Source organism: Myodes glareolus, chromosome 3 (assembly GCF_982192425.1).
Source record: "Myodes glareolus chromosome 3, mMyoGla1.1, whole genome shotgun sequence".
NCBI lineage: Eukaryota > Metazoa > Chordata > Mammalia > Rodentia > Cricetidae > Myodes > Myodes glareolus.
In genome coordinates this window covers 33838758-33910846 of record NC_142028.1, presented here as the reverse complement: position 1 = coordinate 33910846, position 72089 = coordinate 33838758, and the positions used below count along the sequence as shown (strand labels likewise).

The window sequence follows — 72089 nt, the reverse complement described above, 5'->3', positions numbered from 1 at the left end:
TTGTTTGTTTTATGAGCCGCTGTGCTGAAAATGCTCATGTACAAGTTTTTGTGTGGACACATTTTTAAATTCTCTTGGATATATTTCTAGGAGTTGAATTGCTGGGCCTTATTGTACTGTAACTTTTTGAAAAGTTGTCAAAACTGTTTTCCAGAGTGGTTGCACCATTACACATTCCCATCAACAGGGTGTGAGGCTTTTAACGTCTCTACGTGCTTGCTGACCTGCTTACAGAGGCATGAAGAACATCTGCATTTCTCTAATCAGTTGATCTATCTTTCATGTACTCATGGACCACTTGTGTGGCTTTGAATAAGTCTCTACTTAATTCTTTTTTCCAATTTTAACTGCTTTATTTGAATTCTAGGCTCTTCTCAGATATTCACAGACATTTTTCTCATATACATTTTCTTTTCACTTTCTCAATAATGTCATTTTGCTATAGTAATATTGGAGGACCATTATATAGAAAACAAATTTCTTTCTAGTCAAGGTAATGGAATCTCTCCTGTCTGTGTAGAGACCTAACATTCCAAGCAACTCAAAACATAAAAGTTGAGCCAGGCAGTCGTGGTACATGCCTTTAATCCCAGCACTAGGGAGACAGAGGCAGGTGGATCTCTGCGAGTTCGAGGTCAGCCTGTTCTACAAGAGCTAGTTCTAGGACAGGATCCAAAGCTACACAGAGAAACCCTGTCTCTAAAACAAAAAAATCATAAAAGTTATTACAACTGGGCTGGTCTATAGCCTGACTAAGGGACTACCCTCAGGAAGACAGATTCACCTGGTGTGGGACAATTCTGTATTCTGTCAATTTTGTGTTAAATAAATGCTGATTGGCCAGTAGCCAGGCAGGAAGTATAGGTGGGACAACCAGACAGGAAGTAGAGGTGGATCAGAGAGAACAGGAGAATTCTGTGAAGAAAGAAGCCCATTCCTCTGCAGTCCTGTCCAGACACTGCAGAAGGAAGGATGTGGCCTGCCTTGCTGAAAAAGGTACCAAGCCATGTGGCTAACATATGCTAGAATAATGGGCTAATAAAAGTTATAAGAGTTAATAAGAAGCCTAAGCTAATGGGCCAATCAGTTTATAACTTATGGAGACCTCTGTATGATTTTTTGGAGGGCTAAACAGCTGTGGGACCTGGTGGGAGGACAGAAACCCCAACAAGCAGACCCCTCATGTTACATTCACCTAACGTCATAATGAAGAGTTGGGGGGAATAATTAACCCTTTAATGAGATAATATGCTTTTCCTTCCCAGAAACACTGCCCTGGTGCTGGCACTTAACAGAGTTACAGTGACACAGCTTTACTAAATCTGTCTGCTCCTTTGAACTACTCAAAAAAAAAATGTCACTTTTCATTTTCTTCTTTTTCTTCCTTTTCTAGGATTGCCTTCCCTAATACTTTGAGCTTCACTCTTTCTCAAAACTCCTCCTCCCCACCATGTGGCTGATTATCTGTGTGTAGCTGACCCCCATGCTGGCTTAGCTTTTTTCTCTTTCTTCTTCATCTCCCTTCTCTAGGCAGATGCTGAGGTTCACAGCCCCAGCCCCCAAGTTTCCCTTTCAAAATCTAACAAAATGTCCTCAAGCTTTCTTTTGAGTTCGTTCTCCAATTTTTTTTTTAACAAGACTAAGAGCCCTGATGAGATCCCAGTTCCACAGATAACCTGATGGTATGACCTTATGGTACCCCAGCTCCACAGTTAACCTGGTGGTATGCCCTTATGGTACCTAAGCTCCACAGATAACCTGGTGGTATGACCTTATGGTACCCAAGCTCCACAGATAACCTGGTGGTATGACCTTATGGTACCCAACTTCACAGATAACCTGGTGGTATGACCTTATGGTACCCAACTTCACAGATAACCTGGTGGTATGACCTTATGGTACCCCAGCTCCTCAGACAACCTGGTGGTATGACCTTATGGTACCTCAGCTCCACAGATAACCTGGTGGTGTGACCTTATGGTACCCAACTTCACAGATAACCTAGTGGTATGACCTTATGGTACACCAGTTGGTATGGCCCTAAGTTTCCACTAGAATATTTTCTGCATGTTTTTTAAACTTTGACTACGAAGTCCAATTTGACTTCGTCAAAGGAAATTTGACTGTTTCCGTTGGGCACAAGCTTTTGATGTCATGTATAAGAATTCAAGATCATTGTAGCTTACTTTGTTTTTTAATCTGAGAAGGTTATATTGTTAAATTACACTAAAGTCTGGTCATTTTGACCTATAAATCTTTGAAGTGAGCTGAATGCAAACTCAAGATTCTGCATGTGGGTAATCAGTGGTTTGAGCCCCAGGCCTGAAGAAGTTTATCTTCACATCAAGTAGTATTGATTCATTTTTGAAAATCAGTTGACCATAACTGTGAAGATTTGTGCACAGCCTCAACCTTCATGCAAGGACTACACAGTCACAATCACTACGACTTTGCCGTGTTTAACAAGCCCTTCAATTTGCATTGCCTCTCAAGACTTTTCAACATTTTAGATTTCCATGAATTCTATACAAATTTTAGAATTAGTTTATCTGTTTTTTTCAAAATAGCTTGAGAGTTTGATAAGGATAATATTAAAATTTTGATTAATTGTGAACATTGGTTAATAGGGGAGGTATTGCTGTCCTAACAATGTCATGCCATTCCATCTCTGAACATCAGGTTTTCCTATTAAGATTTTATTTAATTTACTTAAGTGATATAGAAGTTTTCAATGTATGTACATATTGTATATCTCTTTTGCAAAATTATTTGGCCTTCTGTTTTAAAATTTGTTTTAATTTATGTTACATACCAGCCACAATTCCTCCTGCCGTCCCTCCTCCTGGTCCCCCTCTGCTCTCCGCTCTACTCCTTCAAAAAGATAAAGCTGTTTTTCTTTTTGATGTTATTGTAAGGGAAATGTTAAGTTCACATGCACAATGTTTATTGCTAATATATAGTGACATAGTAGACTCGTGTATGTTGATCTTGTATCCAGAATGTTCTCTGAAATCATTTCTAATGTCTTTAACAGCTAATGTTAACAGTTTAACTTTTTAACGTCTAAGGAGTTTTATTTTTTTTTAACTCTAACACCCTTTAACGATTTCATACATAAAATACTGTGATTCTATTCACATCATTACCCTCTCAAAGTCCCCTGCCATACCTACTGGCCTCCTCTTCCTCCCATTAGTCCCCTCCTGCTTGGTCTTCTTGTTGTTAATGAACAAGTTCATGACATGTTCAAAAGACATCCTTCCAACTCTCCCATCTCATCTGGGTCCCCTTTGTCTCTTTTTATTGCCTAATTTATGCCTCTGAATCTTCTCTATGGTGCTGAACAAGAACAAGATACTAACATCATCCCTCATTTTAGGGGGAAGGCGTCCAGCACCTCACCCCACAAAGGCACTGTGAGTTTCCTGGGGCTGTTGTCGTTCAAGTCTCCTGGTTGACTATTTATTTGGTTTTCAAAGCCACTTCATTTCGTTTTGCAGCCCTCACATACAGGAGGAGCTGTTTGTGTCACTGCCGTTCCAGGGGACAACTGGAAACTTTCTGGTGACTCAACTGGGTTCAGAATGAGCACATCCTGTCTGTAGAGTATAATTAAGCCAAAACAATGATCTCTAGCATTTGCTAGACTAACAAGCTAACTAAGATGTTTTCTTTGATACCTCCTGGTGTAGCTGAAGTGACTTAGTCCATATATCACAAAAGAACTTTTTGTTTGACAAAATTATTTTGCCCGCATTGACATTAAGTTTCCCCTCTACATCATGCGGGAAAATTTGCATCTGCTATTACTGTCTAACTGGATAAGTGGATATTGAATAAGGATTCATTTGAAACCTGTGATCTTTAGAATGCTGTCATATCTGAAGACAGCGGGTGTTTGTGCTGAAGATGTGCCAGGCAGAGGATACAGAGGCCATTTTGCCATCTTTACCCTGACCAGATGAACTGTAGCTGTTCTTTAAGTATCTGACTTCATATTTTGGTGCAAATCCACAGGCTCATTGTGTCCATGAATGATAACACAGCATCTTGTAAGAAGCATGCCTAGGGCATGAGGGGAGCACAGTAAGGCAATCGATACTAATTGGAAGAGAGGGAGATATGAGGGCATGAAGGTTACCTTCATCACTATAGGCAAGAAGGTCTATGGTCCATTTAACCCGGCACTGGGTGCAGCACGTTCCAACAAAACATGTGCTAAAACAAAAGCATTTTTTGCCACAAACACTGGGGAGGGGTGGCGGGAAGATTGTGCCTGGTGTTTCGACTGTGCACTGTACCCCTGCACAGTCTGCCAGGAAGTTGGGCTTCAAGAACTTCAAGTTCACCAACTTTCTTGAACTCAGTATTTACTGGAATAAAAACCATTTTGGGGGGGTGATTACCCATGATGGGACCCACATGTAGCAATCTCTACTCAGTGATTAGATGATGAAATGATAAACTCATGTTATAACTGAAGAACACTATTTTAAAGAGGAGATTTGGAAGTTATTGGGGGCACGTCACCATGATTACAACACTCACAGCTGCCGCGTGTAAAAAGGTGGAGCCAAAAGACTTTAAAATCAGTGACCCAGTGTGAAGTGTCTGCAGATCTTGGCATAGGAACAGCCCAAAGCTTCAGAAAATAGACAAGCTTGCTTCTCCTGAGTGGCCATTCTTGGCAGCATGAAGAGAGAGTCAGTGATGCCCCCTGATGAAGCAGCTCTGCTGTCACTCAGGGCCTCATGGGGCATAATCTGAAGAAAAGCATAGGGTGTCTATGAGTAGATCACAGAGTAGAAGCAAACTTCCAAACTCATTCTGTTTGAACCCACTTGACTTAGTGGAATAATTTCCCTCCCAAATAAACACCTTGGTCTGCCTCTGGATACAGACGAGGGGACTGGCTCCCAAGAAAATGGTTAGGAAGGCACAACTGAAAACATTGCCAATGGATGTGGCCTGCGAGGTGAAAAGGAACGTGGGTGGCGGAGGTGACGTGTTTGTGAAGAAGGGAGCAAGTGAGGGCTTCATGATTCAGTCGTGAGGAATGTGTTCAGTAGGAGTGCACAGAAGCACAGGTGGCTGAGTACTTTGAGCGAAAAGTTGGCACCAATTGCGTAAGTCTTGTTCACTGAGTGATGCTAGCATTTCTTCTTCCCACATCTTCCCATCGTGCTGAGGTTCCTAGGCCTTTCCTTCCTTTTGAGCGGTATTCTGAGGAACTTGGTGGTGGCACAGGAAGCAAACATCTCCACCTACACCTCACAAAGGATCAGGTATTCAAGGAGCAGTGTACAAAGAACAGGCCCTGAAGTATGATGTGGTCACCAGCAGCAAAGTGAGAAAGGAAAGTGTGTAGAGGAGGCAGAGCTGGCAAGAGGGACCAAGGCTGATGGAAGGAACCAGTTCTGGTGGGGAAAACCCTATGTGGTAGATGGAGTTGGGATGGGAGATAGGAGGAGGGGCCAAGGCTGTGATGGAGATAGGAGGAGGGGCCAAGGCTGTGATGAGATAGGAGGAGGGGCCAAGGCTGTGATGAGCTAGGAGGAGGGGCCAAGGCTGTGATGGAATAGGAGGAGGGGCCAAGGCTGTGATGAGCTAGGAGGAGGGGCCAAGGCTGTGATGGAGATAGGAGGAGGGGCTAAGGCTGTGATGGAGATAGGAGGAGGGGCCAAGGTTGTGATGGAGATTGGAGGAGAGGATCCAAGGCTGTAGGGAAACCATCTGTCAAATGTCTAGGTAATGTCTTAAAAAAAGAAGAAATTGGTGGAAAGACAGTACATAGGACAGGAGAGACCATACAAGTATTCTCTTTTCTTTATTGTTATTAAAGCACTAGAAAAGTGAGCGAGAATAAGGTCTGGAAGCTGGGGAAATTGGTGTCAGTTAGTTCATAACTCAGTGAGTGTAGAAATACCGAGTGTTGTTCTAACTTCTGAGGTGGCCAAAGTTGAATGTAACCCCTACTTCTGTAACCCTGAACTAGATCATCTTGGGAAGAACAGAACCCACTGAACCTGGTCCCTTCACCTAAGAAATGACCTAAATGCACTGACTCTGCTGGTAATAAAGCCTCATAACTCACTCCTGAGAGGGCGTCATCAACATTATACCACAGCTGCAGTCACTAATGGGTCCAGAAAGCCCACACCAGAGACCTCCTCATGATGGACTTACAATTACTCACCCTCCAGCTCCGTACAGCCCTGGACCACAGAAGAGCCACTCAGAAGTCAAACTGCAATGAGTTTCAGCACTGCCGAGGATCTTCCCCATTTCTATGACAACATTTTGGAGAAAGAGGAACTGGATGGACAGAGGTAGGTGTGGGAAGGCCCTCTTAGTAGAAGGAGGCACGGCAAGCTGTGTGTCAAAGTTTGGATTTTAGAAAGGAGATTCTGAGATAGAGCCTAGGTCATCACCAGTCCCTGGCTTTAGAGGCTTGCACTTGTCACTCGATTGGAAGTGATTTCTGAAGTTAGGAGGGTCCTGTGTCTAGATCGGGGAAACAGTCGTTTCAGAATACATTCTCATGACCAAATGTGGCCCAGTTCATGCTCCCAACTACAATCTTCGGTGCGCACTTGCCAGTTCCCAGAGACCATGTCCCTTCCCACTGTTTGCCACTCGCTCCCTCCTCCTAGCGCTGCAGCCCTGAAGAGCTGCAGGGTGAAGTGCAGCTCGTGGGGGCTGTTGCTGCGGCGAGGACTCAGGCTGGTCCCTGCTGACCTCTCTCCCAGGTCATCTCCCCCACCTCCCAGTCTCCCTCAATGTTAGAAACTTCCTGTTCCCGTGACCACATGTTTGTCATTCATTCATACATGCTTCCCCTTTTCCTGTCCTACCTCCAGATTGTGAGCTCCTCGAGGGCAGCCTATGCCTGAGGCATCTGGGAACATTCTATCTAGTGAATGATGCCTTACTCTTCTTTTACTGTGTTGCACACACACACACACACACACACACACACACACACACACACACACAAATGAGCAGACTTATTTGGTATTTGCTGTCTCTGCCTTATTCCAAGTACTTTGCTGAGCATTCTAATGAAGTACTTGTGTTATTCTTTATAATAAATTTATATATGCCCTATTGTTGCCCTCTCCCAAATTAAAACTATGAAACTTGAGTTGTAGTGAAATCAAGTATTTGGCTTCAAGTCAAAAAAAAAAAAAAGCCAGTAAGTGTCCAAGTTGCGGCTGGCCAGATTCATCCATCTGCCTCAGAAATTGTTTTAATGTTTAGAAAAAAAATTCAAATGGTTTTAAGCAAATTGTAGGCTTTGGATCATGTAAGGCCCCTTGTGTGAGCTTATTTACCATGTGACTTTGGGTTGAATCCTTGATTTCTCCTCTCTGCAAAATGGAGTTAGTACTTGAACCCAAAGGCTTTCTCATGAATAAAATAACCGACATTCTAGTAGGTATTTCACAGTCTCCCTGAACAGGCCTGGGACAGAGGGTGAAGCCGGCGGACGTCACTTCCCAAGAGTTAAGGGGCACACTGTGTTAAGAGCAAGTCTGAAACCCAAACAACCTTGACCAGGGCACCTCCTGTCCCCAACCTGTCCCAGCACAGCTCTCAGGAAATCATTGTCACTCTTGTCCAGAATCAGCCTTTCTTCATGTAACTGTTATGATTCACATATAGAATACTCTGCAGACTTGTGCATCTGAATAGCTAGCACTGCCCAGGAACCTTGTAGAAACCTTGCAGAGCCTTTGAGAGATGAGGCCCAGCAGGAGGAAGAGGATCTTTGGGGACCTTGTGGTTCGTGGGTTGGCCCTGTTTTCTGTCCCAACCATGCTTGTTTGCTCTGCTGCTATGTGAGTAAGCAGTCACCATACACTCCTGCTGTCCCTGAGCTACCCACCGCATCTCCCCATTATGACAGATCAAATTTCCTCAGTCGATAGACCCAAACATGCTCTTCTCTGCTAAATCACTTCTTGTTAGGAGTTGGATCACAATGAGAGACACAACCAATGCAGAGACAAAGGGTAGAAGTGTTCTTTCCAGATGAACAACTATTTCCACCCTTCACACCCCGCTCTTACACACAGGTCCGCACTGTCTCTTCCATCTGTGTCCTGCTCTCAGACCATATCTGTGTAGTTTCCATACAATGGGAGATTTCTCTGTGGTTCTAGTCGTAAAATGTTGTACATTAGCCAGACAGGGCCTCCACACAAGCGCAGTCCTCGTAGGCAGTCTTTCTAGAAGAGACATGATCTGTTCCACTTCTGGAGCATTCTTATCTCTTTCTAGGCATTGCGGCCAAGGACTGGGGATGAATTGCACTGGGCTCTGGAGTCTTGTGGCCTTAGCCTTGCATTGGTCCCCTCCAAGGTTGTATGTCAGTCGGGAAACTCCAGGCTCGTCTGAGCATCCAGTGGAATTTTGATTGGGATAAAATGGTCAATGATGCTGGAGGGTTTTGGAAAATGTTGAAATACAGAACTGTGGGGAAGCCACTCCTGACTACCTGGTGGAGAGGTCATCTGGGAAGGTCAACCTTAGGACTAAGAACCTGCTCCCACGGCTGAGTGGCAAGGCTGTTAGGAACCAGTGGCTTAGGGCTGGACAGAGTAGGAAGGCATGTCCCCTTGCTGAACACTCTCCGTGTTCCTACAATAAGTGTGAAATATGTCTCAAGACTGTTTTTTTTAAATAAGGGATCTTTCTATCTTGTTAATATACATTAAAATTTTTATTCTTTCTCCATCTTCCTCTCTCACTTTCTCTCTCCCATATTTAATAAAATTATAAGCAATTATGATAAAATTAGTACTATTTATTCTTCTCTAGAAACCTCTGCAATGTGCCTGGAAGCTAATCCAAATCAAAGCATCAAGAGACAGTTACATAGGCAGTGTTCTGGGGAATATTTCTTTGGGTGTTTCTTTCCTCATTGACTTCCTTGTCCTGAAAAAATGAACAACACAATAGAGATCAAAATCTAAACTCTCCTTTCTGTTAGTTCTGTCTGATGGAGGAACGATACAGCCACCACCAGCATGATTCACTTTGTCATTGTAGGTTCTGAGTAGCCACATCATGAAGTGTTTTTAGAAATGCAACATTGGTGCTTGTAATATACATCACTCAACTTGTTATATCCAAAATAAAATTTCAACATGGAATTGGTATAAAAATTGTGAATGAAGTGTTTTACATTTATGTAAAGTTTGGTATATCTTCCACATAGTCAAGATCTCTGAACTTAGATGGGCCATATTTCAGGTGCTTAGCAGCCATTTCAGGAGTGGCTCCCACACCCAACACTGAACCATACAATTCTAGTCCTACATGTCTCCTCAGGGAACCCCCATGGGTATTGGTCTTAGATTGAGAATGTGATGAATTCTGATATAACTGGTTTTCTAGATGCCACATAGTGAGATGCTTGTTTATGAAAGAAACTTAGACATACCAAGCCTCGGTTTTTCTCAACAACAAGCAAGAAGATGTGTTAACTTCATAGGTCTAAGAATCTAATCATTGAAGCCTCAGCTGTATATTCAAGTAGTTCAAATCATTATTGCCTTGCTTGCTTTGGCAGCATGTGTACTAAAACTGGACCACTACAAAGAAGGTTAGCATGGCCCCTGTGCAAGGATGGCTTCAACATTCTGGAAGAATTCCATGTTTTTGGCACCTCATGGGAAAGGGGAAGTCGGTTTCCTCCAATGGCATGTCATTGAGTACATCAGCCACACTCCAGGGCAGGCCCTGGTCCCAGGAGGAATTGATCAACATAAAACAGATTCCATGTTTTGTTGTTGTTTGGTTGTTTTTTTTTTTTTGTGGAACTTTTGTTTTGTTGATTTTTTTCTTTTCTCTTATTTGAGAGAAAAAAACAAAGTCAGAAGGGTAGGAAAGTGGGGAGAATCTGTTAGGGGGAGATGGGGAGGAGAAAGACTATGATAAAATACATTGTATGAAAAATTTTAAAATCTTGTCTAATTAAAAACTATTATTGCCATTAGAAGTAATAGTAATGTTGAACACCTTTAATTTGAAAATATTAACTCCAAATGCTTCAAAATCCAAAACCTTTTGAGCGCCAACACACCAGTTCAGGCAGGAGGTTCGGCATCTACCTCATGTCACCAAACACAAACATGTTGAACAAAATGATCTCTAGCCTATGTGGGAAGGTGCTCGGGAAACAGAAAATGAGTTTGGATCTGAACTCGCCATCCACCTTTCAGACAGCTCTTCATGTGTGTGCAAATGTCCCAAAATTTGAAATCCGGAACCCGTCTGGACCTAAGCACTTTTAGCAGAAAGCCTCCAACCACTAATATAAGTACCCACGATGGATCTCAGACAGTGGAGTTCATTTACGGGTGGTCACCTGGGCACACGGCGGAGGAGTTGTGGGAAAATATTTGAGATGACTCAGCTCCAGGTTTCCTGATTAATGAGACCTAGAGAGTGGGATGGGGTAGATGAACCACGCCACACCCACTGCTCACACACTCCTCTACAAGATCACACGCAAACCTCAGCAGCCCCTTGCTATAATTTAAAGCAGGATGCCTTCTTTATTTAGATATTCTAGTATAACATGTGTTACAAAATACATGCAAAGCAGGCACCTCTATCATACATCATACATTACGCGCACAAAGCACACACATTCAGGTACAGCCTACAGAGTGGCGGTTCAGTGTGCTGAAAACAAGAGATGCAAGAAGGGGTAATAACTCCAAACCAGCATGGGACAGTTCGTAATGACCATCAGGAAGTCCTTGTTAAGAATGCCATCTATTATTAGACTGACACAGCTTCCGCTGGGACACAGGAAAAACGCGTAACCCGAGACACTTCAGGCAGGACAGGCACTGCTGAGAGCAGGAGAGAAACAAAGCGCTTACTTGCCAGGAGACGCCAGAGACAGCTCAGGCTCCTGTTTGAATCAGGGCAGAGAGCAGACCTTGGGGCACAACTGAGAGTCCTTTGTGCAGCGGGGCTGTGGGGACAATGAGAGGCAATGGAGGGTGTCGGGTCTAAACCACACAGCGGGACAAGAACACGAATGCAGTGAGTAGGTTGCACATCAAGCAAAAGCGGTGCCCTTGGTGTCGGGATTTCTTGGCATGTGACGAGGTGACGTCAATCAAAAGACAGCATGGGAAGATCCCCATGGGTGTCTCCTAAAAGCGTTGGCAGTTGGTGGACCACTGTGTTGCAAGGGGTATCAATGGATAGTTGACCCAGGAAGCTCAGCCATAGCTGGACAGCCTCTGTGAAGGATGTTAAATGACTGTGTTGTCGAGAAGCACAGGATGGAGAAAAGCTACCTGCAGCGTTCACTGATGGAGTGCTCATATACATACTGAGTTGTGCAAAATTCAGTACCCCAGATGGTCTGTGTACGAGCTGAGTGTCCCTTACCAGGAGGTGAGAGATCCTTCAGATATGTGGTTTGGTCAGATTTTGGAATATCTTCAAAGAACTCACAGGTTGAACATCTCTAATATAAAAATTCTAAATGTAAGATATTTCAAAATCTGGAAATCCCAAATGTTCCAAAGTTAAAATCAGATATTACAACGTTTAGGAATTAGGATTCTTTGGATTAGAGTCATGCAGCCTGCAGGTGATGCTAATGGACATAATAAATCCGGGTGGAAGTTAACTCTTTAAGTTACAGAGTTACAAGTCTTAAGTGGTGCAGCCTTTGCAACCGCCTGGCTCATAGAAGAAATGAATTGTTTGATGGCGAATGAATGCATGAGATTAGCTGGCAGCATATAGCAAGCGAGCTAATTGAAGTGAATCTGAAGTGGGAGTTCTCCTATGTAACTGCTGTGCCCCTGCCTGCAAGCCCCACCGGCAAAGGTTTTAGCCTGTCCCTGGGGTACACTGGTCAAACCCTACCTACAGTTCCTGTGAACTGGATACCACAATGGAGAGGGGTCTGAGAATCGGTTTGCCAGGAAACAAGGGAAGGTTTGGGAAGAGGAGAATTGGGTTAGATTATCAGTTCTGTCAAAATACCTCAGGCTTTTTACGAGAGGCCTAGCTGTCCTTACCCAAAGTGAAGTGAGAAGATACAGGAGGAAAGACAGAAAGAGATATCAGGAAGTCATTTCCGACAGAAGCATCTAGTAACTTGGTCTGCTGATAAGCAACATGTCGGTGCAAACTCTCAGCAGAGTCTGAACAGGGGCCTCCCGTGGGCACCTAAGGTGGTTCTGGTGTGGGTGGCTAGTCAAATTTGATCGCTGTGTCTTGCCTAGGGTTGAGACCAGGCAGCCGCACTGCCAGCCCTATCAGTGCCAGCAGAGGGCGCGCTCCAGGCGGGCGCGGACAGGTGCCTAGTAGCTGGGGTTCGCCTAAATTGGAGGGGGTTGCGCCATGGAAGCAGCCAACAGGGGCCTTGGTTGGCCAGGTAATGAGGGAAGAAGCAAAGAGTTTACCTAAACTGGGGAGTACGGGTTCTCCACCTGCACAGGCACAAATCCCTGGAGCCGGGTAGGAGCTGGGCAGGCAGCGGGGATACTGAAGAGGGGCCTCAGAGGCCACAGAGAAACACTATTATTACTTCTCAGGGTCTCATTTCTTTGGAATTTCCCCTGAGCATTCCTCCCAACGCCTTCATCCCCCACCCATGCAGCCGCCCTGCCCTCCTGTGTGGGGGACTTCTCATTTCCCAGCTGCCGAGGGACACAATCAACCAAGGAGTCAGGGCTGGAAAGGGCTTTTCTCCCTCTTTAGAGGGTATTAACTGCTCAGAAATGGCAGGCCCAAAAGCTCGGTACCCACAGAGCAAAACGTAATCTTCAGGTTTCCCTGGGTGTGAACCGAAGAGAGTTACAGTTGGATGCCCTGCTGGATCTCAGGGTCTCCTATAGGTTTAACAAATTTAGCAATCCCAGGTGACCCCACAGAGGAAAGGGAAAATGTCTTCCCGATGCCATCCCAGTCAACCTTACAGAACCAATCAGCTTTCTCAGTCACAGAGGCAGCCGCATGTGTCCGGATGTGGTTGTTCTAGGCTGCTGACAGTTCCTGCTGTGTCCTTGGACATCTCCACCCTTCTGTTCTGTCCCTTCCCGGGCTGGTGCTTGTCTGTGAGCCAACAGCCTGTTCAGTATCAAGCACAACTAGGCCAGGGGCTTCCCTGATGCCAGGAAGCTCTTGGGGAGTTCTCTCTCTCTCTCTCTCTCTCTCTCTCTCTCTCTTTCTCTCTCTCTTTCTCTCTTCCTCCATCCCTCTCTCCCTTCTTTCCTCTACCCCTCCCTCCCATTAACCTACAATGATCATTCTTCTGCAGGCAGATCCTTGAGCCATGTGATTTCAGTGGATAAACTGTCTGTTTATGATTAAGAGCGGTCACAGTTCATAAGGCTTTGCTCATTATAATCTTGCTTTATTTTGCTTTCTCTAAGAAGCCAGAAATGCCCAAAAGAGCAACACAAACCCTTTTGTACCTGGCAGGAGCAGTGCGATTGTTTATGTCCAGCTGTTCCCTTTCCTACTGGCACAGCTGGGTAAACCAGAGCGCAGGCCAGAAAGGGGACATGGCAGTCCACAGAGCTCGGGTGGCCTGTACACCCAGTTGCTGCCTGCAGCCCAGAGAAGACAGAAACCCAAATCCTCCACGCAGTTTCCAGCAGGAGAAGCAATCCTTGCTTGTAGCATATGATTCTTATAGAAACACTAACAAGCACAAGGCAAGCAGTCGCCCCGCTGCAACACTATACTTTTAAACAAATTAGTAAGTAAATAGATGAGCGATCTCTGCCAACCATTCACTGGGAATTAGGAAGGCTTACTGGTCCCAGATTGTGGTATTTTTTTTTAAAAAATCAGGGTATTTGCATTATGAAAACTTAACCAAGCTATCCACATATATACAGGTTGTAACTGGGTTCCTTTCATGGGTTGAGATACCGTTTGCTCTATTTCCAGCTTCTAGACTAAAAATTACAGCATGCACAGACTTCCTATTATCACTCAGATGAGAGCATTCAGTGATCAGACAGGCAGACAAGTTGTGGAGGGTTAGAGGGAAAAACTGTTTAGACGCATGAAAGATGCCCTCTTGGTGGCAGGGTTTGGGGATGACATCCGTGTGGGAGTTGGGTGTGTGAAAAGCTAGGCCTAGAGACGTAAACTCAGGCTAGGTTCAGCTCCCAGTATCTGAAAACAAAATGAACAAACAATGAACACAGAGGAAGTTACTGTGCAACCAAGTTGCCGGGGGTAACAGTACCTAAGAGGATACCCCAGGAGCCCCTGGACAGGACCCTCTACTCGTTCTGCTGATGACCAAATCCAAGCCAGATGGCTGCCCTTGTGCAAGGCCCAGGGCCATTGGAGCTGCCCCCTAGGACTTCGCTGCCCACTCACAGGCCGCTCCTGGCTCAGAGGTGGACAGAGACAGCTGGAGATGCTGGGCTAGAAGCAGAAGCTTAGCCAGAAGGTTCTGTCAACACCTGGCCGTGATGGCTAACAGGCCAAGCGTGCAAGCTGGCGGTGTCTAGCGACCGGTACTCTTTCTAGTGTGATTTTCCTGAGGCAGGCAATGAACAGGGGTGTTTGACAAGAGAAACGTTTCCAGAAGGTGTTTGAACCGTGTCTTGTCTTTTCTGTATTCCGAGGCTTTGGCATCTGGAACCTTGCTGACCCTGATGGTTCCTCCCAGGGCTAGCTAATGCTTGCCAAATCGCCTGTCAAGTGCAAACTAACCAATCAGGACAGGCCGAGATTGTCGAATAACCAAAATGAAATCTGCTTGCCTTTCTTTCTCTTTCCTTCTGCCTTCCAAGAAAGCAACACCCCTCATGAGGTCCCTATGGCACAACAGCGTCCTGCCCTCCTTTAGGGACCTGTGGGTCACAGGGTTTTCAATGGTAGATTGTGTCCCTGGGGTTGGGAACAAGAAAAACATTGTGACTTTTTCAGGGATTTCTCTTTGAAATATTCATTGTGAGAAGCCAACAAATATTGATAGAGTAGAAACCTAACAAATCAGCTCTAGGTCACTTTAAACATTAATATTATGTGCGATATTCAAACAAATCAAATAGAAAGGGCTTAGGCTGTAAATCGGCAGACTCTTACTAGGGGACTCGGTCCCAGTGGTCTCTTCCTAATGATGCTTCTTCAACTTACGGTTTTCAACTTTTTAGCAATGCCGTTAAAGCAACACACACTTGGTAGAAGCTGTAGAACAGAATTTGGTTTTGATCCCTTTCTGAGCTAGGAATATGTACTAAGTCATCCTGTTGGCTTTGATGTTGGCTGCTCTCTGAGGGCCCTATGCTGGGCATGGAAGGTAGACTCAGTACTCTCTTCTCTTAGGACATCCTTGTCTTCTAGTGGGTTAGAGTGACATCATCCCATTTTGCAGGCTGTCAATCATCTTTCAGGGATTTCCCCCTCTTTCTGTTGGTGATGGTTCTGAAGGAACACCCACCCCAGTTACTAAACAATGCCTTAGCTCTATTGACACAGTTCTTCACATTCTGTCAATCGTGTAACAAGATCAGAACCAAACCTCCCCATCTTCCGGGTTTTAAAAGAATGAGATTATCTCTATGTTACGGTGATCTAGTTATGGTGATCACATAACTGTGACCAAGATGCTCACCCTTGCTCTCTATCCCACTTACCAGCTGTTCACACAGCAATGGACAAGCAAGACCTCTTTTCCTTCCTCTCCCCATGATGCACCACTCACAACCACACCTCCTCCTCTTCTTCTTTTGCTAGTGCCAAGGTAACTCGGTCCACACTTTCCTATTTTCAAGTCCAGTATCAGTGTCCGTAGAGCAGACCAGAATATCCCGACAGGAGAACTGAGGCCAGCAACTGCAGATGGTCGTGCCATCCTGGGGCCACCCAGCTCCTGGAAGCATGGCGGTCTTGAACTACTTGCTTCATAAGTTTAAAAGAAGATGTTAAGATCATATGATTGAAACTACATCTGTCCTGTGCTGCCCACCGGGTCGCAGGGGTGACTGAGCTGTCCTCAGAGCAGTGGCCAGTCTAGTGCAACCCTCCTGCCCCTTGCTTCTGACAGCACTGTGTCTTGTGGCTAGAGTGATGGCCTCTGGGGCTGTCACTGGGCAAGTATCACTCGGTGGGGCTTCCTTTCATGTCAGATCCGATCATGCAACTCTCGTCAGCTCCGTGTGCACGCTCGTGGTTTTGATGTGTATACAGTCAGCCATATTTTGAGAGTTTTTAAAGGAACAAAGGGAGAGAATTTCATTATCTTAGAGAAAAGTGTCCAGATTTACTAATGGTGAGATTCAATCCATTTTTATTCTTAATATTCTTGGTCATCACATCTGAATGCCTTTACTGGCTGTGACTAAAACCTTGACTCCATGGAAGCGGCAGTGCGCATGCCCTGACTTACACTGATAGACTGTAGAGGGGTTGTCACACCCAGCGCTTCCCTTCTCCCTTTCTCTCTAGGCATTGCTACAGCTTTTTTCTTTCTTTTTTTTTGGGGGGGGGGGAGTCTGACCCTCCTAACTTCCAAACATCATCCTCAACGAACAAAATAGCTAAGACATGTGATGCTTTGCATCATTACCCTGCTCAATGACTGACAGTCTAATGACAGCATTAACAGTGGTGACAATGGCAGTTGGCCTGAGTGAGCAGCCTGTATGTGACAAGACACCATGCGTGGGGATTTGCACCTGTTAGCTCCCTGGACAATTACTGTGTTATTTATACACAAGGAAATCTCAGGAAGACTCAACAATTTGGGATTAAAACAGCACCTAAGGGCACATGGTAATCCTAGCCGATGGATCTTCATCCATCCTGCTAAATCCCAAATCGAGCTGACTTTGAAGCCCACCCAGGCAGAGCTTCAAATTGACATAATTTATTTAATAATACTTGGCTTCACATAGCTTATTAAAACCATTTCACTCTGGGGAGCACAGGCTTGTGCTGGATGGAGGGCAGTGGGAGCCTTCAGCAACAATGAGCGGCTCTTGGCAGGCATTCCTGGCTGATAATCCTATTAGTTCCCTTCTATCACCTCCTCAGAAACTCAGTCTCCTGCACAGGGCACCTGGGCAGTGCTTAGGCAGACAGGAGATGGGGGCAGGGCCGGCAAGGGAGCGTGCAGCTATTTACAACGTGCCTCTTAACTTCTTAAAAAATTATTTGGTGAGAGTATTACAGAAAGCTGCTGATTTGTCTGGTGGATCTTCCATGAGTCTGCTCCTCTGACTGTGACGTACTGACAGTAATTTTTAAATGACTCCACTGTATCCTCATTGAGTACTTTGATCTTGGAGAGTCTGGGTGCCTTCAGTGAGAAAGCGGAGCCCTCCACAGCATCTTGTCCTCATGTCAACGAACTTTCAGAGACTTCCCTGTCACCCTGCCTAAACATTTGCATTGTCCTGGCCTTTTTAAATATAGACCTTATCATTTCATCCTCGGGACTATTAAAACCATCTTGAGATTTCTTCTCAAGTACAGCCTACTTGACACTTGCTAATATGCCCAAGAGTCTAGGAGCATCCCAGGAACGCTACCATTCTCCTCGCCGCCACAGCCTGGACTCTCTCGTACTGAGTCTAGATCCCAGGTCTGCCTGGTTGACTAGGTCGACACTTTGCTCCCTGCAGTTGGCTCAGAACCAACAGATTTCTGGCATGGGGAGATTAATTAGGTTCGGGGCAGTGGGAAGCAGGTGGCTGAGCAGGCCATGGCCATCTTCTCCTGTTCTTCATAATGCTATGTACATGCGCACACGCCAACACCCAACATTGTCACCACCATCACAGCCCACCAGAGTGTGGCCAGAGGGGTCTCCACTCCAGGAATTATGGGCAGTTACTTATCTCAAAGCAAGAAGGAGAAACCAGTGAATGAACTGCAACGAGCCAGAACCACTGAGCACATGTAATTCCTGGGCGCAGGGCCAGGGCTCCAGCCTGAAGCTATGTCTGTCACCAAGGCTGATGAAGTGTAAAGTGACTTAGTCTACTGTAATTAGCCATCTTTAAGCATAAAGTAGCCTGATTAAAATAGGATGAAGTAAGTCAGAAATAATAACATGAACAGTTATTGTTGATTTACATCTAAAACACCTTTATCTAAATTAATTTTTTAAATTTATTTACACATTGTGTGTGTGTGTGTGTGTGTGTGTGTGTGTGTGTGTGTGTGTGTAAGCATGAGTTTTATTTAGGAGTTCCTATTGCTGTATAAAACACCATGACCTAAAGTAACTTAGGAAAGAAATGATATATTTCATCTTACGACTCTCAGGTCACAGTCTATCACTGAGAGAGGTCAGGGAGGAACTCAAGGCAGGGTCTTGGAGACAAGAACTAAAGCAGAGGCCATGGAGGAGTGATGCTTACTGGCTTGCTCCTGGTGGTCTGCACAGCCTGCTTTCTTTATATCTCAGGACCACCTGTCCAAGGTGGCTCCACCCACAATGAGCAGAGCCCTCCCACATCAATCATTAATTAAGACAATACCCCCACAGATTTGCATACAGGTCAATCTGACAGAAGCATCTTCTTAGTTAAGAGTCTCTCTTCCCATATATGTCTAGGTTTGTGTTAAATTGACAAAAACTTAATGCTAGTGTGCGTGCGTACATGCGTGCATGCATGCGTATGTGTGCGTGTGTGCGTGTGTGCGTGTGTGTGCGTGTGTGTGTGTGTGTGTGTGTGTGTGTGCGTGTGTAGGTCAGAGAACAAAATGGAGTTGATTCTCTCCTTCCACCATGTGGATTCTGAGGACTGAATTCAGGTCATCAGGCTTGGCATCCAGTGCTTTCTCCTGCGGAACCATCTTAGCAGCCTAAAAATCATCTAATCAACCCTTACTTATTTATTTATCTGCACATTCACTTCTTTTCTTATCCACGTATTTATTCACCCATTCTTTTGCTTACCAGACATCCCTGAGTTTAAGAGAGGAGGGAGGTACTACACAGGGTCCCCTACTAGAGACGACCCTCAACTGAGCCTACTACAGTATGATGTAAACCTTAGAGTCCAGAGAACATAGTTAAAATTCCTTGGTTTCTATTCCAAAAGTAACCCTAAGTTTGGGTCAGACTCTGGGCAGGTGACTGCCTGGCACAAGTCACCAGGTGGATGCCAGCTGTGGGTAAGAGTGTTAGCAATCACCCCTGCACTTGCCACTGTACTCTTTGTTAAGGGACACTGTGGGCCATGACCTGTGTATGGCTCGTGACTCCTCACCCCACACCTCTGCAGCAGGAGAAAGGGAGGCATACTGTGCTCAGCTCTGCAGCGGGAGAAAGGCAGGCATACCTTCGGAAAGATTCACCGTAGTGCCTCCGCTCTCCTTTGTACCTTTGGTTTAGCATTTCCCTCAACTACAGTCCTTCCTACTCACCCACACTGTGCTCTGCACGGTCCTATGATGCCTCAAAGTCACATATGGAACCAAACTCTCTGTATAGTGCTTGTTCTATGGCATGCACATATGACAAAATTTGATTTATAAATAAGGCAAATCAAGAGATCCACAATGAAGTAGAATAATAACATTAATCATCAGTTGTAAGGAAAGTTATTAAACACTTGTGAATTCTTCATTTCTGGGATGTTCCCATTAGTATCTTTGGATCTTGGTTGACAATGGGTAACTAAAATAACAGAAGGCTACACTGAGGGTAAAGGAGAACATTGCCTAGAATTAGTACATAAGAGTGTCATGGGCTAAAATGACCCTTCCTCAGATTCATGGTTTGAGTACTAGCGTTCAGAGACCTCAGAGTATGGGAGGATTTGGAAACAGGGTCCTTATAGAGAAAGTTAAATTACATAAGGTTCTTAGGGATGGGTCCTAGGGATCCGTCATGAGTGATGTCCTTAAGAGAAGACAGCCCCCAGAGAGAGACTGTAGCAGGGACTGCTCTCATTGCTGAGACTAAACACCAGACCAAAGCTACTTACGGAAGGAAGGATTTTCCTGCCTCACAGTTTCAGGGTCCAGTCTGTCATGGGTGGGGTGTGGGGACATCCTGGCTGCAGGAGTATGAGGTACCTGCCATCCAGAGGCAGAGAGTGATGGTTGTGTGCTTAGGTTACGCTCTCCTTCCTGTTCAGTCCTGGACCTTCTCCACTCAACAGTGCCTCTCATACTCAGACTCAGGGTGAGTCACCCTCTTCAGGTAAACCTTCCTGGAAAGGCCCTTATGGGAAACAGGCATGTTTCCATGGTGATTCTAAATTCAATTAAGTGGACAATGAAGAGTAATCACAGAGACCAGGACCAGGGATGTGCATGCATATACAAAAGACCACATGAACACCAGACAGGCCATGTAGACCTCCAACTGATAGTCAAGTAGAGGGACCAAGGAAACGTGACTCTTCCCACACCTCCATCTTGGGCCTCCACACCCTGAGACCTTTCACTTCTGACACTTAAGCTTTGAATATATGATACGTACATATGGCATCCAGGCTGACTAATGCACCTAGTACTCGAAATTAAAACTATAGTCGAATTTAAAAGAATAAAGTGATTGCTCTAAATCTCTCCACAGTTGATATTTTAGTCTTTTTCTTAAGTAAATTTCAAAACCATATTGTTTAAGAAGATAGATTAGTTGCTAATGGCAGCTAGAAGTAGTTAAGATCCAGTCTGCCTTCTTATTTTGCACCAAACAAATGGGTGCTGCCTCACAGCAAGGTCTAGCCACCCACACAGCACCACCGTGCACTGGGACTTGATTATTGGTCATTCTTTTCTACTTTTCATACTCAACTTTTTATTATACTTACTTTGGGTAAGTTTTCACGTTAGTAAATAGAAGTTTGTGAAATATATAAAAAATTTGTGTCACTTTAAAGAGATTACATGTTTCCCTTAATCTTGAATTGATAACCACTTAAAACATTTTTCCCTTTTCAACTAAAAATTCATCCCAAAACAAACAATGGTTACCCGCATGTAGGAATGTGCCTGGTGGACCTCTTTCATAGGACAGGCCTGGGGTAGTGGTCAGTGGGCTTCTGACACACTAACTGTTTTCCAGTAGGTGACTGGGGCACTGTTCCCAGTAGTCTAAGCAAGGACATCCAAATTCCATGGGACATTTATCATTAGTTTTAGGCTTAGCTGGTGGGACGCTGGCTGTCAGGTCTCACTCGTTTCTTCCTGGTCATCAGCTTTTTGTTTTATTTGAGCTTTCTTCTGCATTCTCTCTTTGCTTTAGACAATTGTGTTCTCTTTTTTCTAGCTGTTTATCAAGATTGTAGTAAGTGAAACTATTGACAATTTCCCTCCTGCTCACCCTCTTCCCAACTCCCCCGTTTCTCTTGTATCTCACCTTTGTATACGACAGGTTTCTGTTCTATTGTGAGGTACATTTTAAATTTTATGTATTAACATCTATTAATCTTCCCTTATATTAGTCCAGATTTTGATTTCATGCTTAGCAAAAACTTACTCTTACCATTTTTCACTCTGTATTTTACTCTATTGCCTTTATAATTTTAACATTAAAACCTTAAGAGCATCTGGAATCCATTTGAGAATGAGAGAGGAATGTAACACTTTCCCCCTAAGATGAATAGGAGGCTGACATGGCACATTCATGGTTAATTTGTCCCTTTCCTGTAGATTGAAAGAGATGTCTGTATGTTTAGCCAGGCCCTTGAGCATCTGGGGCCTGTCTCACAGGTGCCCCAGCTCTGTGGCCCTCTGAGGTTCAGACCTCCTCTCCAGGACTAGATCCTTAGTCCTGCAGTCCCATGGCTATTTAGACAACGGTCAACTCAGATGCTCTCTGAAACACATAGCTTTGGAATACAAGCTTCACTAAATTATGGATTCATTTGGGAAGAAAAGTTTGATGATGCTGGCTTTGAGATTGAGCAGATATTTTGGGTCTTCCTCTCCAGCATTAACATGCACATGCTTCCTCCCTTGAGCGCTGGAGATGGACTCCCAGCCTCTCACATGTGAAGGAAGCGCTACACACCCTGATGACCAGCCCCACACTTTCTTTCTTGAAGGGGCCGGCACATAGCTGTCCCATAATGCCTAGTCACTATTCTGAGCTTCATTCCCAGCCTTCCTGCCCGGCTCGCTTGTAGCTCACCATGGAGTATGATCCCAACTATGCATTTCCAACAAATGTTCTCTGTAATGTAAAGAAATCATAGGAGCAATTGTTTATTTTCTTACAAGCCATTTAATCAATACACTTGATAATTACTTGGATTTTCTCCCTTGGCAAATTACTATAAATCATATTAATATATTTCATGCTAGAAATTTATTTCCATATTTCTAGTAATATATCTTGGATAGTTTACTCCTTTGTTCAATGTGAAAATATCTTATAATATACCTAACTACACCAGCAGTCCCAAATGTAATAGTTATGTAAGTGCATTTTCTTGGGTTTTTCTTTGTTAAGTTCAGGTTTAAGTGTCCTGCTTGCCTTGTATAACCAGTAGTTGAAGGCAGCTAGCAAACCTTCTATGCTTTGAGGTGTTCACATCACACTCAGCTATTCTGTACTGGGGATCTTAGGTAGAAAGACTAGTTTCGCATTCCATATGCATCCCAGTTGCATCCCAGTTCCACGGCTTTGCAGTCAGAGCATGAAGGTTTTAGATTTCAGCTTGGCTTAACATAGAACTGTAAAACTTAAGACAGCTTATAAAGGCTACTTAGTAGTCCATGCCTATGATGAGTGCATTAACATGCACTCTTTGAAAGAATGCTTCGTTCCTCTGCAGTCTGCAGCACTGTGCCTGTAGTGGCTGTTCCCCGTTCGTTCATCCTGTTATCAGCGCTCCAGTCTTGTTAGCATTATCTGGGTCTCCTACATCTTTGTATTTTATTTCTTTGATGTTCAAAATCCTGTTCAATAGGTTAAAATCTTCAAAACCAAAATTTTTTATGAAACTCCTTTGTGTGTTTAACTCTTGCCTACTTTCTTGGGAGCTAGTATTTGAAGTGCAGACACTTTTGACCACAATGCCTCATTCACTAGGTTTAATCTTTTCTGTATTTGATACCAATGCCTGCTGCACTGTTTACACTTGCACTTTATCTGTTAGACTCTGACCCATCTCCTGATGGTCAAAGTCTCAGACTTCCTGCATGCTTTTACTCCAGACAAATTCTTGGTTGTCTTTCGAAGCACCCCACAACACTGACACTTGCAAGTTTGGACTAGGAAGCTCCGTCCCTGTGCTCTGGCTGCAAAATGACTGACATGTTCAGCCATGAACTCTCTACCTTCTCTTTTCTTCTGTGTATATCACGTTTCTGACCACTTCCTGTTTTATCCCCACCTCTCTCCCAACCCTCCACCTCACAATGGCTAGTTCACTGTCATCTTTCCTTTAGGTGTCTTCAAACTTTGGTGAGTTATGGATCCAACTTCTGTTTTCCAGTTGTACCTTTCAGCTCTTTAAAAAAAAATTACAAAAATAGCCTTGACCTTATACTTTGCTGTAATTGTTTCCATGCAATGAGTTTTGAGAGAGAAAGCCTGCACTGGGTCTCCTTCCACACTGGCCTTTCCTTATCAGATGTGGAGAGCCCACAGTTAGAGCGGTGGCCAGAGAGAAGTTTAAATTGGCTATTTTGGCTTTGTCGGTGTGGCTTTGTCTGTGCCACAAAGGCTATTGAAGACACGGAAAGTCGTGAGCTAAGCACCCAAAGAGGGTGTTATTTGATGGGGGGGGGCGTGAACACACACATGGAATGCTCTTTTCTCTCATGTAGGTTTGGACTATAAAAGCTATCTATTTCTGGATGTGTGCGGTGAGCACGCATGGTGATGCTGATGGAATGTGCACTTTGCGGTCAGGTGATTATGTTACTTGGTATGTTCTGTCAAATGCTTCTTGATACGGGAGGGCTCCCTGGACTGTTAATCAAAGTGACCTCTTTCCCTCTTTAGCCATGGAGAATGCTTTTGCCATTGTTTATTGCCATAGCATTTCCTCTTCCGCTGTCTTTCCTTCTTGAACGTCATTAGCTATGAAGACCTAGGCAATTATTCACGCACCGTAACTTTTTATTACTATGCATAACCTTCCCCTCTTTTTCCCTTCTGGAGAAATTTCAGAGCTCAAATTTCCTTTAGTTATACCCATTGACCTTGCAGGATCCTGAGTATATACGGAGGACTTTGTGGCAGCAGCAGTACTAGACGGATGCCCAGCAAATACACACACATAGGCATCACATAGTTAAAGAACTGCGATTCTCATTTTCTTAACAGTCAGTGCTTGCTTTGTGGAAATCCCCTAGAATGTGATTTATGCCCAAATAACATCTCCTCGGTCTTGTTGTTGAACTTGGCTCCCCTCTCATTGGCACTGTACTCCCCAACAGTTGGTGGGTTTGGGTGTTTTCTGGCACTGTGCTGCCCAATACTTGGTGGGTTTTGGTGTTTGCTTGCCTTGATACTTGGCATTTTTTATCCTCCAGAACTTTTTTTGCTATAGCACAGCAGGGATCTCAGTGAGTCCGTACACTATGCTCTTGGGTGAGGGGCTTCCTAGCTCTTGCTGAAGACTTCCAGATCTCAGACCATCACCCAACTCCTGGGTTCAAACCCACACTCTCCACCCCCACTAATGACAGCAGTATGTGTGGGTTTATGTGAGTGTCTGTCTATCCTCCTGGTTGCCCTACCATGCATGTGGCCCACTAATAACCCTGCCATTTCCTAGCTCCCTTCCTGCCCCTTCAGTCTCCATGTTTGGGCCTGCAGTACCTACAGAGTTGCTCTCGATTTTTCATCTCTTTCCCTGTGTTAATCTGATTGATGAATTCCTTTTTCAAGTTGATCCCATCTGCTTTCTATCTTGGAAGAATTCTTTGGAGTTTCACTTGATTGATGGAGTTTTGTTTCCAGTTGTATTACTGGTTTAATAGAACTCTGATCTTGAATTTGCTTGGATTCATCATGGGAGGTGGAAGTGGCAGAGCACATAGCCGGGCATCTTTCTCTTGTTTTTGTTCTATTGTCTTTAAGATCCGTTCAGGATCCATTGCTTGTGTCCGTTTGCTGAATCTGGCCCTGCGCTACTTGCTCTGAGCCACTTTACAGATGTAACATTTGCCTTCACTGAAGAATTTCCATTTCATAAGTTATGGGAGATTTATCTCTAATCTCCCCTCTCCCTCCTGTTTCTTGTTCGGTGTGAGTCAGATTCAGACTTTCTCTTAAATGGTTATTAATTAAAGTAGATTGGATGAATGTGGATCTTATCTACACTGGCCAAGCTGAGTAGAATACATTTAACAATCCATGGAATTGAGCCAAACAAATAGAGGCAGTACTGGGAAAAATCAGTATGTAATTGACAGGCTCAGTGTAAGGATGTCTGGCTGATGTCTTAAGTCCATTTTGTGTTGCTATAACAAATAGCCAAGGCTGTGTAGTGTAAAATGAAGAGGTTTATTTGGCTCATGATCCTGATGGTTGAAAGATCTCAATAGCAGCAGTCTTCTGGCAGGAGTTGTCTGGCTGTGTCCCATCCCAGTGAGTAAGGAAGGTGTCAGACACATGAAGAAGGATAGAAGACTGAGGTGCCTCATCTTTCTAACAACCCTCTCTTCTGAGGATGAACCTGCTCTTGTGACAACTCTACTGATCCCTTCTGCTGCAGAAATTGAATGTCCGACCTAATCATCCCACCCTCCCAGCTCAAAATGGTCAACCTGGACCTCGTTTCCAGAATACAAACCCCTGGGGACTAAACATACTGAAACTGTAGCAGTTGGATGCAAGAAGCCACACCCGGGACAATGAGCTCATCCATCTGTTCACAGATGCTGTGGCTTGGTGACTCACTAAGTACCACAACCGAGCAGGCTCTGATTCCACAGACTGTGTCTAGGCACATGGCAGCTCTAGTGGTGGAATCCTTGGTCTCCAACACAGTAATTCTCAGACCTCACCATGCACTACCATCACCTACAGGGCACGCTGCTGCCACCGACAGCTGGCCCTGCCAGAGTTTCTGATTCTGTAGTTCTAGCATAGGGCCTAAGAATGTGTACTTGTAACAGGTTCCTAGATGATGCTGTCCCTGCTCATCAGGGATGCACTTGAGAGCCTCTGAGCCAGACCTGGTGGATATCAGATTCCTGCCCATTCCTAAACACTTATTTAAAAACTAGCTCATTTTTGATTAAAAGATGGTAATGCATTTATTTCTAACATATAGCATAATATTTTGGTATATGTGTACATTATAATGATTGACTCAGGAAATATAGGCTATGCACGATATAAAACATGTATCATTCATTTGTGATAAAGGCATTTAAAATATGTTCTTCTAGTTATTTTGACTTATATAACACTGTCAACTATATCATACTTATGTAACATCTCTTTATCATACCTCACTGGCTAGAAATGACCTGGTCTTGGATACTGACTTTAATCCATTCTCATAGTGTTCTGCCTATGATACAATCCTTCTTTAGAATCTGATCTTTCTATCAATTTGTGTCTTTGCAGTCTTGAACACCTTGTCCCACCCTCCATTTCCCTGGCCTCCCTGCTCTGTATCCATGTCTACTTTGTTCTGTTTATCTCAGCATCCTCTATTAATGAGAGCTTGAGCAAGCGCCTGGATGCGGCCCAGATGCAGTATGCTCCACTCAGGCCCCAAACAGACTAGAACAATAGAACTGCCCATACAGGGTTGGAATAAAAGATCAACAAAATTAATGTATGTAAAGCACTGAATGTATTACCAAGTTGCAAAAGTCACTCATGTTGCTTTTTGACAAAGTTGAGGAAAATCATTTAGAATTTTAGAAATTTCATTTTTTTCTATTGCTTCCATATTGCTGCAAATATTCGTGAGGAAGGCTGTTGACCTCGTATTCAACTGATGTGGCTTTTGTCTTTGTTTTCTTACCATCCTAAAATTGAAGAAAAATCAAAACTTGAACTATCTTAAATTGAGATCATCTGTTGTTTCCCCTCCAAGATGTTCAGACAATGTGCTCAAACTTTCTCACCTTCTAGCCTGTTTTGTAGAGGCCTTGGGTTTCCATGTGTGGTCTGGATGTTCACTGCACAGGCCCTGGCACCATGTCCCAGAAGTTGGGCTACATCCTTGGACAATGTTCTGTGTTCTGACAACTTACTATGTCTGCTGGGTTGAGTTTGAAAAGTGATGGTTAGAGTGTGAAAACTGATCTGGGAAGGTGGGATCATTAAACACCTCGCTAAGGCAAAAACTCCAGAGGTCAGCAGAGGAAGAAAGGAGAGAGATAGTCACAGAGCGCCGGGGATCCCTTGCTCTAGTGAAGAGGGAGCTCAACAGTGGCACAGTTGGGCAGTGTGTGAAGACCTGAGCTTCAGCCTCATCTCTTAACTCAGGCCTTTGCACCTTTGCACAAACAAAGGCTCTGTAGCATGATAACAGTGATGCTTTGCTCCATTCTGTCAGCTGAAGCGGGTGGACTTGGGGTCTCTACAGCTCTCTGCTCCGTGATGCACTATAGTGTATCCCCCTTACTCCTGTTCTGTGGGAGCCCCGTATCATTTTGGGGAGGTCTCTGTATTGAGAGGAAGTGGAGCGGGCCATGGAACCATGGAGCAACAAGCTTCAACTCTGAGGACTCTGGCTCCTGCCTTGACCATTCCGCTGAGCTCACCCTTGGCAGCATGTGAGCTTCTAATTGGTAACCCCAGTGAAGCCATGTCTTGCCTTTCCCCAGTTGGCAGTGCACAACTCTGCTAATTGCTTCCTTTCTTCCTTCCTGCTTTCCTCCTCCCACCTAGCTTTGCTTACTCTCTAGATTTTCAGTTTTGATAATCCCCCTAGCTCCTCATTCACGTGGGTGCCGCATGATTATCTCGGGGGACGCAGACAAACTGCACACTCTGAGAAGAGGTGATATGTTTTAGGCTTTTGACATAGGGTCAGAGAACTATCTGAAGGACCACATATCCCCAGCCAGGCAGCTGCACAGGACAGGTGGGGCTGGGGGATTTCATGTTCCCAGCCTGGGGATTCTAGAACACATGAACGTCTCTCTACCCACAGGCATTCATGCACAACACAGAGAGGTTCGTGTTGGCCAGTATCAGGTGGGTGTACAAAACAAAGCCTGAAAGATTGTTTTCCTGGTAGGTTCTTGACAGGTTCTTGACAGACTTAGAACAATTTCGAGGGCATCAGTTCTCCATCCAGTTGAGAAAAGGCATGTTTGCCTGTTGCTTCATCCCTACCTTATTATCTAGGCACGGCAATGCTACCCCTGCTCAGAAGGAACCGCTCCCGAGAGCACAGGCCTGGCTCCCGGCAGTGGACCATTTTGTCCGTCAGCATGCTTTTTGTTGAGTTTTATGAGGCAGGCAGCATTCCACCCGTTGCTTCCAAAAAGCCGCAGCTCAGCATGTTTTCCAGAAATCATTTTAATAAAAGACACATGAAAAAGGACAAAACCTCTTGAGCAAGTGTGAAAATGAAATTTAAAAAAGTTACAAAAATATCAAGGACTCTCATGGGCGGACTCACTATCAAGGAGTCCCCCGACCCCCTTCCTGGGTGAGATGCCAGCCTCCTGTGTGGACACAGTGAGGGTTGCCTTCCAGAAGGATTCGTCATAAAGGGGAAGCGATGAATGCCAAGGCAAGCAATTCAGCCTGCTCTCGTTAGCTCGGTTCAGGGTACATTTTTTTCTGTCATGGTAGAAAGCTGATGGTTTCTGGTTCGAATCTCTCCTTACTTATACCCATCACTCTATCACCATCTAATCCTGTGTGCTATAGATCCCTGAGGAAGATCTCCACCACGTGGGTCCACCACGTGGGTCCGCCACGTGATCCTGAGGCCTTGCCTATACCATGCAAGTTCCTGCAGGTTGGCATTGGCTCTCCGAGTTTCTGAAAATGCCAGGCTGAAATTATCTTACCATTGTCAGGCCTATAAACTGGGGAGAAGTTTATGGGGAAAATGGTACAAAATCTCCTAAGATACAGAACTTCCACTCTAGCCAAGATTTCACTGTTAATAAATTTGTTGTTAAAAAAGCGTGCCCTTAGGTAAAAAGAGTGTGAAAAAGCTCCTTGACTTACTGATAAATCTACTGCAAATTGAAAATATCACACACACACACACACACACACACACACACACACACACATACACACACGCGCGCACTTAAGACATAGCCCAGCACCCCTTAAAATGTTCTTAGAACACCTACATTAGCCTATACCTGAGCAAAATCAGATTATACATTGCCTTATAATGTATGATATAATATACTGTAAGTTAATCTACAAGCAAATATAGTACCTTCTGCACCATTGTAAACTCCAAAATCCTAATCAAAATCCTTGTAAGATGGGACTGTCTAAAGATAGGACACATTATAGACTTATTCCCAGATCCTGGACTTTTCATGGATAGAGTACATACTCAATAAATTATAAGCTGAGGTACAAATGAGTGCTGGAGTAATATGGGACACTCTCTAGAGTATTAAACTGTCATAAGAGACTAGCATGATTGATTTCTATGGGCCGCAATGGGAAGACACCAGTTGGATCGTAAGTGGAAAAATTCAGTTTCAGCATAACACACATAGTAGACATTATCTGCAGAAAGCAGGCTATTTTCATAGTAATGCATTGTGAAAGAACATGCTGTGAATGCTGCTGGGGGTTCTGGAAGTTAGGAAAAGGCATAGAGGATTGTGGGGGAGCTTCACACCCCCGGTATATCCGAACGACTCAGCTGCTAGAACATGATCCATCAAGGTTATTTCCACTCGGTTCTGCTCAGCTGTTTGTGCAGCGACTGTGACCCCGTCCAGAGGTTTTTGGCTCGCCTTTCACATCCCTTCCCTGCTGAAATAAGTATGCCTGAAAAGGAGAGGGTAAAACCTGGTGGGGGGGTGCTGAGGAAGGAAGGCAAGCCCCTGGGGCAAACAGTTCACAGGTACGCTTACAATGCTTTGGCTATTTTTATAACCATCACAAAGATTAGAAAAGATAGAAACCAGGAGGCAAGATGGAAACTACTTACTTTACAAATGGTGCGAGCAGGTCCCCTGGACACGGCCACCTCCAGTCTTGGTCCTTGCCGTCCTTCTAGGAGAGATGGCCAAGGAGTCTACAGAATTACTTTGCAGGACTACTGGATTCCGAATTCTGCACCTGCAGATCCAACATGCCAAAAAAAAAATACCCAAAATACATGTGCATGAACTTAGGGGTTTATGTCATTCGTTATTTCCCAAAAAATAGGGTATAGCTCGAGTCTGTGCGGCACTCACATTGTCCTAGGCTACGAGTTCTCTAGGAGTGGCTGGGTGTATACACAAGCACACACGCAGGTTCCGTATAACACTGTGTCATTTTAGACCGACCCTTGAGCTTCCTGAGGTTTGGGCATTTGTGGAAAATGAATACTGAAGTCAATCCCCCCTAGATACTGAGAGGTGACCCTAAGTCCCAGTTGTGTGAAGAAGCTCGTCGAGATACAATCAACAAGGAAGTGACTTATGGCAAACCCCAGGGAGCTATGACACCAGGGTAGGAAACCCAGAAAGCTTTGACACAGAGAGGCAGTCATCAGACCCTTGGGTCCATGGTTGTTAGAAACCCAGAGGAGCAGATCTGAGCATCACGCTGCAGGCTCCTAGTGGGTGCTGGAAAAAGTCAGGATCCAAGGCTAGAGGAGGCTTGGAGGTTGCTGGGGCTGGGAGAGTGCAGTATGGAGCAGGCATGTGTCCAAGACCACTATAGGAAATGCCCTCGGCCAGGAGCTACACCAGCTACTTCCCCACTCAAACCTACAAGCTCTAGGTGTCTGCCCAGCCAGTAAGGTGTCAATATGTTGGTGTCAATAGCACCCCCTTCCCCCCCCCATCGCCCAGCTCAGGGTCTCAGGACACAGGAGCCAACCTTTACACCTCGTGATGCTGTCTTTGATCTCCAGTCCCCCTTCTAGCTCGGGGGAGGGGGGCATATGCACCTGAGCAGTAAAAATTGTCTCAAGTTCATGTCCTGGCCATTTTCCCTCTTGTGACTTCCTGCCATTCTCAGTTAGGCTACCATCTGATACCCCCTGAGTAGCTGTTCACATGTGTGGTCTGAGGCGCTGGCTCCTCATATACATTGTTTAAGTTCCATGTCACATTGAGGAAGTCAGCATTTCTCTGAGAGAAATACACTCGCTCCACTTTTCATGAGATGTACTCGCCTCTTGCACAAAGGCCGTCACTCACATCGCTTTAGTCAGTCTCTGTCTGTCAGCACAGTCTTGGCTAACACTAATCAGCCCAGAATTTAAACAGCCTTCACTTTCCCCTCAGGCTTTCTGCCATGAGATACGAGGTAGGCGGCACAAGGCAAGGCGTGAGCGGCCATTTCCTGCCTGGAGGGGAAACATTGTCCCTGAACAGAGTTCATTTTAAAAGAGAGTTGTATGAAAGGATGCTCAGAAGGATCGTGTTCCCTCAGACTCCCAGTACGACTCAAACCTGGGTGTCTTGATCGCTAACAGGGTCCCGTGTGGTACCTCCATGCATACATGGCGCTGTCTGTGTGGGCAGTTGTTGAGACACTGGTCTGGGGCCACTTGTTTGGAGCCAGATCGAGGGCCCACTCTGCGATTTCATTTCTTTTCTCAGGGTTGTGCAGGCATACAGGATTACGCCAGTGTGGTCCCCTTACGAGCCCAGGTTAAGCTATGCTGGAAATGAAAGCTCTGCCCGCTGCAACTGTCTCCCGAGGTGGCTGTAAGAAATGGCCACGAACTCAGCGGCTATTGACAGAAGTTGCTTGTCCCCTCGCAGTCCTGGAGGCCAGAAGAATGACAGCAAGAAGTCACCAGAGTCAGGCCACGTTGTGGCTCTGCAGGCTGCTTCTTTCTTCCCTTTCAGCTCTGGTGACTGTCCTAGCATTCCCGGGCAGCGACCGCATCACTCCAATGTGTGGCTGGAATTTCACAGGGCTGTGTAGGTCTAAGGAGAGATTTGATGGCATTGCACCACCTGGTCCCCAGGAACGACCTCCCTTCAAGGTCTTTCCTATGTATTTGGTCCTATGGTGCTATTTACAGGCTCTGGGATCAGACACAGATGTATCATTGGGGAATTACAGAATACCCCGACGCAGCTTCTGTGCTGTCAATGCTGTGGTGTCGGAAACACAAGCCACACTAGGTCCCTAAAATAGAAAGCCCAGCAGTGGTCAAATGAGAGGTGTGTCTATGTGCCAGACGGAGAGTTACCTGGACTCTGTCATCCTTTGTGGCTCTGATCTGTGTGTCCGTGCTGGGCCAATTCCAGATCCCTGTGCCAGATCTGGCCTCAGTGGGTCCTCAGCAAGAATGATCACAGGCCTATTTGTGTGTGTGTGTGTGTGTGTGTGTGTGTGTGTGTGTGTGTGTACATTGTAGGCATAAAAGTGTTGCCATATGATAGTGCAGTGGACATGACTTAGACAGAACTGTGATTTCTAGGAATTCTGATCCGCAAAAGCAATAGGAAGAACTACATCTTAGGAAGTTTGGAGGTACATAATTCCCTGTTTTTTGGCATGACACCTCCAGGTAGGGAGGCCAGGAGTTCTGACACCTTCTGCTCCAACAGGTCTCAGCTCTCCATTCTGAGCCTAATTCAGGTTTGAAGTTCCAGGGATTCAATCGACCCTTTCTACTAAGGGATGAAAATCAGGAGCCATCCTCTACGCCGAGGCTAAGAAACTAGGTGCTAACGAGAGTGTTCAACAATGTGATTTCTTCTCCCTGCTTCCCAGTTCTCTAATAAGCTAAGTAGTAGGGCAGACAGGCAACCCCACGAGCTAAAGCCCCGGTGCATGTCTGTAATTTTTGCATCACTGTGACCAAAATATCTGCTAGAACATGAAAGAAGAAAGGTTTATTTCATCTCATGGTTTCAGAAGGCTCTGTCTGTGACTGCTTGGTCTCAGGTGATTGATTAAAACGTCAGGTCAGCAGTAGAGTGTGGCCTGGGAGAATCTCTCTGCAGGATAAACAGCAAGCAGAGATACGGGGATACAGGAAGAGTCCACTGTAGCTCTAGCTCCAACGTTCACCCCAATGACACACTTCCTCTGCCTACCTTTCGGTAGCTCTCAATCATGTCATCATATTAGGAATTCATCTAAGGATTCGTTCATTGCTTAGCTCTGAGCCCTCATGATTCGGTTGTCTGTAGGCACTGCGGTCCTAGACATGGCCATGCTGATGCAACAATACACGTTCATTCAGGAATTCATTTGCTCCCCACACTTTAGGCTTAGGTCAAGGGCCAGGTCTAATCACACAGCCTTACCTGCAAACCTTTCCGGCTTGGGCTCTGTTCCATTGCCATGGTTACCATCACAATAACGTGTTAATAGACTAGAGACATGACACAGACCCAAGAGGTGGTCTGCTTCCTTCTGCCTCGCACCTCCACCTGTGAGGCCCTCTGGGAGCCTTTGTTCGGGGTCCTCATCCAGCCCTACATCAGTCTACACACACTTGCTCTTCCATCCACCAGGCTCCCTGCGGGCCACCAGAATCAACTGAAACAATCCAAGCCTGGTGTCAATAGGCAAAAGCCTTTGGGTATTTTGATTGAATCCAGACAGGATCTGTGGCTTATTTATGAACTCACATGGCTTTTGACTCCTGCCTTTTTTTGTCAAATTGCTGACATATTCTTAAATTACCCAGTTTGCATGTTCCTGTCTTCTCTGTTGCTTGGGAAGATAAAGCCTCAGGCATATGGGCTTCCTCTGCTCAAAACAGAGGTTTCTTTGGGCTACTGTCCCCCACCCAGACCATAGGGATCATTTGAGCTCAGATTTAGCCCCAAGGAGCTAGACAAGAGTATGAGAGGAGAGGCTATGTCTATTGATTAATCCACATAGCTATATAATTTGAAATTTTGTGAGAATTAAAAGAACTCCCAGGCATCACTTGTGCCTGGGCAGGCTGACCTCTAATGGTCTACAGAAATCCTAAGAGCTACCAGTTGCCTTAAGGGTTAACAAGAAGGTAAGCATTGGAGAGAGGTTTGCCAAAATCCACAAGTCATTTTAGAGCACAGAAATGGCCTATAGGTTTGGGGACAGTGAACGTTGTCTTCTTAAAAACATTCCTAAAGCTTTTGCCTGTGGTCTGTCATCTAAACTCCACCCAAGTCTCCGAAACTGACCCCTTCTGGAAGATACTAACCATCCCCAAATTTAGCACTTCCCAAGGTTCAGACTGGGCCTGATTAACACATTGTAACTCTCCAATTAAAGAGAGGAATTGCTCCATCGTCCCTCTATTTCTACAGTTACCCTGTAGATGACTCACTAGAGGACATCAAAAGGAGGTAGAAAGCAGCAACCTACCACACTGCAGCTGGGATTGTCACTTCCTAAAAGGAAACTCTCTCGTGCCTTACCTAAGCCTCCCTTGTTGGTTCTTGTGAATTGGTCCTGGATGGTAAAAGCAGCAGCTCCTGGCCTCGTCTGCCTCGGATGCATCTGCACAGCCCTAGGACATTCATTACTGGACTCTACTGGATCAAAATAAGTCCACAAATTTTGGAACACTCCCTTCAAATTTCAGATGAACATGGAGTGATATTTCATTTTTATTTTAATAAACAAAGATTGTCTGAAGACCAGAAGGTAAAACTAAGCCACTAGAGGCTAGGCAGTGGTGACTCATACCTTTAATCCTAGTACTAGGGAGTCATATGTCTTTAATCCCAGCACTAGAGAGGAATATAAGGCGGGATGAGACAGGAACTCACTCTCTTTCAGTCTGAGGACTCCTTAGAGGTAAGAGTTCTCTAGTGGCTGGCTGCTTTGCTTTTCTGTTCTTCAAGTTGGACCCCAATATCTGTCTCTGGGTTTTTATTAATAGTACTACATGGATGGACGTCATAGTAACACACTTTGGCCAGATAAAGGAAGGAAGAAATAATGGATACAACCTAGACAGTGATCAACTGCCACATAAAGACTTGTCATTCACTTACCACAATCAGTGTTAAGGGGTTATCTCACAGTTATCTTACCATGAACAACACTAAGGGGTTATCTCACAGTTATCTTACCACAAACAACACTAAGGGGTTATCTCACAGTTTTGTGAGCCAGAGATCCAGGCACCGTATGACCAAGTCTTCTACCAAGAGACTCACAAGACTGAAAGTCAGGTGCTGGCTTGAACTGGGACCTCCTCAGTCTCTAGCTTGAATTATTGGTAGAATTCGGGTCCTAGAGTTATAGGCTGACAGCTGCAAGACCTCTCAGCTCTCAGAACCTGTCCTTGGAACCTTGAGAACTGAGCCCCAACCACAACATCGACTTCGTTTACTGAACTAGTGTTTCTACCTTCAAATTCCTCTAGCTCATGTTAAAGGGTTGCCTACCAAAATAACCTCTCCTTGAGTATAGGGAATTATCTTGGAATTCCTTTTGCCACAGGAAGTCACCAAAATCTCCAACTCTAGAGAAAAATAGATGCCATACACTGATGACATCCAAGCAGCCTTCTGGAGAGTACCTCTAATCAAAAAGCCATATGTGAAGCTTCCAGAAAACAAGTTCTGTAAGTCCTGCTAAGTCTTCAGATGACACCTCTTCAGTACCCATCCTCCCTGCATCCCCACACAGCTCTGACCACAGTCGCTCAGCCTGACTGCTTCCAGGTCCCTAGCCCATGAACTCCCGTGCAGCGATATGTGCTTGCTAATGGGAGATGCTATAGTCGGAGGCTATGAAGTCTATGTAGTACTAACACATGCACCGTCTAATGCTTCAGGGAAGCAATTGTTGACAGTGGGAAAATGCTGCATTGCAACATGGGAAGAAAAATTTCAACAACAGCGCTGTCTTCCTGGGCTCAAAGACAGAGTTCTCATCTGGGCCTTTGTCACATTCTCAGTTATGCTGTGGTCACCACTGGCTCCTGTCCCTCTTCTGTGGGAGGTGACAAGCCATATTGCCAAGGAACCAGCCCATTCCCTGGAGCCCTGCTGCTTCCTGGTTCTTTCCAAAGTCTTTCCAGCGTCTTCCCTGCTTCTGATTTGTCCTTAACTCCACACTGAGAGCAGAGCTTACCATCTGGCTAGCCTTCTGTGGTCTCCTTGCTTTTCTCTTCCTGACTGCCCCTGTTTGTGCCATGGTACATGGAATGTGAACTGAAGCTGGCATGATGAGTAAGAAGAACAAGGCTGAGCCCTCCTAGCCTTGGTTTGAGTGCCATGGCTTAATTTAAGCCATTTCACAATAGGAAGGGAAACTCACTATGCTAGGTTGTTTTTGTCGTCCCCACCACCACCACCACTCCAAGCTGTGAATTCAGCACGGGAAAATCATAACATCTCTGCATCCTCCCTCCTTTGTCAGCGCCACACCCACTGGAAGTTTCCAGATAGTGTTGAGAATTCCAAGGGCCCAAAGGGGCTGGATGCCTGGGCTGTACCCTGCGCCCAGAAGAATGAATGAACAAGACTTGGCGTCAGAACTTTCCTTCTTACTGCCCAGTGGAAACCTCTGCCAGCCCTATGAGAAGCTGGAAACAAAGGACTCTTCGGGCTCCCTCTCCACCATGTACAGAGCAGGGAGAAGCTGTCTTTCTGAGCAGCAGCAAATCCATGTGATATGCCACTCCAGACAAAACAAAGCTAGGGCCACGACTATTATGATTTCAGGTCAGTTCATCCTGAGCTGTCAGTGGCCAGAATGCACATAGTGACATAGTCCAGCTCCCTTGTCAGCTCTAGCCTCTGTAAATCATTAGCACTAAACATGAGATGTGCCTGGATCTAATCTAACCCAAGCTCAATCGCTTCCCTCAACTGATTGGGACCTGCCTGGATCCTGTTCTTCCCACCTTGGCAGGTGTGCAGAAAGCACCAGGGACACACTCCTGTCCAACTGGGACTATGTGTCTAGAAAGCAGCTACAGGAACCTGTTAGAAACTAGATTTTCCAGCTCACAAGTCTCTTTCCTGCTGGCTACTCACCTAATTTCCATGCTAGTGGCGAGATGCTGGGAGACATATACACTTTTACAAGAGAGAAGGGAGGTTCCAAGACACAGTCACCCAGATATTCTTTCCATCACTGCATATCACTGAAATAGGGTGAGAATCAATGCCCAGGCACCATGGGAAGAGGAGGCCAACCAATAGACATAAGCTGTGGAGGAGGCCGAGTTCCATCTTTTAACTACGACTGTTCCCACTCTTTCTCCAGCCGCACTTTCTGAGGCCAGCATCAGTCTCTCTAAGAAAATTTTCCTGTCACTTTACAGTAACCTTGAACCTTGAACAACCCAAACCTTCCTTCTGCCTCTCCTGGCTCTTCACATTCCTCCAGCTACCTCCTAAGCTGGCCTGTAGAGTGTTTGTGCTCCCTTAAGTCTATCCTGAGCTTGGACTTTGTGGCCATGGCAAGCCCTTTAACACACCTCCTGCTAGTAAATATGCCCTGTCTGAGTCTGTGCTAGCAATGTGGTGCCTCCTCCTTTGAGTACTACTGAGAGTGCCTCACAGAGAGCAGAGTCCAAGCAATCCCAGGTTCTCATGGCTCAGGGCTGCCAAGTGAGTACTGGCCCAGGCTTTGAAGCAAATGGGAAACTTCCAGCAAGAACCTGGAGGTTTCTGTGCATCTATAGTTGACAGAGGTTTCTGTCCCACAGCTGTTCAGTCCCAAAGAAACACACAGAGGCCTACATTAATATAAAATGGTTGACCTGTTAGCTCAGGCTTCTTACTAACTCTTACATCTTAAATTAACCCATAATTCTTGTCTTTATTAGCTACATGGCTTGGTACCTTTTATCAGTGAGGCATTCTCATCTTTCTGCATCTGGGTGACGACTATAGACTGAGCTATTCCTCTTCCCAGAATTCTCCTATTCTGGTCACCCTGCCTATACTTCCTGCCTGGCTACTGGCCAATCAGTATTTTATTAAACCAATAGGAGTGACAAATCTCTACAGGGTACAAGACCATTGTCCCACAGCAATCTTCATGCTTCTGTGACAGACATATGCAGGGTGTGATCATTGTCTGTTCCCTGGGGCTCCTGCCCTGAATTCCATGTATTGCTGGATACAATAAAGACATAGAACTGGGAAATAAATAAAAACATCCTTTGGCTCATTTGTTTTCTCAGAACTGTGATTCACAGGCTGACATGTTTCAGTGAGACAAAGAGTGAAAGGATTAACTGAGACAGCATTTAAAGGGAAATGTTGAAGCAAGTTGCTCAGTTAGTCAATGTGATTTAGATCAGCTAACCTCCCAACCTCTACATTCAATGAACTGCATCATTTCATCATTTGCTTCTTTTGCTTTCCCCATGCAGGCAATGTGGACAAGGGAAGCATCAACGTCACTTGGAGGCTTTGAAGATTGAAAGAATGAATAGCCACAGCCTAGAACACAGCCTGGCCCCTGCTGCATCCCCAGGAGAGCTAAGCTTTGATGAAGGGACAAGAAGTTACATCAGAGATAGAGGCAGATTCAAGATGACAGGTCGGCAGGGGATATGACTGGCAGGGCCCTCCTGGGGAAGGGTTGGGGCTGTCTTCAGGGAAACCTGGGCTCAGGATTATTAGGTAAGGGTATGCTGGGCTATAGAGCATGTGGGACAACAACAATCCATGGGGCTCATCTTGGAGGCAACAGCTTCTCTGTATACACTGATAGAGATAAGGACAGGGAAAGACAACAGTGTTGGGGACCTGGCAAAGCGTCACCCAGTTAGACAATGAATCTCTTGGATTTTGGTATGAATTCACAGATCTTGGCATTCTGGACCTGGGCTGTGGATAACCATGCCATCTTTTACAGTTTTCTAGAATTTAAAGGTGTCATACCTTATAAGGCAATAATGAAAACCAAATGTTTAACACCCTATCAAGATCTATGAGGTCAGAAAATATGATGGGGTACTTCCTGTTCAGAGAACCAAACCTGTGGTGTGCTAAGGAAGTGACTGCAGGAATCACAATGTGTTCATGATCCGAGTGGCCAAGCCTCAAAGGCTGTTGGTTCTAAGAGTTGTTCCCCAAATTCACGCTGTCAAGCCCAGAGGTCACCTGTTCCATCTACCCCCTTCTCCAATGCCTCGAAGGACTCCCCAGCCTCATTAATTCTAGAAGAAGCTTTGGGTCAACTTGAAAATGTATCCACGTGAAGCCATGCTGATCGCATGATTGATCACACATGGTCTATGACTCCTGTGCCTATCCTCTGAGGGTAAGGAGTCTAAGATACCAAAGTCAATCTACAGAGAGAGGTACTTCTCTCAAATCCAGATCTGCAGCCTAGAGTTAGCGCCAAAGTGGTGGTGGTGGACTTTCTACAAATGGGACTCATTGGAATCCGAGGATAGAAGTGCTATACACAAAGGTGATTGGTCTCAAGAATTTGTTAGGCGAACCCAAACACTGCTGTGCTTTTATCCTCATAGTGTATAAACAGTAAGAGAAAAGGGATGCTCCGCATTACCTATAGAAAGAGATAAGAGCTGGAGTTCACATGGGGGTGTATAGAACTTGGATTTGGTGTGGGTACCAGCTGCTTTCAGCATTTTGGGCAATGACCCAAACACTTTTGTCAGTTGCCTGGAATGTTTTGAAGACCCTGGCTCAGCTTATGGGAAAACCTGCTGCTAGCTAGTGACAGAGAGTGGCCATGCTTCTTCTTCTTCTTCTTCTCCTTCTTCTTCTTCTTCTTCTTCTTCTTCTTCTTCTTCTTCTTCTTCTTCTTCTTCTTCTTCTTCTTCTTCTTCTTCTTCTTCTTCTTCTCTGCCTCCTTCTTCTCTTCTTCTGTTTCTCCTCCTCCTCCTCCTCCTTCTTCTTCAGGATGTAGAAAGAAAATGAGAGCAGTTAAGGGGTCTATGGGAGGCCCTATGCTGCGCCTTCAGGATGAGCCAGCATGGCTGTCACAGTGAGCCCCCACTTGCCCTACATGACCAGGCGGCTTTCAAGGTCCTTGCTCTGACACACTATGTGGCCTCACTCCAATTTTAGAATCTGGAGACACTAAAGGAAGACAGGTGATGTTTTCATAATCAAAGTACAAATGGTGATATATTAAAGACTCTGATGAAGGGTGTGAGCCACAACCAAAGCCAATCTGTCACTTGCCTGTGCCCTGTTTGTAAGGTATCAAGAGGCAGGGTAACTATTGACCCCCTCCCCCACTCCAAATATTCTGTCTAGGAGACAGGCTATGTTTTGTGATAGGCTAGTCTGCTCAGGCTACTCTAAAAAAATAAAAATACTATAGTCTAGGAGGTTCACCAGTAACTAACACCATAAGTTTCTTTGACTGGGAGCCCAAGACGAAGGCATCAGCAAAGTTGGTGTTTGTCAAAGGCCCCCTTCCTGTTTTCATTGGTTTCTGACTGCCCTTACATGGTAGAAGTGAGGCAGTGTCCTGGGATTCCTTTCACAAAAGCACTCATGTCAAACATAAAGAACTGTACTCTCTAAGCAGACATGGAAGGCCCGTCCATCTCTCACCACCCTCACCTGGGAGAGGCAATCAGCCTTGGGCTGATGGAGCACAGACTGTCAGCCTGTTCATCTGTGGTCACTGCTTACTGAAGGTGTAAGTCACAAACAATCTCATACCAGTTTGGAATTATGATTAATAGAATGATTATTTATTTAAAGGAAAAAACTTACAGATCACTGTCCTAGATAACAGTCCTCTGCGTGATCAAAAAAGGAGTCCAGTAGCCGGAAGTGGAGTTGGAAGCAAGAGAGCCAGCACAAGGCTACCGCTGCTTTTTAAAACAAATGAGACCACACCCAAGTGGGCTGGTATCTTAAAGTCTATTGGCTGAAGGAGCGGAAGCAGCTCCCACAGCAGTTTACCAGGCCACAGTCATGCTCAATGCCTCTTAGAGCTCACCTGCACACACCTTGGAGAAATACACAATTTCAGGTGTTAACACAGGAACTCTTGTGGCCATGGTGGTCATGCTTAAGAGTGACACATGGCAGATTTGTAATGATATGCTTGCACATGTACACATGTACAAAATTAGGAAAGCCTAAATAGGGCCAGGGATGCATGGATGTCAGTCTTCGGATTGTGACAGTGCACTGTTCTCTGCAGGCTGCTACCAATGTGTGAGAATGGAGATTTCTTTGTATAATCTCTTAGAGCCATATGTGGTCCTATAAGTAACTTTTAAAAAATGAAAATCAATCCTTATAGTCTGAAGTGTGCTTAATTAATGATTTTAAGAAACAGGGAGTGAGGCCCAGAACGACTACCTTTCTCTTTATCTCTCTCCATCCCTCAGGGCTCAGGATGCATACCCAGTAAGTTGTTCCTTCCCCCAGCACCCTCTGCTGCATGGCCAAGGCCCACGTCGCCTGACACAGGACAGAGATAAACTCCTGCTACCACTACAGATGTCCCCTAGAGTGGTAACAATTCAACACTGGGAGCTACAGGGAAAGGAGTTGACTGGACATTGCTGGGTCTCAAAGCAGAGAACTGGTGGTGGGTGCCATTGAAGCAAGCTTTAGTTCTCCCTGCTCAGTCTTGAGAGCACAAGGGATACTAACTGAAAAATCAAGCATCTATCTGTTTTAAAAGTCAGAATTCTCTACTGCGCTTAATGGTCCATGCTCTTGCCTGTGGAAGCTATTGTCGCTGGTGTGTGCGTCCGTGTGTGTGTGTGTGTGTGTGTGTGTGTGTGTGTGTGTGTGTGTGTTGCATTCTGTTTTGTTTGGAATTATGTTTCAAGCAGCAATCAGGAGGATTGGATTGCATTTCCTTTCTTGGAGAGTTATTCAAGCTTGATTCCTTCCCCAAGGTATGTTCTTTCTCAATTGCTCAGGGCAAAACTTCTCCAGTTGAGCGTCAGTAGGTTGCCTCGAAATATACACAGAATGCTAATGTGTATGGGAATCTTGGCTTGACTTCATTAACTACAATTTATTTGCATAACCACTAACAATTAGAAACTTTAAAATATTTGCCAGATGTTCACACCTGATCATATTACAAGACAGCTATTTTAAAACTGCTCCAAGGCCAACATCCTAAGCAGAGTAATCAACCTATGAAATCCAGAGCAATGTATATTGGAATCACATGGCATGTGATGGTCACACACAAACTGGTGGGTAATTGAACTGAGTAATTGGGAACATGGTAAGTTTGAGGTTATAGTTTGCATTCATTTAGACACCTGAATTGTACAGAAATGTGGGTTTCTAGCCTTAATCTTCATTATAAGCAGCTATCTTGCATAAAATAATAGACCACATTTTTTACAATTCATACAAATTACCTATAGTACCCCTGCTTGGTAAGAAACTGAAAGTCTACTATGAGGACCCTCAGATTACAGGACAAGAAATGGGTGTTTATATTTTTAGCAATTTTTTTTTTTAACTTTCTGGTAGATACGATACAGGGAATTTTAAAACTCACATTTGGTTCCCCTAGGGCTTTTTGTTTAAGATTCAAGAGGGGCCCCGGAAAATGAAGGGTCCTCACTCTGGGAAGATGTCACAGGACACAGGCTGGCTTTGGGGACCTTTGCACACATTTGCCAGGAATCTGCGGTTGAAGATTTCTTTGGCACGTTCACAGCCGGCCTCTCCCAGATCCTGCTAGTCAGGTCAGCCACAAGTGGAGTTTCAGTCACGAAGCCAGAACAAACCATACTAGATCTGGGGGAGCCAGGAGCAATGGTTCAACCCAGACATCCAGGGATTGAGGAGCACAATAGCACTCAAGGGAGGATCTGGTAGCCTCATCAGCAAGACACACAGCCAGTTTCAAAGCAAAAGGAAAACTCACTGAACCCCAGTGCAAATGTTTGGAACAATCGTGGAAAGCAGCAGGGTGTTTCTAGGTTGAAGGGCACAGGGCGCTGGAGCAAGCCGAGTGGACTTAAAGTTGTCAGTTCAAGGACGTGATTTGAGATCTTTGTTTAGGTCCAACACTTGTTCATATTTTCGGAGCAGAGTAGGACCCCTCCATTGCAGAGCTGTCTTTCCTAACATTACACATCTCTGTTTACTCTGGAGCAGACACTAGGATGGGCTCTTGGTAAGTGGTGGCAAGTAAGACTTAGAACCTGACTAGGAGGAAATGGTAATTTAGTAATGGGGGTAACAAGTAGAAAAGTAATTGCAATATGGTATCGTAATATCTGTGATGCTGGAAGGTTCTGGTTACAACTTATGTACTTAAAAAGTCATCCTGGTAAGAGGTATTAGAGCAGTGGTTCCCAATCTGAGGGTTGTGACCCCTTTGGGGGTCAAGTGACCCTTTCACAGGGGTCACCTAAGACCATTGGAAGACACAGGTATTTACATTATGATTCATAACAGTAGCAAATTATAATAATGAAGTAGCAATCACCACAACATGAGGAACTGTATTAAAGGGTCGTGGCCTTGGGAAGGCTGAGAACCACTGTATTGGAGCACTAAAGAAGATGAACCAGTGGGAAGGGCAGCCCAAGAAGAGACCCAGCATGGACACCAGCAGACTTCTCAGTCGCCCCTTGGTCAGCTCTCCCTTCCTTGGCCTGGATGTCCTTCCCACACCCCCACCCCACAAACACACAGAAGGCATGCTGGGCTAATGTTCCCTGTAGGGCTCTTGTGTGGAAGGGTTGGCCTCCGACACAGCAATGTTTACAGATAAGATTTGGAGAAATGATTAGATGAATCATAAGGACTCTGACCACCAGTGGATTATCACATTGATGGGATCCTAACTTGGTGTGATACTGGGATGATTTGGAAACTAAGGGGTATAAAATTCTTGAAACTTAGGAGCCGGCCCTCCCTTGGGGACTGTCTTGTTCCTGGTCCCTTCTCTCTTTCATTCATTCATTCATTCATTCATTCACTCATTCTCACTGTGCCTCTTTCTGTCTCTCTGTGTGTCTGTGTCTCTCTTTCTGCCTCTCTCCACTTCCGTTCCCCTCTCCCTCTCCCTGTCTTTCTGTGTTCCCTCATGTGCACAAGTGTACTAGTATTCTAGATCATCATAGGCCCCAAACCTTCGAGAAAGAGTGACTGTGGACTGAAGCCTCTGGAAATCTCTTCAATGACAAATCTTTTCTTCCTTCTTTATGACCACCATCTTGAGTGTTTCCTCACAGGGGGTGATCACTGGCACACGCAGAGCGGCTGCTCCATAGCTTTGCAGTCCCAGCTTCCCTTAGACAAGCAAAGGTTCACCAATGCCATCATCCATTTCCCCCCTATCAGCCTCCAGCTGGGATTTTTGTCAGTTATTAAAGTTAAATAGATTTACTAAAGTTAATTAAGTATGGGTACCAACCCCCCTGATATTTCTGAAAACAAAAACAAGCAAACAAGAAACGCAATTCTAGTGTGAAGAGACACTGAAAGTGGACCAGAATCAAACACCACTGCATTGCTTTTGAGAAGCTATAAAAAACTGAGGAAACAAAGTGGTGAAAGTCCATTTGAAGATCACAGTCAGAATCCCAAGTCTTTTCTAAATCAACCAACTGCAGGGTTTGTGGAGACGTGCTGTACATATCACTCATGTGAGAAAGACACTTGGGGGACCTCCACAAGGGCCCACAACCCGACAGGGAGCTGTGGCTTTGTGTCAAAAGATTAGTGAGATGTTCATGTTTATTTTTTTTAATGAAATAAAATAAAATACCCAAATATTGTTTTTGTGTGTTTCCTGCCTAACTGACTTTTTGATTAATAAATGAGCAACAAAATTCTAATCTGCTGGACTGGAAGATCTAAGTCCTGAGGGGGAAATTCAAGTTGCTCATAGAAAAGTCAGACTTGATCATATGTGTTGGGTAGCAGGGACAGGGATGCTGGATGAGCAGGGGTGCTGGAGGGGCAGAGGTGCTGGAGGGACAGGGGTGCTGGAGGGACAGGTGATATGGGATTTCCTTCTGTATGCTGTTAATATGTTTTGTTACCATTGGTTAATAAAGAAGCTGCTTTGGGCCTATGGCAGGGCAGACTAGAGCAAGGTGGAAATTTCAAGCAGAGATAGAAAAGTAAAGTACACTATGTAGGTGCTCATGGTGACAAATGCCCTGGAACCTTACCAGTAAACCACAAGTCTTGTGGTAAAATGTAAAATAATAGGAACATGTAAGAGTTAGTTAATAAGAAGCCTGAGCTAATAGGCCAAGCAATGTTGTAATTAATATAACTTTTGTGTGATTATTTTGGGTCTGGGTAGCCGGAAACAAACAAGCAGTCTCCGTCTACAAATTGGTGCCCAATGTGGGGCTGACTACATCTACATAAAACCTGAGAGAGCTTAAAAAGAAATTCAAGACACAAATAAAACAGAGTTTAACACAGCTTCTTGGTAGTCACATTTTTTTTTTTCCCTCGGAGGGGTTCTATTTACTGACAACGAGCAGGCACATTGCGGCTCCTTTAAGAAAGGTCTTCCTGACTCAGCATTGACAGTGAAGGCTGTGGCTTCTTTGGGGGGGGGGGCTTCCTGGTTCACGCTAGTTGCACAAACAGATCTGGCTCTTTCAAGAGGCTGAGCACTTAAATGGGCCCTATGAGCAACATGTTACAAATTGCTTAATGGTAACATAGACCTGCTGTGACTCTGGAGCTAGGGTGGTGTGCATGACTCTCAGAGGCAGTAAACATGCCTCTGCCATGTTGGACTGGGCAAAGCAAGCAGGCAGTGCTGCATAATTGGTTCTAGCCATGCCCACTTAGCTTTAAAAAAAAAAGTATTCCTGGTACACATGCATTAAAGACAGATTCAGGTGAAAAAGACCTCTCAATGAGTCACATGTTGGGTAAATGTATGCAGGCTTGAGAGAGAGAAAGAGAAGAAGAAGAAAAAGAGTACAGAAAAAATAAAACAAAGTCTTTAAAGAGACAGAGTATAAATAGTCATATATTAAAGGAGTTAAAAAAATAAGCCTCTCAAAGATAAAATACACACAGAGAGTCTAGGTTATGTATATTATTGCTCTTTTTTAAAAAAATTTTGACTGCAGAAAGCACATTTGATTCTGGGGTCTGCTGAGCTAAACCAACATATATATTTTAAAGGTATCTTGACTTCACAATTTGGGTCTAAGGATACGTTGTTTGGAAAAAGAGGTTCTGTTTTGTTTCCACAGAGGATAGAAAGCTGTGGATTTCTTACCGGCTAATATGGATTGATTAAAGAATACCCCCTAATGCAATGGCCCAGATGGTCTAACATCCATGACAGCTTCAGGACTGCTAGCTAAGATGGACCTCCCACATAGGATGCCATATGAAAGGCCTAATTAACAGCAACCCCCCCAATCAATAGAAAGTAGTCTAAAAACAACACCCAAATTCCCTAAATGATTGTTTATAAATGTTTGCTTACATTTAAAGGGGGATATGCTATAAAGATGAATACTTTGCATTGTTATGGAACTTGGTTTATTAGAGCAAATTTAAGACCAATTTTGTTATATGTATATTTCTGCTCTTGCTTGAAGTATTGTGTTTGTGTAACTCATTTAAAAATGTAATGTATAATTTAAAAATATAGATTACTAGGTAGTCATCTATAATAATCAGATTTGTAATCAAGTTCGTTAGGTTTTCTACATGTACATATATATATTTCAGATGGATAGTTATTCTTCAAATCTTTCAAAGACTTACAAAATATGGCATTTAAAATATTTTAAAAGCTTAGACTTTTCTTGACAGTGAGAAATGTCTGCTTCTGGCAACACCAATTACTTCAGAGAGGCTGATGGGCATTAAAGAAAATCATTATGGAATTTGTCTTCAATGTGACAAGGCTAGCCATTTGGGCAAGAAACTGCTCTTGCCTGAACTGTTTAATATTATGCTATATAAACTGGACATGCAGGACCCACAGAAAAATAACTTCTGGAGTTGTCAAAAGAAGGTGAGACAATCAGACCATCAGGATTCCTGTTTTATGAAAGAGTCTGCCAGGCATTCTTCAAGACACAGAAGAAAATGATTGACAAATTGCCAATAGAGGCTAACCAGTCTTTTAAATTTTTTGCTACATGGAAAAGTCTGCTGGATACTATGGGCATGTAAGATTGTTTGATATACCTGTAATATGATTTATATTATTATAAGCAAAAAACAGCTTTATGTTTTAGAGACATATGTTGGACCATTATCTGTCTTTATCTGTGCAGGTATACCCATGATGGCCATAACTTCTAATAAAAGTATGGTTAGTGAATCAGCCTTTTCTGAGTTCAAAGCAGTTGCCCACTGAAAACCTGATAGGTGTCAATGTGGTGTACATATTTTATTTTTCCAAATTCTGCAAAGTGGGATACATTCATTTGTCAGATTTTATTTTTTTCTGAGTACCCTTTGAATTACTCCCTGCATGTAACGGTGTTTGGTTATATAAAGAACAAGTAAGACATCTCCTTATAATCTCCTTAGCTTGTTGCTATATAATAGAAAGCTTTTTTTTTAAACCCTTGCTATTGACATGATGTTTTTAAAGGAAATTTTGAGTCCTTTAGCACATTTTCAATCAATAATCAATTTCTGCATTACCTTGTGCTAGAGGACCTGGCAGACCCATATGGAATTAGATGTGCATTACATATATGGAAAAAACCTACTCCTGATTATATCTTGAATCTGAATAAATAATAAAGCCTATTTTATATCATCTGGTATAAATTCAGTGGTTTTAGTATGCAAAAAATTCTTTCTGCATATTGTGAATGAGTAAATCCACTCCAACAGTTGCATACAACACAGCAAAGAGAGATTATGACACAATTATGACATGACCCTCACCTGTGACACACCTCAACCAACTGGTTCCCCGTATAAGAATTCCAAACTACAGAGATAAGTGAAATTTCTGAGAAATAATTTGGAATCTTAGTTTTAAAGAGAAATAATGGTCATATAGAAGAGTCAAAAAGACAGGTGTTCAAGTCAAGGGAATCTATCTAAGTCCTTCACATAACATTCTTCAAGATGAATGGAATGGTGGGCACATTGGAGGAGAACATGAAGGGATAGTGCATCACAGAGTCAGAAACACTGAAAGAGAACCAGAGATACTTGAAATAGAAGAAATGATATTTTAAATAAAAAACATTAAAAAATCATCATTAAGAGAAAGAAGCACACAGAATCAAGACAAGAATACAAACAGGCCTATACAAGGAAATTAGAAGCATGGGTGATATTTCCGTGGAGTTTGGGATACATTCAAGAGGCCAACCCCAAGAGTAAATAATTGAAGTACGAGCAGAGATAAAATCAAATGAAGCAGATAATTCCATGAAAGTATAACAGAAAACTTCCCAACATAGAAGACCTATATACCCAAACACAAGAGGTATATAGAAGTTCAAATGTAGATGTGATCAGAAAATAAACTCTATCCCATGTCATAGTAGAATGACAAAAATACAAAATAAACAATCCTAAAAGGAAACAAGAATAAAATATCAGCTCACATACAAAAACAGAAGTACTAGAATTACCTCAAACTTTTTATCAACAAGCATAAAAGCCAGAAAAAATATGAAATAAAATACTTCAACCTCTGAAAGTAAATAATTAAGAACCAAGAATGTTATACTCAGGAAAAGTATCTTTCAAAATTGCACAAAATTTAAAGGCTTTAAAATAGACACAAATTAATTTAATTCACAACAACCGAGCAAACTCTGAAGAAAATCCTTAAGGGAATTCTTCATAAGGAGGAGGAAGAAAGATAACCTCCTTCATTAGGATATTTGAAAGTGTACATTCCATGAATCCATAATCAAACTAGACCCAGGAAAGAAACATCTATGAATAAGACAGTAAGTCAGTGAAATCTAAAAATTAATATGAAAAAGGAAAAAGAAATACCAATATTTCAAACAAATAGAACAGCAGCAGACAAATTTATAGAAAGTAGCAAATCCCTTTCCATAATAAATTTAAATGTAAATAATCTCAACTTACCACTAAAAAGATGTGTACTAATAGATTGAATTAAAAAACTAGAACAAACTATATGTTGTCAGCAAGAAACACACTTAAACAAAAAAGGATAAACACACACACACACACACACACACACACACACACACACACACACACCCCATATCAAAGAATGGAAAACAAACTACCTAGAAAATGGATACTGTAAATAAGCAGGCATAACTATCCTTATATCAGATAAAGCAAGCTTCAAATCAAAACTAATTAGAAGAGATAAAAGGGATGTGTGAAGCTGAGAAAAACAAGTGTATCCCCTAACTGTTGGGCAGAATATTCATATTTAAAAAGTAGAAATTCATCAAGAAGGCATAACAATTGTCATGTTATGTCTTCAACATAACATATGTCTACAACATTTATGCACTGAATGTTGGAGCCGCTAATTTCATAAAACAAACACTACAGGGCCACATAAATCCTATACAATAATAGTGAGGACGTAAGTACTCTACTTTAATGTTTAGATAGATCTTCCAAACTTAAAACAAGCAATAAAATTTCAGAGCTAAAACAGACTATGGATCAACTGAACTTAAATTATATACAGAATACTCTACCAACAGATAGGGAATATACATTTTTTACTCTCAACTTTACATGTCAACTTCTCTAGAGTTGATAATATCATAGGACACAAGTGTCTCAACAGATAAAATAAATTTTCAGAAATTCCAGTCATCATATCACAATGGAATAAAAGTAGAAATTAATAAGAATGATTACAGAAACCACAAAAGTGATTGTAGACTAAACAATACATTTTTGAATTATTTAGTGGGTCATCCAGGAAATCAGAGTGGAAATTAAAAGATTCCTAGAGACAAATGAGAATGCGCTCACAGCCTGTCAGAGACACTGGGATTCTGCCAAGGCAGTCCTAAGAGAATTACAACAATAAGTACTCACAGTAAAATCTCTGAGAGGTCCTAGAGAGATGGCTCAGTGGTTAAAAGCACTGACTGTTATTCCAGATTCAATTCCCAGCACGCACATGGCAGCTAACAACCACTTGTAACTCTAGTTACAGGGACCACACTTCCTCTTCTGGCCTCCATGGGTATACAGATAAATCCAGGCAAAATGTCCATATACATAAGATAAAAATAAATAAATCTAAAATATCTCAGAGATAGCAAATAACCTAATGATGCATTTTAAAATTTCTGAAAAAAAAAGTAGCCAGTTGGAATTTCAGTAAATGGCATGAAATAATGAAGCCTGGATATTGAGAGACAGATAGAACAATACACAAAGTCAACCCAAGAGTTGGGCTCTGAAAAAAATTGACCCCTAGACAATCAGATGGAAGAGGAAGAAGACACTAATGAACAAAGCTGGAGGTCAAAAAATGTCATTGTAGGGATCCCAATGAACACAGAACATTGGTAAAGGGTAATTTTTAAACTTATTCTATAAAGTGCCTCTCTAGAAGAAGCCAAAGAATTTCTGTGTATATCATCTATCAAAATTAAAACTGGGAGGTCTAAGCAACTGAAAGAGACCTATTCTGTGTCATAAGAGTGAAGCTGTAGTCAAAGTTCTTCCCTCAAAGAAAAGCTCAAGAATGGATGGTGTCTACACTGAATTCTCTCAAGTTTTCATGGAAGAGCTCCTAATTCTTAACTTGTTCCACAGCACACAGCGTGAAGGAACACTACAAGACCAATCAGTGAAGTCACTATTATTCTAATACCAAAATCAAGTTAAAAAAAAATTAACAACAAAAATCTCACCTTGTTCAGAATGACTACCCAGAAATCTGCCAACAGATGTTGGAGAGAAAGCAGGAAGAGGGAAATCCTTGTTCACTGCTGGTGTAATACAAATTAATACAGTGTGGAAATCAGTTTGGAGGCGCTTCATAAATTAAAAACAGAACTGTAGTAGGAGGCTGCTTATTTGCTCATGGCTGCTCAGCCCCAAAATAATCACACAGAAACCATATTATTTGCAATACTGTTTGGTCAATAGCTTAAGCGTATTTTTGGCTAACTCATATCTTAAATTAACTCATCTCCATTAATCTGTGTATTGCCACGAGGCTGTGGTTTACTTGATAAAGTTTGTGCATCTGTCTCCTGCAGGGTTACATGGTATCTCTTGACTCTGCCTTCTTTCTCCCAGCATTCAATTTTAATTCTCCCTCCACCTCTGTTCTGCCCTGCGCAGGCCCAAGACAGTTCCTTATTAATCAATGGTATTCACAGCTTAAAAGGGGAATCCCACATCACAGAGCCACCACATGACACATCTATTCCACTCTTGGGCATGAACCCAGAGAACTCCACACCCAACTCATCTGCAGAGATAGTTACACCCTCATGCCTATTGTTGCCTTATTCACTGTAACAAAGAATTGGAATCAGCCTACTTACCTATCAACAGGCAAGTGGATAATGAAAATCTGGCACATATTAAAATGGAATAGTATTCAGCCCTAAAGAAAAATTAAGTCATCCATGACCTGTCTGATGCTAGACAGCTCAGGTGGGTGCAAACTCCCCACAGGCCAATCTGGGTCTTCAAGACCAGGCTGGTAGGAAGACATTCACAGCCCGTCTGATGTGCAGGCAGGTGCAAGCCATCCCCCAAACCAGCCCAGCACCTTGTGGAGCCTGACGGGTGGGTCCCATTATGATGGGCAAGTATGTGGAGGAGAAATGGGAAAGAAAATGAAACGGCATGGTTCTTGTGGAAAAAGCCAGAACAGAAGTGAAGGTGGTGAAGAGTAGGCTGAGGTGGGAAAACTTCTTGCCACCCAGGCCAGGGTGACTGACGTCCAAGACTGGGCTGCTGCCAAGGGCTGTGTCTGGGTCCATGGTCCTACCACAGTCAGGGTCTGTATGACCATCCTTGGCCTATATTGCTACCAAAGGCTGTAAGGATGCTCAGTGTATGGGCTGCCACCCATGGCCATGTAGGTGTCTAAGAGCCATGCTGCTGCTGGAGCTACAGCAATCTGGGTGACCTGTGCTGCCATCAGAGGCCATGGTGTCATGCAGACCCGAACCTCTGTCAAGGGTCATATCTAGGTCCATGGCCCTACAGTAACTAGGGTCTGAGTTGACCTCTGTGGGTCCTGTTGCAACCGAGAGCTGTGTGGTTGGCCAGGGTCTGTTCTGTGCTACCTGGGACCACGTGAGTGCCCAAGGGCCATGCTGCATCAGGGGCACATATGGCTATCTGGTGCCATGGTGACATCCAGGCCATGATTGAAGCGGAAGGCCTTATCTGGGTCTGTGGCCTTACAGTGGCCAGGGTCTGTGTTGATGTCTATGGCTCCTGTTGCCACGAGGGTCATGGGTCTGGGCCACCACCTAGGGCTATCTTGGTGTCTGAGGGTTGTACTGTGGCCAGGGTCATTGTAGTCTGGGTGGCCTGCACTACCACCTAGGGCCATGGTGGCATCCCGACCCAGGCTGCTGCCAAGGACCATGTTTGGGTCTGTGGTCCTATCGAAGCTGTGATCTGTTGATGTCTGTGGCCTATGTCACCTCAGAGGGCCTTAGGAAGCATGCATGATGAAATCAGGGGGCTGTGCTGAGCCTGCCCCTTCCCTTCGCTGGTCCTGAGATAGCTGGCCCTGTCCTTTGCTGAACACTGCAGCAAGAGAGCTGGTCCAGACCTGCAAGGGAGAGCTGCCTGTCCACACACTCGGGTGAGGCGGCCCCACCCCTCGCCATGGACAAGGGAGAAATGACCCTGATGGCATGGGTGCAGGGAGCTGACTCCATCCCTCACCTGGGAGGGGTGACTCCTGTGACCAGCACTGACCAGCTCGGCTACCACTGAGGTCCACAGTCAGGTCTGGAGTTGGTCCACCTTAACATCTGCCCAACCCAGGACCTTCTGCAGTTCTGGAAGAGACTGGTCCTTGGAAACAATGCCCGCAGCATCTCCATGACTCTGGGTGGCCACAGGGTAACTGGGAGGAGTTTCAGCGAGGATCCGGTGATGATGGTGTGCCTTGAACCAGAGTGTAGGCCCATATTTCTTTATGGTGTAGCAGCCAGGCTCTGAAGCCATTGTGCCAATCAGAAATGATCACGTAGCCCTGCAGACAGGCTGTCTCTGCCTGACAAAGGTCAGGATGTTGGCTGCTCCCTTTCTTTGTAATTTAGAGGATGCCTTATTGAGATGCTAATTCAAGCCTACGTGACAGCTAGCATACTCAGCAGACAGGTAGATGTGATGTAGATGTGGACGTGACTAAAGGCCACTCACCTGGTTACCTAGGAAACAGAATGCTGATGTATCGCCCCCCCCCCCCCCCCCGCCCAGTTTATATGTTGATATAAAAAGCTGTCTGGAGAATAAACACGAGGAGATCCTCAGGAGAGATCTTCAGGAGGAAGAAGCCTGAGATGCCGTTTTCCGTAATAATGGTGCAAGCTGTGTCTGGTTATTCCTTGTGCCTCCGTACCAGTCCAGTAAGGGAAAATAATTATCTGTGTTGTAGCCACATGGGCTCTAACTCCCGAGGCCGTGAACCAGACCTGTTACACACTGCAGTAGACATTAGCAAGCAAAGCGGGTTGGACAAAAGGCTACACTGTGTGACTCGCTGCAGCTTCCAGTGCCACCAGGACAAATGATGATGGGTTGGAGACACTGCATGGGTAAGGGGAGGATATGGAGGGACTGGGAGGTGAGTGGAATTAGGGTGAAATTCCCAAAGATTCAATAAAAAATTGTGTTAAATTAAAATAAATAAATGATAAATAAGTAAAGTTTTCAAAATAAAAATGAAATCACAAAATTTGTAGGAAAATGAATGGAATTAGAATGTATAAAATTTGTAGGAAAATGAATGGAATTAGAATGTATAAAACTCAGCAGGGACATCCAGTCTCAGAAAACAGAGTCCTCACCTGCTCTTGCTCGTATGTGGCCCTCAGCCTACAATGTGCACATACATTAATATAAACTAATGCACATGTGGGCCAAGGAGAACAGAAAGGAGAAGAATGGGTAATTTAAAAAGAGAAAATGCTTGCTAATGAGTTCACCTATACCATACACTCTGTGTGAGTGCTTTGTGTGTTCTCTCACAGAACATGTTCTCAGTGCAAAACACATCCTTAAATAGGCAGTGTCCACACATGACTCCAGGAGGGTCCGCGACCTTCCTAGAAGATCTCCGTTTCAAGCTAGGCTTTTGCTGAATATCCCAGGAGGACGGAGCTCTTCATAAGTACCACTGAACTTAAGACATTTTATTCTTTAAACAAGAAGTTTTGCTCTTCAAATTATAGAGTGAGAAGATTGTTAGAAATATGTGTAAAACAGCATAATTTTGAAAAATCTGAGAATACCTAGAAATGTTGATTTATTGTCCTTGAATCTCAAAGAGTAACATGCCAGATATTGAAAACACTGGGAAAGATGCTTATTTTTATTTTTCATGTTTTTATAATTCTAAATTGTATTATTATTGATGAATAAAAGTACTTTTTGAAAAATAAAACAACAAAAAATATGGAGTTACCCATGGGAGCCATGTAAAAGGCTATGGAGCTTTAAACATATCCTCAGTTCCCAGACTTGGGACTGGTTATGGTTTGGATTATAGCCTCAGAGACACATAAATGTATGCTCAGTCATCACAGCCAACCATCGATGCACATGCTGTCTGTATTGTTCTCCGGCTTGTACTTTGAAACAACACATTTTCAAATAAACCATCATACAATCCATGAGAAAGTTAAGGATCACCTAGATATAAAATAGCACAGACCTAAATTTCAGTTCCCGAACAAATAAAATTGCTCATAGACTAAGTTCTGCCTTACATCGTGGTCCAGCATGCCAGGCCCAGAAGCTTTGGCCTGCTGGTTCTGAGTGGCTGCCAGACTAGATGTTTAGAGCTTCAAAATACTTGGGTTATACCAAATAGTACCTAAACTTAAAATCTGTGAGTTTTCAGAACACAGGGAACCCAGTGCAAACACCTCAGGAAAAAAAAAAAAAAAAAAGGGAAAGAGAAAGAGGCAGAGGGGAAGGAAGAAGAAGAAAGCAGTGTGAAAACCCCTATCAATTCTGATCACTTAGCAACAACAATGACAGAAAATGACTTACGTAGCTTTAGGTTGTCAGTGTTTCGATGGAGAACGTGAAATTGAGGGTGTGATAATGTTTATCGATCAATAATCATCAGAATAACCTTGAGGACACAATGCCAGGTAAAGACTGACTGACAGACACAGAGAGAGAGAGACACGCACATACACACACGCACACACGCACACACACACACAGGGGAGTGTGAGGCAGAGGAGAGAGAAGGGGAAAGGTGGAAGGAGAGGGGAAGGGAGAGGGGGAAAGAGAGAGAGACTGAGATTGTGATTCTATCCGCTTGAGGTAATTACAGTCACTAAAGAAGTAGAAACAGAAAGTAGCATGGTAGCTGGATGGGCAGAGGAGGGAGGATGGAGGGTGATTTAAAAGACAAAGAAGTTTATTTTCCAGGTAAGAATGTTTTGGAGATTGGCTGTCCATCAGTGTAAATATATGTGACACCACTAAACTGCATATTTTCCAAAAACTAAGGGGATGGGTGGTAGCATAAGATGACTGAGGGGGTAAAGGCCCTTGCGATACTATCTTTGCCCACCTGAGTTTAATCTTAGAACTCACATAAAGCTGGAAGGAGAGAAGCGACTCCACAAAATAGTCCTCTGTCTTGCACACGCACACACACACTCACGCACACAAGCACAATAGATAGACAGACAGACCGATAGACAGGTAGATAGATAAGTATTTTAAAGAAAAAAACAAGATAATAAATTCCATGTTATGTATGTTTTACTACCATCAAGAGTTTGAAAACACAGGCTGGAAAGACAGCTTCATCAGTCAAGCGCTGTAGAAGACTGAGAACTTCAGTTGGATCTCCAGAAAGACATGTTTAAAAGAAAAAAAGCCAGGTACAGCAAGCAGCGTGTGCCTCCAGTCCAGCACAGGGAAGGCAGAGAGAGATAGGAGGGCCCTTGAAGCTTGCTGGCCAGCCTGTGTAGCTGAGACAGTGAGTGACTGTCTCATAAAAGTAAGGTGGCAGTGACTCACCTGACTGTCCCCTGTCCTCTACACATGTGTGGATGCCTGTGCACCTTTACACACATGAACAGACACAAATATATATGTTTCATATATACCATATAAATATATGCATATAATATATAAATATAAAATGAATATATAAATACAAGTATGTAAATCTATTATATACATGTATATGTTATATATGCAAATATGTGTGTACATACACATATATACAAATATATATGCATACACACATTAAAAATCTTTCAAAACATAAAAAGTAAAAATAAAAAAGTGAAATAAAAGGGAACGGGTTTGTGTACTGTGCTGCCCCATTCCCCTTTCCATTAACAGGATCCCTGAATATCCTTGGCTTCTGAGAACAGTCTTGTGTCATGCCTGTTGCCCTTGTGAAACATTTACAGTCTCCTCTCTTGTGACCTGAAGTCATTTAAGGACTTGAGAATGGAGCTCTGGCTTCCAAATCACTTGAGATCTTTGAATCCATTAAGGGTAGATAGCCTTCACATGTCCTCAAGCCCTGCCTGCTCCCCCTCCCATCCTGCTATGTTTCTTCCCATCTGTCTCCTCCCTCTTCTCTTCCTTCTCCTCCTCCCCTCCTTCCACTCCTCCATGTTCCCCCCCTTCCCTCTCTCTCTCTCCTACTGTATTTAGGAGCCTGAGTCTTTGGGAGGAGAAGTCAGCAGAGGAGTGCTAAGCAAATGTTAACGACCCAGCAGGTTCCTCTGGGTGGAATGTCTTTCAGGGATTTCGGGGCTGTTTTGATAAACTAAGCCCTACATCTGGATGGCGTCTGAATGAAGCAGCATCAAGAGGGCTCAGGGATCCCTTGGTCAGCCCTGCTGCTGGACATCATTTTTCTTAGTCGTTCTCAAAACAACTTCACGTTTGTTTACCCTCTCTAGGGTACTTTTTTCTGTTTTATTAACTTCTGTTCTCATTTGTGTTGTTTTTCTTTCTGCTACAGATAGTCCCAGTGTCTCAAGATGGAACTCCAGTTCCTTCACTGGAAACATACTAGGGCATGATGCTTCCTTTAACCCAGCATTGTCAGATTCCTTTAGGTGCCATAGATGTGTGCTTTGAGCAGTCAACAGATGATTGAAAGATGCTATCATCAGCCCTGAGTCTTAAGAAGGTCCTACTTTAGAAGTACAACATGTGTTCAGTATTAAATGAATGATCTGGGAGAATCAGCTCAGGCTCCAGAGGCATGCTGATGGGCCCAGCACGGAGAAGCAGGAGGGACCTGCATCAGTGAGAACAGCTGATCTCCAGGTTCTCACTCAGAGGGTCCTGGAGAAAGCCAGCAGGAAGTATATTCAGACGCCCACTGTGGCTTGGGGGAATGTGTCTCTTAAGGCAAGCAGCCCATGAAAGACGGGGCCATTATGCCACTGAGGAATGCCTGGGAAAGTCTGATGCCCAAGGGCATCCTTGTCAGCATGAGGGGAGGCACTGAGACATTCAAACTGCTGTAGGCCCACAGGAAGATTAGAAGATAGGGTTTAAGGGGAGATGTCAGATGCAGGGGGACAGCAAGGGGGAGGGACCTTGCATCTGAACTTCCAGGGGACGCAGGCAAGGGCATCTAGCATTTTTCATTTCTGATCATCTCCCATGTCGGGTACAGACAGGGACATTTTTCCTAGAATGCCTCCCTGGGAATGCTGTGAGTCCAGCTTTGGAGGACAATGGGGGCAAGGCCTTGCTGGAACCCCACTGAGAGTGAAGCTGAGCAGAGTGGGGGGCACCCCCAGGGCTGGACACTGTGCTTAAGTTAGTGTACTCCAATAAGCAAGGTCCTAAGTGTCCACAGGAGGTGCTGGACTCACTTCTACCAGGTGGTCCTTGTGATTTGGAGCTCAGGCATGTGGATACCTGTAGCTCTGTCACTGGCTCTGTCGTCCCCCTCCCAAAGCCAGGCAGTGTCTTTCCCACGGTCGGGCAGCCCTGAGAGTCTGCTCACTGCCTCTGACTGCAATAGTCTTAGATCTCAAGTCCTGGGAACCCCACCCATAGGCGACAGGCACACCTATCTGAGAAAAGGACAGCTCTTTCCTTGCTAAAGGCTGCTTCTCCAGGCTTGGCTCTTTGAAGAGGATGAGTAGTCCTTGCCCTTGATAAATCCTCAAGTCCTACCTGACCAGTGTCCCACACATTCACACAGATGAATGTGCTGGGGTAGGTGGACTAGGGTGCCTGGCCTGTCAGCAAGGTTTCTAGCCCCAGGAAATCATGGATTTTCTAGAACTATGAAGCCTGGAGAGTCACACTCAGAGAAGCCTCTGCTTGAATCTCCCATTGGCACCAAGACTTTGAGGCCCCAGTCTTCTCATCAGCAGGTCCTGAGTCTCTCCTTCGGGTCGCTGCCATACTCCACCCGCCAGAGATTCACTTTAATCCTCAGGACTCAGTCCACTCAAGTCAGATTCCTCCCAACCCAACCCAGGCATCTCAGTCCTGCGGGAAATCCATCCATTCTTCTTCCTCCGCTTCTCTCTCCCCACTACTGTTTCCTTTTGACCTCCTTTGAGATTCTTCCCTTTTCTCATCTTTTTGCTGCTTCTTTTCATGTCTGTTCCATTCCCTTTCTTCGCCTTTCCTTCCTTTTCCTGTCTCTTGCCTTCCTCTCCTCTATTCTCTCAGTCTCCTTTTCCCTCCCTTTCTTTTCCTGCCTTTTCTCCTCTTTCCTCTTTCATGAGCCCCAGAAGGAAGAAGCCATTTTCACTGAGTTCCTCGGGGAGATTAAAATCTGAAGGAATTCCTGAACTCTCTCTTCCCTCGCTGGTCTACGCCATGAGACCTCTGTCTCCCAAGTTTCAGTTTGGCAGTTGGATCCATACCATCTGTAGCTCCTCCATGTTAATGAATCTCTTTCCGTCTCTTTCTCCCTCTCCCCAATTCCTTTCCTTTTCTCCCTCCCTTCACCCCACTCCATTACCTCTGCTTTCTTTTACTATGTTGCCACTGGTTCTTCTTAGTCTCCAAACCTACCAAATTGTTGTCTCTGTTCTAGGCAGTACCTCATATCTGAGAAGTTTGTGATGATGTCCTTGACATGGGAGCTGGGAAGTCACTACCGTCAACACATGCCATTGTTACATACAGCACATCAACATCCTCCGTGGTACAAGTCAGTTCCCTCTGCTGCAGCAGTGTTTACCTGGCCACAGAAACGAAATTTGCTCATCCCTGTGGTAAATATGAGAATACTCCAGGTCCTTAAATAGCATACCACACCTCTGCTTACACACCAGGTCAGTCAGGGCATTAACAAGTCTGTGCCAGGTAATGCATCCAGCCCAGAGCAGTCAGGATGGTTCATTGAGCTGAATACAGAACTGAGGTTACCTAGAGGCCTCTACTCCAATCGTAGATGGACCCTGGGCCTGGTCACTTTCTTTACTGCCTCGCCTGATTTTCTCCGAAGCATTTGCCACATTCTGAAATCATTTGCATACTTAGCCCATCATCTCTGGTCTGCCTGCATTCTCCACTATGCCCAGTCCTTAGTAGACCCAGCTTAAAGGTAAAATGTGTGTGTCGAGACATATCAGCACACATCAGTGCCAGAATCTCCGCTTAGGACTCAGGCAGAACTGGAGGCGGCGCAGTGAAGTGGAAGGGTAGGCCTCTACGGCGGGAGGCTGCAGGTGGATTCTGACTCCTTTAACTGGCACCACGACCTTGGCCTACCTCGGAAACGTGGGAACCTTCACCTTCCAGGCTCTTGTGGAAATGACATAAGGTGGTGAAAAGTGTCCCAAACAGATGAGCACCCGGTAATTGCTTCCATTAATGCTCCTGACGATCTCAATGGGCCTTTTGTCTGCTGTTTTGCTTGGTTCTACTTATTCAATTTTCCTAAAAGGAAAGTGATCTGTGTCATTCAGAAAATCAGAGCTGGTGGCCTTGGGGTAACTTGGAGAGGAAACAGAAATCTGAGGTCCCTCAGAGTCTCTGTTTAAGAGGAATGGCCTTCCTGTTTGGGGAGACCTGGCCATAGACTGCAGGGAATTGAGACAACATAGCAGCGTGTTGTATTAGGGTCTTATGGAGGGTCCCTTGGTACGTTTCAGATCTACTCCAATTTAGAATTTCTCATTGAGACTCTAATATGCCTTCCTCAGGAGCAAAGGCACAGAGAGAGAAACTGGCCGCTGGAGCTGCGGTCCAGACTTCTCTCGATTTCAGCACCACGGGCTTCTCACTCCCCACATCTGTTTGTGAGGTGACTCTTCATGTAGCTGACAATTCCTGGGCTCCAGCTCTATTTCTGTCATTTTCTGCTTTGAGGGCAGTCTTCACCCGCCCACAGCTTCGTCCGCACCCATTACTGCGGCTGCATGCTGTCCACTTGGCCTACCGCGTGGTCCCACCAGCCCTCCATTCAGTGATTCCAATCAGCTCAAATGTAACAGGCTTCGTAGCACAAATCCCTCTCCTTCCCCCTCTGGCTTCCCCCCTCCGCATTGATTGATTGAGCCGGTGACTCTCTCATCTTCTAGGACCCAGGACAGAAGCCAAGGACTCAGCCCTGGACTTTCCACCCCACTGTAAACAGTTACCAGTCTCATGACTGCGACAGCCTTCCAGCCGTCTAAACACATAGAAACTCAATACGGTATTAACTGAATACTCTGCCCTTAAGTCATATGTCAGAAAATAAAGACAGGTCATTTCTACATCTACACAAACCATTGAGAAGCTAAAAGCAAAACTAAAAGCTCCACCGGGAACTCTACTTCCCCCTTAGGATGAAAATGAAACGCGTCTGCCTGGTTGTGTTGGGTGAAGTGGTCACCAAATCTCTCCAGATCTGAGTTCTCCTTTCCTCCAAAAGTATGGAAAGTACTGCTAACCTTTAAGGTTGGGTGACCACAAATGATAATCCATGAGAAATGGTTAATATATCACAAGCGCTCCTCCTCCTCCTTCTCCTTTTAATTCTTGGGGCTTCCTGTCTCCTTCCCCACCAACCACTCCCTGGCTCTGCCTTGTCTGCTACTCTCTTCCTGTCTTCCTCTCCCCTCCCCTTCCATTCTGATGATAGTTCTTATGATAATCCTAAATACTTTTCAGCACCACACTGCGTGAATCAAGTTGTGGTGGGCATAAGAAATAAACCGTATTTTGTATCAACGCACAGTGTGAGCCTCTTAAGGTTTAAAATGTTTTGACCCACTCTCCTTTGCCACGTCCTTCTAAAACATAGGTTTCAGAACTAAAGCACCAAAGTGCATGCTGTCCAAAACAGAAGAGACAAAATTATTACCAACTTTCCCAGGGGACCTTCTAGGCTTCTTGTAGAGGAGTCCCAAAGAGAAAGCTTGGGGTCACAAGAATGCTTGTTGATCCAGACGGGGCTTATGGGAAACCTGTGCAACATGAGTGATCTCAAAAACTGAGCTGAGGGCAAGGTCACTGGGGTCAGGTTGTGCTAGCAAACTTGGACCTCCACACAAGAGCAAAGTTCAAATGCAGTTCTCATGATAAATATTTGCCTGTGTTTTGCGATTGCCTCCATCTTGCTTTGTTTATCTGAGGGTCACGTAGCTTTTCACTTTGCCATCTGACTGGCAGCCAGAGGTCACGGTAAGCACACAGCTGGGTAGCTGTTAGGAATCTGGGCCGAAACACATTGGCGAGATAGCAAGAGTGTCAGAGCAGAGTCCTTGTGGGAGCGGTGAACGAAGCTCTCTGGGGAAGCGTGCCTTCCGCACCCATCCCTGGAGGAGCTCAGCCATGGAGCTGTGTTTGTCTTAGAGTTCGATAGCATTGACCACCTGAAGGGGATGGCAGTGACCACCGGAGGGTGACAGCACTGACCACCCAGGACAGCAGACACTTGGAGCTCTTTGGCTGGGAACTCTTCTCGAGTCAACACAAGCACTGGAAAAGCATTTTGCAATATTTCTGGCTGGGATGAAGATGTAGCCTTGACCCATTCCACCATGTGTTTTAAATCCCTGGAGTTATTGGTGCCAGCTCTGAGTGTTGCCCCAGCGCTCTGTGGGAGGGACCTTGGCCCTTAGCATCATTAGCAGCCATCTGAGCAGGGTCATGGGTTCCCTTTAAGGCGGTGATAAGCTCTGCCAGGCAGTTTAACTTTTCCCAGAGCATCCTTCTAAGAAACACAGACATACAAGAAGGGGAAAGTGGAGCCCTAGAGAAGGCCTAGACCACCAGCTCCCCCTTCTTCTTTAAAGAAACATTTCTGCTGTCATTACTATTTTAACAAATCTCTATGGGTATGCCTTGTGCGCTGGTCTCCTTCACATCCCATCTCCCTACTTCCCTGTCCACACTCACTGCTATCCACAAACCTCTCGCTTGTGTTCATATCTATTTGGTTTTGTGGCCCGACAAGATTAACCAGGACCACCTGTGTGACTGTGAGTTTTTGAGCTATCCATTGGAGCCTGGTCAGCTCAGCAGAGGGCACACAATGATTTCCCCCTGCCACAAGGATCTATAGAGAGCTGATAGTTTAAAGTCCTGTGAGCCTCTTCCTGTCTCCTCTTCCCCTCCCCCTTCCCCTTTCCCTTCTGCGCTCCCTCTTCTTGGCTGGTTAATGAGTGGGACGGTCTTGTGTGGGCCTTGTGTAGGTATCTACACTTGATGGGCGTTAATGAATATGTAGTTGTATCAGCCTACGGGCAGCTTCTTGCATACTTTTTAACCCTCTTCTAAAACATTCCCTGAATCTTAGAAGGGGTGGTATAAATGACTTGTTTAGAACTGGGCCCACATACACTCCTTATTTGCTGCATCTTGGGCAGTCGTGTGCTTCTGTAATCACCTCCATTCACAGCAAAAAGAGACTGCACTAATTAAGACTGGAAGAGCTTTTGTTGAGGGGCGTTAAGGTCAGATACTTAGAAGGCAGTTTTCTGCTATGTTGCTTTAGCTGGCTGGCAGAAATATGCTCCCAAACAGTCCCTAGTTCTCTGTGCTAGAAAACCATGATGCAAGGAAAATACACAATTAAATAACAGTCCCACTTACTACAGCATGCCTCATTTCCAGCATCTGTGGACCTGTCAAACTGCCTCTCACTCCAGTCTTCTTTCTTTCATCTTCCCAGACTCAATAAGGTTACCACTGGGATTTTTAATTCAAAAAATGTTTGCATTTTTATCTTTGTTTTGTGCATGTGCATGTGCTTCCTTGAGTTTATGTGCACTATGTGATTGCAGGTGCCTATAGATGCCACAAGAGGGCATCAGTTCCTCTAGAACTAGAGTTACAGGCAGTTGTGAAGTACCTGATGTGGATGCTGGAACCAAACCCCAGGTCCTCTGCAAAAGCAGTACACCTTTTTTAACCCCTGAGCAATCTCTCTAGACTCCTAGAAAGATTAATTTCAACCTAAGTTCATCAAGTTGGCTTAAGCACTTTATTCAAAGGTTTGGAACTTCGTTGTTGGGGACCAAGGTGCTGTAGCAAATGACTACAGTTCCGAAGGGGAGACACTGCCTCCTTCTCCTGAAACTGAAAAGCAATAAGAAAGATAAGGAATTGGGCAGTGAGTCTAGGCTGTTGGTAAGACAAGAAAAAGTACTGTTTACCTTCCCAGCCAACTGAGACAGTAGATGACAAGGCTCAACTCTGAGACCTAGAAGACCAGAGACTCACTCCCTGGATTCCAGCCCTGTTCCCAAAGCTGCTGATGGCCTAGCCTTTGCTTGTGCTTTCCTGGTGTATGTACCTGTGTGGAGTTAGCATGCCCGTTTTGAATGAAATGCTTTAACTCCTATTTTCTCTATTTTGGCACTATATTGGAGAATATAATGTTTGCAAATGTAAAGATCATGAGTATCTAGCTAATTAAATTTTACAAAGCAAACGTATCTGCAAAATCACCAACAAAATAAGCAAACCCACTCAGAGAGCCCTGAGGTCCCCCACAGCTATCACATCTCCTACCAAGTAGAAGGGAGCAGTACTGTGCCTGCGACTTTACGTCCTGTGCTTGTGCTTAGCATCAGCCTGCAGTCTCCATAGCAGTAGGTCTTTGTCACCATTACCTGGCCCTTCATGGCACAGCTCTGCCATTATCTGTTCTGCTGCGAGCGGATGCTTGGCTTCCATTGCTTCTTGTTATTACAAATACGTTACGGGGCACTCCTTGAGAATCTTCCAGAGGGCATGTATGCGTTTCTCTTGCACCTAGAAAGGATACTCTTGGTTTCTTCATTTCATCTCTTTAGCCCTTTTCTGGCCTTCCTCATGCTTTCCTGACGACTCGTGAAATTATTCACTGGGCACGTAATTATCATTTTTATGAAATGCTTTTTAAGACTTACACCCTTAAAAACTGTTGTTTCTATTTATATGAGTTATTTCCATATTGTGAGTCAAGAACTTTATAGATAAACAATAGATAGAATATAAACTCTCAACACGGCCACGTTGCTACATTTACTGATATCTTTGATAACCAAATTCCTAATTATATTATATAGCATTATTTAGCTTTCCTTTCTTACTGTCAATAATTTTTGCATACTGATTAAGACATGCTTCCTAATTCATTTTTATGATAAAGTAAATGTTATTCCATTCTACAAACTATGGTATTTCAGTTAAATCTTAGACGATCTAGAACTGATGGAATATATATTATATAAAGTTATGATCAAGATATATTTATACTCCATATGGTACACACCAAATTTTTAGCACATAGATTTTTTAAATATGGCAAGTTTTGTCTTTCAAATAAACTAGACCATTAACATTAATTATTGCTATTTTCTACTTCTTATGAATAATATGTTTACATTTTCCTATTTTAGTAATAATTGAAATTATTTAGTTTTTCTTCTGTTTTCTTTTTCATAATACAGTCTTTCACTATTTTTAGTGGTTACCATAGAGACTGAAACATACAAACCTCTGACTCACATAGAGAGGGTGAATTTTACTTATTTGCCAGTAATTTAACTTGCTTTTATTTCACTCATACTCAAATTACCTAATCTGCATTATCTTACCATTCATTTCATTTTTTATAATCTTATTTTGTAGTTTCGCTTTTATTCAATCACAAATCTGTATTTTATATTATGTATCTCTTCTGTTTATATTCTTTCCATTTGTGTGGTGATATTTTGCTTGTGCTCTAACAAACAAAGTTTGTCTGGAGATCAGAGTGCAGAGGTAGCCACTAGCTAGCCATCGAGGCCAGGCAGTGGTGGCATACACCTTTACTCCCAGCACCCGGGAGGAGGAAACAGGAAGTGACGTGGCAGCAGGGTGGAGACAGAGTTCAGGCCCTTCTGTCAGGCTGAGGGGTTGGTGAGGTGAGAAGCAGTTGTGGTTTGATCTCTGATCTTTCAGTATTTACCCCTATATCTGACTCTGTGTTTTTATTATTGAGACCAACTAGAATTCACAGCACACATAACATATGAGACAGTTTACTTCTATTATTGACACTGTTTCTTAGGCAAGTCTGGTGATGATGAATTCTCTCAGAATTTTGAGTGGAAATGTTTTTACTTAGTTTTTGAGTTTTAAAGTATATTTTGATTTTGAAATTTATTTCTGATAGCTGTAAACTTCTAAGCTGATTTTTCCCCTCATCTCTTTATGCTATCATTTCCAGTTTTTTTCTTGGTTATTTTGAGACGGGGTTTCTCTGTAGCTTTGGAGCCTGTCCTGGAACTAGCTCTTGTAGATCAGGTTGGCCTCGAACTCACAGAGATCCACCTGCCTCTGCCTCCTGAGTGCTGGGATAAAAGGTGTGCACCACCACCACCCAGCTCCTAAGCCACCTTTTCCTTCCGTGGAGGCCAGCTGTCATTCATATTTCGCTCCATTTCATATTAAACTTTTTGTTTGTTTTTTAAGTTTTTACTCGTGTGTATATTGAACATAGTTCCTCTGCATCCCCATCCCTTCCCTCTCCTCTCTTCTCCTCTTAGCCCTCCTTGTCCCCTCAGACAGCTTCAGTTCTCCTCTTATGCAGGAACCACAGCTGCGAGCAAACATACAACGTTTGTGTTTCTTAGCACACCTTAATTAGCTTAGTATGATTGTCTCCAGTTGCATCCATTTCCCTGAAAGCCACGCAGCTCCTCTCATCTCTATGGCTGAAAACCATTCCCCTGTGCATAGGCCACACATTCCTTCTCCGCTGCTCAGCTGACGGACACCCAGCTTGGATCCACAGCCCAGGTATTGAGGAGCGCTGCAGTACACACGGGTGAGTCCGCGGTATGCGGACTTGGAGTCCTCTGGATAAGGGCCAGGAGAGCCTAGTCACATGGAAGATCTATTTCTAGCTTTTTGAGAAACTCCCCTTTGACTTCTGTAAAGTTTGACTTCTGTAAAGTTTGCCAGCGGTAGTAAAGGAGAGTTCCATTTTGTTCACATCCCTGCCGGTACTGGTTATGTGTTTTCTCAATGATTGCCATTTTCACTGAGGTAAGATGGAATCTCAGTGTAGTTTGACAGACATTTCTCTGAGGGCTAGTGGGGTTCACTGTCTATTCATGCCTTTGTCTATTGGCTATTTGCAGTTCATCTTTTGAGAATTGTTCATTTTACTAATAAACAAGAAATCAAATGAACCCAATCAAATTAACTTTTTCCATTGGGTGCTTTCCAGAACTCCCCCCCACCATATTTACTGTGGTATGTTGAGGTACATTTTATCTCTTTCTTTACTTCCTTATTTTGTTCTGTGCACACATAAACTTACAGCTAGGTGTATTTTATTTTGGAAAATTCTTAGCCAATACACCTCATGACTTTCCTTGGTTTCACTGTCTTTCCTGCTCTTCTTACAGGTCATGTAATCGCTTCTATTTCAGATCCAATGATTTACTGACTTTCCTGAAGAAACAAGGATGTGGTGCTATGCATGCTTTCTCCAAACCTGTTCAGCTACAGCAGTTTAATGTGGAGTTTCCCCAAATCCATGAAGACCTTAGTTGATTCTCGTCAACTCGTAGGGGTCAGCCAGTGCAGCACAGATTCGGCTTTTGCACTGACTGTCAGGGGTCATTTATGTGTCTTTTGTGTTATTCATCTAGGTCTTTTGTTTGTTTGGTTGGTTTTTGTGCTACTGGAGATATTTCTGTGGATGATCTTTCGGTGGACCCAACCTCCAATTTGTTGCGAGAATTGCGGTTTATGAAGAAACTGCAGGCACTCCAGGTAATTTTGAAGGTGTTATGCCTCACTGATAGACCTGCATCATTTGGTGGTACAGGATGAGTAAGTAGTGCCCTGCATCAACAGAGTAAGGCACAGAGGAAGTGAAAACCCATGTGCATGTGACATTCAACAAGCTGGCAAAGAAGATTGTGACAGAAGACAAGGTGAGGGTGACCAGGACCCACTGAACTTGATAACAGGAAACTGATGAAAATCTTGACAAGAGCAATTCAGTAGGTTCTGTGAGCAATGGAGGAGTCAGTTGCTGCCCAGAAACAGCTGGAAGTGGGGCAATGCTGTAAAAGCTTCCTAGCACCCATCCTGAACCCACCACCCACCCCTGTCCACTCCCAGTAGAACTCCCTTATTCTCAGCACCCTTAGCTACCCCTCATCTTTCCCTAAGCTCCTCATCTCACTACTCACCCACAGTCCCCTGTCCTTGGGCAGAACCACAGGCACCATCCCCCTGAGACTGCTCGGTTCACAGCTGAGATACAGTTCTTGCTTTTTTGTCTTTATTTAAAGAGTGTTTCAGGTGCAGTTTTTTTTTTAAGCTGAGTTGGGTGAGTTTTCATACGTTTGTTTAAACTCATAATACTCTGTTCCAAACAACTCGTTCTATAGTTTCTTGGCTAAGTCAAAGGAAATAGATTATAGATAAAGTAACATCTACGGGAGTTGGAGCCAGAGAATCCTGAGATCATATGATAACTCTGCATGTCATCTAGGGCAACTTATTAATTTCTAAACATTTGCTTTGTTATTTATATATAGATGATTTACACAGATTTTTAAAAAACATGATATACATAGCTGGCATATAAATGACATTTAAATTTACATATAATTTAAAATATATAACTAATTTAATCTTCATGAAAGTGAACAGATATACTTAAAGAGATATTAATATAGATATCTGTATCCATATCTATCTACCTACCCACTTGCTTTCATGTAGATGAATGGAAAGATCTTAACAGGGCTGAGGATGTGTAAATTCATATATGCAATGTCACTGTCTACTTAATACTGACATTAGTTTATATTCATATTTAAATTTATATTGATTTTCTCATCACTTGCAGGGTGAAAGAACAACTCTCTCCTTTGCAGAGAGAGCAGAAACTTGCAGGAGTTAAGGAGATGGCTGGGAGGCAGATGTTGGCCTCCAGACCTTCTCCCTTCGCCTTCTACAAGTGCTGAACCCTTCAGGTTCACAGGCACAGGTGTGGACTGAAGAACGACATTTGCCAAACAGAGCTCTGAACCATCAACAAGAGCAGAGCTGCCCCTGGTAACGGGGCTCTTCCGCTTTTGGCTAGAGATTAAACTGAGTGTTTGCTGAGCAAGTGCTCTGCCATTTGGCTTATATTCCCCTTGAAAATTTGTTCTGGGAGAAGCACTCAGTAAGTGTTCTGGCAGGCCTTGAACTGACTCTGGAGCCTGCCAGGTCTTGAATGTACAACCATCCTGCCTCAGCCTTCCAGGAAGCTAGAAGTGCAGATCTAAGCCTCTAGACTGGCTCAAACTGGGTTTTCTGAGTCACACGGTGAACTGTCCCAGGGTCCCTGGCTGGAGCTTCAGCACACATGAATTCTGTGCCTGCCGTCTGGCTTCACACACTCTTGTCTTCACTGTGCTTACCTTGCTAAAACTGTAGGTCCTGCCTGAGTTGTTGCATCCCCAGGCTACTCTGGCAGGACTGGCCACCACTTCACATTGGGCCTGCTGGAAACAAGATTTATTCCACATGAAAAAAACCTTTGGGGAGTTTGACAAGAGTAAGCCAGGATCCTCTACTTCGTAACTGTGGCTCTGGCCATGCCTCATGACTTCTGTAAAACATAGTTTTCTTAACTACCACATGTGAACAATGACATTTTCCTCCTAGCAGCGTGGGACGTTAAGGATGATGGATGGAAGAATTCCTCCTAGGACGGAGCCTGGTACACTGATGGGTACTAACGACAAATTGCTGCAGTTACTAACATCTATTTCCCAGATTTGCTCAGGTGTAATTGACAGAAATTGCATGTGGTTAAGGCGATGCCTTTGATGTGTGTAAGCATTATAACTCAGTTACCATAATCAAGCTAATAAACACGTCCATCATCATCTTAGGCACTTCCCTTCTAAAACACTGATGCAGGTCGTTGAGACGACTCAGCAGGTACAAGTGGTTGATATGTAAGCTTGGCAACCTGTGTTCAATTCCCAGAGCTCGCGGGAAGGAGATAACTGGATCTTGAAAGCCATCTTCTGGTTTCCAACCAGGCATCACGGCATGGGCGTGCCTCATCCTCACACACACTGCAAGGCCATTCTGTATATTTCAGAGTGATGGAGAATGAAGAGTGTCAACTGGAGCTAGGACGATGGTCTAACCTAACAGGGCAGGAGGACTTTGGGTCCAATTGAGTGGACTCTACTGTGTGCATATTGGCCTGATCCTAGTGGATTATTTATTACTAGAAAGAGAAAATTTCAAATAAGGAGAGCCAATCACTAAAGACCATGGAAAGACTAGAGACTGGGTGTGTCATCACATCATCTTCCTTGTGTGTACCCATTGTTGTGTCGGAATGCAATCTTTTTATAAGGGTACCAGTCATAGTGGATTAGGGTTCAGCTGAAGGGACTCATTTTGACATAATTACCTCTGTAAAGAGCCTGTTTCTAATAAACTCAAATTCTGAGGTGCTAGAGGTTAGCTCTCCTGTTTCTAAACCTCACCCTTAACAGAACCCTTCCTTTTCATCTATAAATCCTGCCTAAATGCCTCAGGATCCAGGTCCAGGATGATGAGACAAACTTGGTGCCCAAGAGAACTTCCTTGATGATCCATGACCAGCTTGTCCACTCTGAAGTCACAGTGAGTAGATTTCTTGAACCTTAGATGCAGCAAAAGGTGCAGGATGGGAATCCAGTCCCCGTGGTCTCACGCCCTGGGCTTTTCACCTAGATTCCTCTTTACTTCAGCTAGGGAGAACAAAGTGTATGGGTCAACCACTTGTAAAAAGGACTGGACTCGGTCTTCCCAACTGTAGACTTTATTCTCTGCTTCCGCCCACTATGTCTTGGTGAGATTAGGGCTTTGCCGACCCAAGAGCCAGGAGGGGTCATGCTGCCTCGAACATTTGCAGACATTAAGTTGAACGATTGTCCATGAGTGGCCCACTGATGGGAACCCAGATGCACCCTTGCCTCCTCCTTAATTAGCTCCAGTTTCCGAGCTACCTTGTTTGTGAGTAGCCACCCAACTTGGTTCTTCAAAGAAAAAAAGTGTGAGACTTTCGGGTACCTAGGGTTACATCAAATTCAGTTTTCTGAATAATGGGACAGAGAATGCTCAAACCACTCAGAACACAGTCTAGGACCCAATACGATCCATTTGCTGTCAGTGTCCCTGGAGGAAATAGGTCACGGCTCTCCAAAGTAAGTGAAGATCCTGAAGTAGAAGGCCAATCCCAATGGCCAACTGTGTCAAGGACAAAAATGCTGTTTTTTTTTTTCAACAGGTGTGACTGGAAGAAGGCTCCTGTCCCCCAAAGAGAAAAACACCTGCTCTGTGTGCATCCTGGCCTTGTGCTGTGTACTGAAAGTTAGTACCTTGCACACTTGTGTCAGGACACTTGCATCAGGAGGACACCTGTTGGGGCTGGAGAGGGCCGAGAAGGTTGTATGCGATTGTCTTACTTTTTCCCACTCGCTAGTACATTTTTCTATAGCCATATTTCTCCACATCCTGTCTTTTTCCATATGGCTACTCCATGAATACCCCCTTAACTGATGACAAGGTGGTCTTTGTTTTCTGCCATGAAGTTACATACCAAGGTACCACATAGAAACTCCTTGAGGAGAGGTGTTCTTTTTTGTTTGGTTGTTTGTTTTGTTTCTGTTTTTGTTTTCCGAGACAGTGTTTCTCTGTGTAGCATTGGTGCCTATCCTGGAAGCAGCTCTGTAGACCAGGTTGACCTCAAACTCACAGAGATCTGCCTGCCTCTGCCTCCCAAGTGCTGGGATTAAAGACGTGCACCACCACCACCCGGCTAAGAAGAGGTGTTCTTTAGGAAGATGTCACCCAGACCTGAGAACTCACGGTCAAGTTCAAAGCTGTTCCCATTCAAATTAACATTCCAGACACAACGCATCCTTCCTAAGCCTTCCTCTAGCCCTCTCCAGGTTCCCCAGCACAACTTCCCTAGTGCTACCCATGTCTGTCCACAGATACTGGCTGCAGAAAAGACGTCGTTTTAAGCGAAATTTTCATTCTTGTGTATTCATTTGATTCTGGGGTGTTATGGACGCAGTTGTTTCTGGGAACAGAGCTCAGATAGGAGGGGATTTCCTGTGTTCTTGGTGTCAATTCTGTTCCCATTCATTGCCTAAGAACTGGGCACAAGGCTACCTGGAGGCATGGGAAAGCATGTAAGATACAAAGACCCCTTGTCTGACACTAAAATCAGAGGGACATCTGATTTCTCCTTCCAGCTGCGCTAAGGCATTCCTCCATCCTTCCTACCTTCTGGCATTCCACTTACAAAGGAGCAAGATGACAGAAAAAAGAGACTGTTCCACTGCTTAGCTCATCTAGGTCCATAGTAACCATGGGAGCTCACCAAGGTCACTACTCATGCCTGTTGGCACCTGTGCCACCCACAGGGACCTTCACATATGCACTGGGCCAGGTAGAAGGGAAGGCATATATGGATGGATGCTTCATTAAGGAAGGGAGGGATCAGCCGCCATAACCTCCCCCCAACCCACGACACAGGAAGACCCCAAGGCTGCTGTGGAGGAGAGGAAGGCACAAGGCACGGTGCTCACTGTCAT

The 72089-nt window shown here is 44.3% G+C and overlaps 1 long non-coding RNA gene and 1 other non-coding gene across 2 annotated transcripts; one reads left to right on the top strand and one right to left on the bottom strand.

The window, feature by feature from the left end:
* The first annotated feature begins 9561 nt into the window (after positions 1-9561).
* LOC125407117 (U6 spliceosomal RNA) lies at positions 9562-9668 on the top strand. Its single transcript, XR_007234117.2, has one exon. It is a non-coding gene; the product is annotated as a U6 spliceosomal RNA (small nuclear RNA).
* A 20372-nt stretch (positions 9669-30040) lies between these two features.
* LOC146895265 (uncharacterized) lies at positions 30041-61460 on the bottom strand. Its single transcript, XR_015000766.2, has 3 exons — positions 61358-61460; positions 59779-59946; positions 30041-30172 (listed from the first exon to the last, which is right to left on the bottom strand). It is a non-coding gene; the product is annotated as an uncharacterized LOC146895265 (long non-coding RNA).
* Positions 61461-72089: the final 10629 nt, after the last annotated feature.